Source organism: Quercus lobata, chromosome 6, assembly GCF_001633185.2.
Source record: "Quercus lobata isolate SW786 chromosome 6, ValleyOak3.0 Primary Assembly, whole genome shotgun sequence".
Taxonomy (NCBI): domain Eukaryota; kingdom Viridiplantae; phylum Streptophyta; class Magnoliopsida; order Fagales; family Fagaceae; genus Quercus; species Quercus lobata.
In genome coordinates this window covers 18276533-18348621 of record NC_044909.1, presented here as the reverse complement: position 1 = coordinate 18348621, position 72089 = coordinate 18276533, and the positions used below count along the sequence as shown (strand labels likewise).

The 72089-nt window shown below is 37.5% G+C and overlaps 3 protein-coding genes across 5 annotated transcripts; all 3 read right to left on the bottom strand.

The window, feature by feature from the left end:
- Nucleotides 1-11708: 11708 nt before the first annotated feature.
- On the bottom strand, nucleotides 11709-21982 carry LOC115950527 (uncharacterized protein At4g14342). The gene is made up of 5 exons (XM_031067719.1): nucleotides 21854-21982; nucleotides 21339-21389; nucleotides 20962-21047; nucleotides 20526-20649; nucleotides 11709-12073 (listed from the first exon to the last, which is right to left on the bottom strand). The coding sequence occupies exons 2-5, from the start codon at nucleotides 21342-21344 to the stop codon at nucleotides 12026-12028; spliced, it is 264 nt and encodes an 87-aa protein (XP_030923579.1). The 5' UTR covers nucleotides 21345-21389; nucleotides 21854-21982; the 3' UTR covers nucleotides 11709-12025.
- A 17994-nt stretch (nucleotides 21983-39976) lies between these two features.
- Nucleotides 39977-49059, bottom strand: LOC115994355 (serine/threonine-protein kinase tricorner). 3 transcript variants are annotated; one of them, XM_031118472.1, is made up of 14 exons: nucleotides 48739-49059; nucleotides 47921-48288; nucleotides 47227-47401; nucleotides 46157-46240; nucleotides 45829-46070; nucleotides 45507-45726; nucleotides 45144-45223; nucleotides 44977-45061; nucleotides 43920-44051; nucleotides 43710-43823; nucleotides 43543-43590; nucleotides 42669-42753; nucleotides 42506-42562; nucleotides 39977-40445 (listed from the first exon to the last, which is right to left on the bottom strand). In XM_031118472.1, exons 2-14 carry the CDS (start codon nucleotides 48139-48141, stop codon nucleotides 40345-40347), a joined length of 1644 nt encoding a protein of 547 aa, XP_030974332.1. In that variant the 5' UTR covers nucleotides 48142-48288; nucleotides 48739-49059; the 3' UTR covers nucleotides 39977-40344. The 3 variants fall into 3 exon arrangements, with proteins under 3 accessions (XP_030974332.1, XP_030974333.1, XP_030974334.1); XM_031118473.1 differs by having other exon boundaries at nucleotides 47921-48207; nucleotides 48739-49048; XM_031118474.1 differs by lacking the exon at nucleotides 48739-49059 and having other exon boundaries at nucleotides 47227-47419; nucleotides 47921-47984.
- A 15229-nt stretch (nucleotides 49060-64288) lies between these two features.
- On the bottom strand, nucleotides 64289-69314 carry LOC115994462 (probable methyltransferase PMT3). Its single transcript, XM_031118633.1, has 8 exons — nucleotides 69050-69314; nucleotides 67951-68343; nucleotides 67693-67857; nucleotides 67416-67598; nucleotides 66590-67184; nucleotides 65647-65759; nucleotides 65324-65544; nucleotides 64289-64922 (listed from the first exon to the last, which is right to left on the bottom strand). The coding sequence occupies exons 2-8, from the start codon at nucleotides 68227-68229 to the stop codon at nucleotides 64601-64603; spliced, it is 1878 nt and encodes a 625-aa protein (XP_030974493.1). The 5' UTR covers nucleotides 68230-68343; nucleotides 69050-69314; the 3' UTR covers nucleotides 64289-64600.
- Between the last annotated feature and the right edge of the window lie 2775 nt (nucleotides 69315-72089).

Below are 72089 nucleotides of genomic sequence, written 5' to 3'. Positions count from 1 at the left end.
CTACATTTCAGCAAATAAAGGTCAACTGAGAGCGTCTCTAACCCTCCGATATGCCGTTGGTAGGATTCGGTGGCACCAAAGTCTTTCCCGTCAGAACCATTACTTTGTTAGTAACCATCGAGACATACCCTTAGCAGCTTACGAAGGAGGTCAATTTCCTTGTCGTTGATTACTCCTCTGCATACAATGCCATCATTGGTCATCCCACGCTTAACGCATGGCGGGCGGCCACGTCAACATACCATTTACTGGTAAAGTTTCCAATGGAGTACGGGATAGGAGAAATGCGAGAAAACCAAATAGCCACCCGCGAATGCTACGTAGCCATGCTTGAGATGGACAATCATTTGCAAGCCCTGAACATCAAAGAAAGAAAGGTCACTATAGAACCAACGGAGGATCTGGAAGAGATCTCCTTGGATGATGATACCCTTTATCGAACTACTCGTATCGGTACACAAGCCGACCCTATAGTTCGCAAAGAGCTTGCCCTTTTTCTAAAGAGCAATCAAGACGTCTTCACCTTGAGCCATGAAGATATGCTAGGGATTAGCCCCGGTACCATGGTACACAAGCTCAACGTATGCCCATGCTTCCCCCCAATCTAGTAGAAGAAAAGGGTTTTCGCCTAAGAAAGGGACAAAGCCATAGCTGAAGAGGTACGCAAGCTGCTGGAGGTAGATTTCATCAAAGAAGTCTACTACCCCGAATGGTTGGCCAATGTGGTCATGGTCAAAAAAGCGAACAACAAGTAGAGGATGTGCATAGACTTCACCAACCTGAATAAGGCTTGCCCAAAGGACAGTTATCTGCTCCCGCGCATCGACGTCCTCATGGAATCTATGACTGGTCATCAGCTATTAAGTTTCATGGACACCTTCTCGGGGTATAACCAGATCAGGTTGGACAAAGCAGACCAGGAGAAGACTTCATTTTTCATAAGCTAAAGACTCTTCTGCTACAAAGTCATGCCATTCGGATTGAAGAACAAGGGCAACATACCAAAGGCTTGTAAACAAGATGTTTGCCTAGCAACTTAGGCAAATCGTGGAAGTATACATAGACGATATGCTTGTGAAAAGCGCACGGGAAGTTAGCCACTTGGACGATCTCTGGGAGACATTTGATATCCTTCGCCTTTAGGACATGAAGCTTAACCCCAGTAAGTGTGTCTTTGGTGTGGCATCTAGAAAATTCTTGGGTTTCATAGTATCGCAACACGGAGTGAAGCCAATCCCGACAAAGTTCGGGCTATAATGGAAATGACCCCTCCAAAGAACATCAAGGAAATGCAAAGCCTGAACGGCAGGGTTATGGCCCTTAACTGTTTTGTTTCTAGGGCAACGGATAAGTGTCTACCATTCTTCAAGGTGCTAAGGAAGGCTTTCGATTGAACCGACGAGGGCCAGGGGGCATTCGAGGAACTGAAGGCATACCTCACGTCCCCACCACTACTTAGTCCGTCCAAATCTGGTGAAGAGCTCTCTCTCTTTACTTAGCTGTATCCCTGACGACTGTCAGTTTTGCTCTCATACGGGAGGAAGACCAGGTGCAACTACCCGTGTACTACACCAGCCGGGCACTTCGGGGAGGTATCCCCCAATGGAGAAGCTGGCCTTCACACTGATCACTACTGCTCGAAAACTCAGGCTGTACTTCCAAGCACACACTATAGTGGTCTAAATAGACAAGTCGTTGCTAAAAACGATGATCAACTTAGAAGCAGCAGGACGATTGGTTTTATGGGTGATTGAGTTTGGCAAGTTCTATATCCGATACTGACCAAGGACTGCAATCAAAGTAAAGGCTTTAGCTAATTTCATTGCCAAGTTCACAACAGGTGAAGACGAAGAGGAGAAATCGATGGCGTGGACGACATGGATAGACGATTTGTCTAACCAACGGGTCGGAGGAGTTGGGGTCCTGCTACGGTCACCAGAGGAAGATACAATAAAATGTGCAGTCCGCCTCCAGTTCTCAATGAACAACAATGAGGTCGAATATGAAGTAGTCCTCTCGGGCCTCAACATAGCTAGAGCAACAGGAGCTATGTCAGCTGTCACACATTGCGATTCACAAGTTGTGGTCGGGCACATTAATGGTGACTACGAGGTAAAAGGGGAATGGATGAAAGAATACTTGAGCATGGTCAGAAGAAAAATGGGCGAGGAATTCTCGATTAAGTTCATACAAATCCCAAGAGAAGAGAATGAACAAGCAGAGCATTTGGCCAAAGTAGCATTCGTCGACTATACGGACGTCCTCGGTCAGGTACTATCCTTCATCCAATATTCCCCCATAATTGACAAAGTGGAAGTACAAGTCATCCCTCTATAAGTTGGCTGGATGACGCCAATCATATCCTACCTTTGGGATGGGACATTGCCAGAAGATCGTAACGCTTCCCGTAGGCTGGAGGTACAATCATCATGTTTCATCATGATGGGAGATGTCCTTTACAAAAGCGATTTCTCACGTCCATATCTGAGGCGTCTAACCCTCGGCGAACCAGATTATGTCATAAGAGAAGTACATGAAGGGGTATGCGAAAACCACTCAGGGACACGCTCACTCATGCACAAGCTGATATGGGCTAGATACTACTAGCCTACTATGCAGAAAGATGCCCAGTCCTATGTGAAGGCGTGCGACAGGTGCCAACACTTCAGCAACGTCATACGACAATCGACAGAAGGACTCATGCCAATGAGCGCCCCCTAGCCATTCGCCTAGTGGGGATTGGACATAGTAGGTCCTTTTCCCATGGCCGTGCGGCAACTCAAGTTCCTTATTGTGGGGATCGACTACTTCACCAAATGGGTCGAGGCCGAACTATTAGCCACTATCACAGAAAAGAATGTCCGAAGCTTTGTTTGGAAAAGCATCATTTGCAGCTTCGGAATCCCCAGGGTCCTCGTATTCGACAATAGAAAGCAATTCGACAATAATGCACTCAAAGATTTCTACCAACAGTTGGGGATCAAGAACCATTACTCCTCTCTCCCTCACCCCCAGGCCAACGGGCAAGTTGAAGTCACAAACAGATCCCTGCTTAAAATGATCAAGACTCTACTTGAGGGGGCAAAGGGCATATGGCCAGATGAGTTACTTGGAGTCCTATAGGTGTATAGGATAATGGCCCGCACACCTACAGGAGAGACACCTTTCTGCCTCGCATACGGACACGAAGCCGTCATCCCGACAAAAGTAGGACTAACCAGCTCTTAAGTGTCCCACCATGATGAACGAAGTAATGAAGAAGGAATGCGCCTACAGTTAGATCTTCTTAACGAAGTCAGAGCGACGGCAGAACAGAGGATGGCTCATTATTAGGACCTTATGACAAAGCACTACAACACAAAGGTTAGGCCTTGTCACTTTCAAATTGGGGACCTGGTCTTAAGGAAGGTGACAATGACCACTAGAGATCCCTCATAGGGTAAGCTGGGCCCTAATTGGGAGAGACCCTACAAGATCGTCGACTGCCATAGGAAGGGGACTTACTACTTGGAAACCCTCGATAGGCAGAGACTCCATCACCTATGGAACACCAAGCACTTGAGGAAGTATTACTAGTAATAGTCAAATGCAACTTATTTTATTGCTTTCTTTTCATTTTTCCATTTTTTATATCAAAGGTTGAATGTCAAAGACTTTAAGGATGTCAAGTTTCTTTTTTAGCTCTTTCTATCATTAATAAGACTAAGATGCATTATCGGAAACGTTGCTTTACTTTCTACCCTTCAGTGGACCACCTAAACCACACTAAGTCCTACCTACTAGGTGGATGGATGACCAAGGATACCAACGGGTATTGGTCTTGTGAATATTACCAAGTCCTACCTACAGGGTGGATGGATGACCAAGGATACCGACGAGTACCTGGTTTTGTGAATATTACCAAGTCCTACCTACGGGGTGGACAAATGACCAATGATACCGACGGGTACCTGGTCTTACAAATTTTATTAAGTCCTACCTAGGGGGTGGACGAATGACCAATGATACTGACAAGTACCTAGTCTTAGAATTTTATTAAGTTCTACTTATAGGATAGACGGATGACCAAGGATATCGACGAGTACCTAATCTTACGAATTTTATAAAGTCCTACCTACGGTGTGGACGGATGATAAAGGATACCAACGAGTACTTGGTCTTACGAATTTTATAAAGACCTACCTACAGGGTGGACGGATGACCAAGGATACCGACGGGTACCTAGTCTTACAAATTTTACCAAGTCTACCTATAGGGTGGAAGGACGACCACAGATACTAATAGATACCTGGTCCTCAAAAAATTATCCTAAATCCTACCTATAGGGTGGACAGACGACCATAGATACTGACAGGTACCTTGTCCTCAAATATTATCCTAAGTCCTACAGGATGGACAAATGAAGCGAAATATTGATAATACACATGTGACGAAGGCATATTCCCAATATTGGTAATACACATATGACAGAGGCATATTCCCAATCAACCAACAAATAAAACCAAGTGCAAGCAATGGATGTAAAAAAAAAAAAAAAAAAAAAAAAAAAAAAAAAAAAAAAAAAAAAAGATAAAAACCCATAGGGGGTAAAATGTTTTACATCAAAGCCCAAAAATCGAAGGGGCATTCATTATTGTCTGAACAGTAATATAAAGTATGGTGCTTAGATACAATTTAAAAAAGGAAGTTAAGATGAGGGAGCATCCGAGACAGTCGGGTTCACGATGTTTGGACCATCCTCCGTTGACGAGACCGCGAGAGTAACGGGGCCCTTGGGGATGGGCCGAGCAATAACCACGCCCTCGTCCCCCACCTCTTGTTCAACTGTGTGAGCGAAATCGTCGAACTCGTCACTAACAGAGTCACCTCCCCCAAGAGTCAACGGCACGGTGTCATCTATTACAATTTAGGTCAAGTCAAGATCAGGATAAGCAACTCCCACCTGCTTTAGGCAGTCGTCAAACCTGTCACTGTAATAGGCACCACGCGTGTCGTAGAAGGGTTGAGAAACCCGAAACTCCACCACGGAGTCAACCTTGGCCTTGTCCATCTGCTCACGGAGGGCAGCCAGCTCCGTTGTCAGATTAGTCTTTGTTTTTTCTGCCTCCTCCCTCAGACGAGACTCCTCCTTCATCTTGGCTTAAGTGTCCGTCAGCTTCTTGTTGAGTGTATGAACGGCCTCCTTATATTGGTCTCGTTCTTTATTTTCAATCTCCTTACGCTTGCGAAACCAACAGATCACTCCCTCATTGGCCATGCATCGGTCTTAGAGCGCCCTCATTTGCACCAACGCCTAAAGCAACACAACAATCAGGAAAAGAACGCATAATCTCATAAACAATATCCTAAATAACAAAAACTTACCTTGGATAGGTTGTAAAATCTGGACACCTCCAAGTTCTTTGAGGTTTGCTCAGCGTAGGGATCTAGGTCCGTCTCCTTGATGATCGAATCAACCATCTCGACAGTATAATCTTTATGGGTAATCAATCAGCGGACGGCACCAGGGGTGACAAGGCCTTTTCTTGTCATCAGACCCTTCCCAACTCTGTGGCCAGAAGGCTTGGGGGGCGACGGGGACTTTAACTGCTTACCACCAACGGAAGGGCCCGTCCTCTTCTTAGGTGGACGATCATCTTAACCTTCGTTCTCCCTTAAGCGTTCCTTTAGCAACGACCTTAGAGGCCGATGCTGAGGCACCACCCTGTTGCTTATGCGCCACGATGAACTTCCTCATTAACGCTTTCTGTCTACCTGCTTCCATTTCTGTAAAAGGGGGAGTAGACGTTAGAAAGAAAATAGACGATTTGAGATGGTAAGTTTAGAACTTACGTCGAAAAGAGAAGGCGTGTAGTCGTCGAGTTATTGGCATCAGTTCAGGGCCACCATAAAACGCGTGAAGGATATCAAGGGTAACGAGATCCTTCCACTTCCTTTGTTCAAGAGGAATCTCTAATACGCGACGGATGAAGGCCTTTTGTTCGTCAGTAATATGCGGATGTACCTGGGCTGGAAAAAAAAGAAAAAAAAAAGAAGAAGTTAGAGGCATGAAAAAGTAGACAGATTGGAAAGGTAAAAACTGACGGCCCACCTGACTCCTTTACAATCCCTAAAGTATTATCAAAACCATTTGGCATGGTATCCCACACCTCAGGCCTACAAACCCAATCCGTCCCTTGGATGAAGAAATAACGATTTTTCCAGTTTCTGTTGGAGTCGGGCATATCTAACACTAGCCTAAGTGACATCTTTCTCACCAAAAAATGGTAGATGCCCTGAGAGAAAGAGATATGCTAGGGCTTGTAGTAGTAAAAGAACTTGTTGAGGGTAAGCTGACTGTTCCCACCACTAAGTTGACCTTAAATCACTTCAGCTCCAATAAATATTCTCCATGCATTGGGAGTGATCTAGCTGACGGACAATCCCAAATAATTGGCAAGTTAACGGTATAAATCCGTTAACGGCAGCCTCAGCCTTGCGGCAAATGTAGCATCATACATGCCGACGTCCGCAGTCCTTCCGGAATAGCACTTCTTAAACTTTCTGAGTAGACGGAGGGGAATGCTCTCAGGGATTTGGTAACGATCCTGAAGGGTGTTGAAGACCTTACTCAACATCTTCGGGTAAAAATCATTAACAGTCCATATTAGAGGGAGAATAAAAGGTCGAGTGCCCTCGTCCACCTAATCTATCGCCTTTCCTCCTTCAGACTGGGCACCCTCATCTTCCTCCTCATGCTCATCTCCCTAGTCATTTTCCTCATCTCCCTCCTCATGCTCATCTCCCTCGTCATTTTCCTCATCATCCTCATCTTCATCATTAGGGGAATGGGTAGACGGTTCCCTTCTGGGGATTGAGGGAAATCTTCCTCGAGCTCACGCCTTGATGGATAGACCTCGTCGTAGCCCACACCCTCACGAACTGACGACAATAGTTTACTCGTCGCTTCTCTATCTGAAATCTATCCACCTACAAGTGACAAAGGTTTTCTAAGAGCCTATTTGACGGGTCTCTAAAGACAAAAGACGACTGACCAAAAGGTAGAAATTAAAAACAAAGAAAAGGGAACTTGCTGGAAGAAATGGACGATGGATCGGGGCGACTGTTTCCTGGAAAGGCAACGGGTCTCAAGCGACGGGCAATTTGAACGACAGTATGACGGCTCTAGGTCTCACAAAGCTCTTAAAAGGTAGTAAAGGAAAAAAAAAAAAAAAAAGGAGGAGGGGAGGAACTACTTATAAAGTGAGGGAGCACGGTATACGAAGTGACACCTACAATTAGAAATAAGGCCAACTAGCTAGTGCCACGTGTCACCGAGCATTTAAATCAAGACTGCATAAGGACATTTAATGACGCCCTTTTCAAAAAAGCTATAATTAATGCTTACAATACTCCACGGCCCGTCAACTAAGACTAACAGAGCCATGGAGTGGAGGGCAGTTGATGGGGGTGTTTTTTACTGATAAATTGACTTATAAGCAAAAGGCAAGGAGGCTGGACGACCTCTGCAAGGTCGTCTACTTCACTAAAAGATGACGGAGATTCCTTGATAAACCAACGACACCTTTAAGACATGAAGCCACCAAGGCTGACGGATACGTAACATACCAACGGGAAAAATGGAGGCGACGGTTGACCATAAGACCGACGGGATGGGGAAGCTGACGGATACCACGTGGCCATGTGTGGTCCCCACAAATACTTATATATGGAAATATCTTGCGCATCATGTACCAAGGCCTTATCGTGCTCACATATGGCAAGACACCCTAGAATCACGAAAACCCTAATACCAAATACTCTCCGCAAGGAAAGATCCCTACTTCTAAGGGATCTTGATTTACCACTCACCACTATATAAGCACCAAACATCCTCTTTCCCTAGGTACGCAGAAAATCCCTAACTCTTTCACTAAAGAGTTGATAGAAATTTCTCATTCGCTAACTTAACCTTCGGAAGGTTTTTGGCCGGTACCACATCGGTGCCTTCTGTTTGGTCCTTCGTTCTTATTTATAGGTACCCATTGAAGTGACTTAGAGCCTACAACTCACTGACGATTTTCGCACATTATCAACTCTATTTGTGATTGGATATGGCAACCACTTTTCCTACCAAATTTTGAGTGATTCGATTATTATTGATCCTCCATTGAAGATCTTGAAGAAAATGTCACGCTATGACGCTACACTCCAAGTGTAGGAAGATCAGTAGCCCATAGCAATATCTCATAGAGCTTTTGGTCAGCATAATAACTTTGGGTGAGTTGAGCCAATGAATGCTATTCTCATTTTGTTACTGAGACTTTATAATTTATGAAAAAATTGTAACATTTAAATCATTCTTCTTCTTTTTTCTTACAACGAGTGGAATGGGGGAATCTTTTTATAGAAAATTTGGACAATACTATTGATTTACGATGCTCTTATCATTTAAATTATTTTTTATTTAAAAAATCATAATGTTTTTTAATTCATATCATTAGTTCAAAACAAAGGCTCATGGCATTGTTCCTAGATTAGGGGTGAGTTTGGTTAAGCTTTTTGTAAAAGTGCATAATGAAAAAATTGAGTTTTCAAAAAGTACATAATGAAAAAGTGCATTTTCAAAAAACTGAGTGTTTGGTAAAAACTGTTAAAAAGTGCTTTTTGAAAAAGCTGAGTGTTTGGCTAGCACTTATAGTGCATTTTCAATAAGCTGAGTGTTTGGTAAAAACTGTTAAAAAATGTTTTTTGAAAAAACTGAGTGTTTGGCTAACACTTATAAAAGTGGCAGTTTGAAGGATAAATTACCAAAAATGACAATGTATATATAAGGGAGTTTATTTCATACTTTTTTTTTTTTTTTTTTTTTTTATGTGAGTTTGTTTCATACTTAAATCAACTACTTCATCATACTTAAATCAATTTTTCTCTTTCTAAAAAAATTATTTTTTTCTCACCAATATTAGCTAATAATAACCTACCACTTAATATTTATTGTGAAAGTATTGTGAAAATATTGTGATAAAAATTGATACTGATTTTAATTTTAACATACTATTAAAATTATTTTTTTTCTCTTTCTAAAAAAATTATTTTTTTCTCACCAATATTAGCTAATAATAACCTACTTTAAGATTTATTGTGAAAATATTGTGATAGCATTTTTTTTTCTCTTTTTTTTTTTGTCTCCACACATGTCACATGTGGGCTCTCCTTCTTTTTTTTTCTTTTTTTTTCCCCTCTTTTTTTCTCCTCCACACACGTACCCACACTTTTTTTTTTTTCCTCTTTTATTCCCTACCATACCACTTCCTCAGTCCAAAAAGTTCCACAGACAGAGCTCTCCTTCTTCTTCTTTTTTTTCCTCTTAGCACTTCGTCTGTAACAACCATGCAAGAACTCATCCAACTCCAGAACGTACCCTTAAGTGCTTGGATCGGGAAGATTGGATGATCGGAACCAACCATCATTGTATTGCGCTTGAACCAAACACCACCGTATTGCACTCGAACAGTTGAGCAGCCGCCGGCCAATTTTCGACCCCGATCTCCTTCTTCTTTTTCTATTTTTTTTCCTTATTCTTGATTAGTTGTTGTTTCTGATTTTAGATTTGTCAGATTGGCTTCAATTTTTTTTTCTTGATCTTTTATTGTTGTTCTAATTTTTTTTTTTTTTTTTTCTGTTCTTGATCTGCTGTTGTTGTTGTTTTGATTTTAGATTTGTTGTTTAATAGAGGGTAATTTGGTAGTTTCTTGTGAGCCCAACGGATATATCAAAACGCACAATTCACGTTTTGATTTATGGACCTCAAGAGGTCCATAAATTTTACGCGTTTTGGACGCTATTCTTGCCTGAGCCCAAAACGCAACTTTTATCAAAAAGTTGCATTTTGGGCTGAGCCAAACGCAATTTTTCTTTAGTTTTTTTCTAATATGCGCGTTTTCAGCTCCTAAAAGTGCAAATAAATGCACACTAGATGTGTGTCATAATATCATTACTTAAGGCTAGCTCATGTTATAATTGAGAAAATTATACATTCTATCGATCATCCTTATTTAAAAAGCTTAAGATCAAATAGAACATTAATTGGATTTTGAACTCAAAATTTTTCAATCGAAGCCATCATGTCATATTTGTCCCCACTCTGAAATGACTTAAATTCTCGGCCATAGGTGGCAAAGTAAAGTAGAATACTAGTGAACATAAAGGAAGGAAGAAAGGGAGGGAGTAAATTCGTGATGGAACTTTTTGAGGATTTGAATAAATGCTTGTGAGAATAATTTCTACCCTCTTTAATGTCTATAGTAGTAGGGATTGAGAGACAATTATTCTCCTCATTAGTTTAATGTGAATTTGAAAGTAAATGAGAAAATAAATTTTCAAAAAAGTAAATGAAATCACCCTCATATGTCATATATATATATATATATTTAAGTTATTGAAAAAGTAGTAACATGGGATATTGTATTAAAAAAATAGGGGAAAACGGTAATAAAGGTGCCACCTCTTGTCTCTCACTATCAATGTTGTAACAAACGTGCACCGTCTCTTTTTATCTCTCTCTTCTCTAAAAAGGGTTAAAATTAATGATGAGGTTCTCCAATAAAGTCATAAAATGCATAGTGAGTGAATATATATATATATATATATATATATATATATATATAATATAATATAATATAAGCTAGAAAAATCCAAGGAAACTTTGTCAAGTCGGTAATGTTCGCAGCTTTGCATCTCACGGTATGAAGCGTAGCTTTCAGTAGAGTATACCTTGAGATAAATGAAATGGTTGGTAATTGATTTGACCTAAACTTTGTAAAATTGGGGCATGTGGACCAATCATAGGACCCATTTGTCTTCTGATTAATTACCCCTTTGGTCATGGACAATAATTTAAATTGCACCTTAGTAGCTGCATATTGGACAGGACAAGCCCAAGGCTCTGCCTTTCCATGCTAATCTTTTGTTGGGCTTTAGCGATCACACAAGTTCTTTCCATGTAATAACATACTAATCTTTTTTAAAGATTTTTATTAGTTTGAAATGAAAGGAATCATTCGTAGTATTTTTGCTAGAAAATGACTCAAGGTGGCCATCTTTAATAATGTACCGGGTATTGACACCACTTTCAAATGATAACCTGACGCAAAGGGAAGTTTTATAAGAATTTCCAGTAAACTAGGCAATCATACAGCCAATGAAAAGGACAAAACCATCCTGTACCATAGAAACAGGTTTGACAATCTATGAATGCAGAGAAGAAACAGTAAGCAATACCAATCATGTTGGAATTTGGGCCATTTAGGCAGGCCCAAGTGAACAAGATAAAACCCTAGCCTTAGGGTTTCTGCGTGCACAATTTATAAGAACACTATTCATGCTGATATAATGTTGGCTTTTGGACCTATTTAGGCAAAAAAGTGTCGACTACCACTTCAACATGTCAAATATGGGGTGTCCCTAAATTTATTTTTCTAATTTCTATGTTATTTTCAGCTGTATGACCTCAACTATATCACAGGCTGATAAGTGCATACATTACAGTGCAAATTTTCTATGGAGGGTGTGATATGAACTCGAATCAGGTCTCTTCCACAATAAATTTTTTTTTTTTTTATAGGTAAATCTCTTCCACAATAATTTGACTCAGGGTATAGGTTTAACATCATTTTAAAGGGGGTGATCATAAAGCATTGAAAATTTAGATGTGTCCAGCACTGTGATTTAAGTACAAGCTTCTTTCCATTCAAGGAGAGAAGTGGTCCTTTCATTGCAATTCAAGTGAAGGTTATAAATTAGATAAATCCATAACAGACATTAAAAGTTATATATATAAGCTTCACAATTATAGCAAAGGGTTATATAACTTCCAAGCCCAGACACACAAGCTAGATGAGACTATAGTCTAAGTACTCTATCCATCGGTCTCAAATACAATTAATTGTTCCTGCAAACACGAAAACGCATGCATATCACAAATTCGGGAACTGAGCCCGAAAAGGCAGTGAAATGTTTCAGACTATGGTCCAAATGGCAATTCTCAATCGTCTTCTCTTTCAGGAGGGAGACCACAAGGCAAAAGCATTTTCTGCAACCAAAAAAATAAAGGCATTAGATGATCTATCAATAAGCTTTAAAAATCACTCCACCATTATCCAATATCATTTTATTAGACAAATACCACAAAATAACCATCATTGGTCCAAAAAATTGCAGATCATCTAAAGGAAAATTAGGGACATGTCTATAACATATCCATCTTTTCAAATAAGCATAATGTAAATACTTAAATCATCAGCTCCAGCCTCAAGCCAAGATGATAATGGATACCAACTTCAACACAAATACATTGGGAAATACAAAATTTGTTCAGACGATTGATGAAATCGCATATAGTAGGCAATAATGACTCAGATATAAGAGACTAGTACACAACCGAATAAAAGATATGGCTTCTCAACTAGGCCACAAATGACACTGCAAATCCAGATTTAATAGGTTATTCATATAGAAGGTATAATAATAACCAATTTCCAAAAGCAATGATGAAACTTAAGATTTTTTTTTTTTGATAAATATCATCTATGATTCTATTAAGAAATATGTAAAGAGAATATAAGTAACAACCACATGATCTGCATATGAAGTTCAGAAACAGCCAAAAAAAAGTTGCTGAAAGAGGAAAGGAACCAAACAAACAACAACAAAGACTTAATCCCAAAATTTTAGGTTGGCTATGGATCCTTCACAGATTAGTTAGGATGCCACATGTATTCTTTTCTTCCATTCTATTATATCTAAAGTCATACTCTTTATTACTTTCTTAATTGAAGCGTCTTTTTATTACTTTTGCTAATGTGATTTTTGGCTTTCCTCTACCTTTTTTCATTCCCTCAACTTCGATTAACTCACTCTTTCTTACCCGTGCATTAGTCACCCTCCTCTTAACATGACTAAACAATCTTAAGCGGCTCTCCCTCATCTTTTCATCAATGGAGACTATCCCTATTTTAAAGGGAATTTCCTCATTTTAAATCCTATATTTCCTTGTATTTTCACTTATCCATCTTAACATTCTCATTTCAGCTACAATCACTTTATGAATATAAAAGAGAAAAGGAACCACTTGTCAAAAAGAAAAAAGGAAAAGGAAGGTAATGAATCTCCGTTTTGAAGGGAAATGGCATATATGATGCATTGGTTAAAACATCACTATACTAGAGAGAATCATTTCCTGATCTGAAGAAGCTGATACCACCTTCACATTCTTGCCTTGCGCTTAGTTTGATGGGTCTTGTTAACCAATTGGAAAACAGATATACCACTAACAAAGGCCACGGCTGTTGGTCTTGCAATTAAGTTTATAGAGAGGAGGAAATTTACGTCATTTAGTATTTGGTAGATGTTGGTTGTAGGACTCATATTACTGTGGCAAGAGTCACGTTTGGCTTGATATTTGACCTTTTAACCAGGTATATTAGTTAAGATCTATTAGTTCCTAAATTCAAGTTAAGAGGTCTAGCCTCGTTAAAACCACAAATCCATAGAAATACAAAGATTTCCCCTACCTTTTTAACCCTTCAAAACCAACCCCCAAAACTCAAATTTAGCCATCATGAGAAATTCCTATAATGAAGTTGTACGATTCACTTTCAAGTTCAACTATGAGCCCTAGAATGCTGAAGATTTAAATCCATAGTAAATAAATATAAACTAGAGATGTTTTTTAAATGAAATAATTTAGTCCACCAAAAATACAGAGAGAGAAAACCAAACCCCTGTGATTTCCAGGGGAATGAACTGGTCCTTGTGTCTGGCGGATTTGTCACAGGCCTGGGATCCTCTAGTACTGGGGTCTGTTGATGTGGATTAGCCAATTACCTGTCACGGTGTAGATTAGCCACAACCCCCACAAGAGCTTTAGCCCCAGTAATAGCAGAGGAGTGATGGCAGTGCTGTGCAAGATAGAGAGTTCAAGCAACTAGCAAAGCGACAGCAGCAATGCAAAGCCATTGATGTTGTTATTGGCTAAGCGATTGGATCGTCGGTGTGGTAGCAATGGACTGCGAAACTAGAAGTCGCCAGTGAGATAGGAATCTGCCGTGTCTCCAGCAGTGGTGTCGAAGGGTAGTGATGATGGTTATCGGTGACATTGACCTCTTGCAGGTTCTATCTGGTGGTGTGGGTTGTCTGATGAGTTTACAGCAGTTAGCAACTGGATATTGACTGATTTTTTTTTTCTTCTTCTGTGTGGATCAAGTATGTTTGATAGGTTACAATTCGTTTGGGGGGGGGGGGGGGGGGGGTGTTTGTCGGGTGGCGGCAAGGTGGTTGAAGGTGGTGACAGCGGATGGGGTTCAGGCTGTGGTGATTCTTATTTGGCTTAGGAATACAGATTGAAAACGACGGCAGTGAGGAGTTTTGTTTTGTTTGTGACCTATGGGATTGCTTCAAATGAACCGAAAGTTGTCTTTGATACCAAATCTAACTCAGGGCAACCAAAACAATATTTCCGGGAAAATAAGCAAGAGGAAAAATAGGGAATAAAACCTAGGAATTAACACCTAGGGTTGCTAGGAATCAGCACCAAGCTTGGCTAGAGTCATCACCAGTCATGAAACTTAAAAGAAGTTTATTGTCATTCTCAAAGCTGTCTTACAAAACTGAAAACTGTGCACAAATAGAGAATAACAAAATACATAAAAGAAACCCTAATTATTATGAGTAGGCTTAATAGGTCTTCAAGCCCAATTATTACCAGGCTCCATCCATAGGGGCATTGGTTGAGCAGTCTTCTACATCTTGTGTCTGCACCAACTTTGCATATAATAGCTCTGTCAATAGATCTATAGGTGACAATCCATTTAGGGGGCGTTTGATTAACATTATGTTATATTACTTTTTTTTTTTTTTTTTGATAGGTTCACATTATGTTACATTACTGTAATGTAACATTATTGTGATGTTAGATTCATGTAAGCTCATCACAATAATATAATTTTACTGCGTTTATTAGGCTTCTAACATTCACTGGATCATTACAATTTTTACTTTTAAATTTCCAAAAATATCCTTTTGACAAAACTAAACAAAATTTTATTTTTTAATTAAATGTCACAAAATAACTAAACAAATTTCTATTTCATTTTCCTCTACCTTCTCACTACTTTCTTACTAACCAAACAACTCATCCATAGAAAAAAAAAATTATTTTCCTTTCTCACCAACCAAACAGCTTTAGATCCACAAAAAATAAATAAAATTAATCATTTTTCAGCCCCTTCTCAACAACCAAACAAATTACGAATAACCACAAAACATTAAAAAATGTATGTTACACTTTCCCAACTTTCTCACCAACCAAACAGATTATACATCTACAAAAATTTTGAAAATTCTCTTCAGCCACCCATTTCAGTATTTTGGACCCTGGCATCAAAAAGATTCCTTTCAGTGAAGAGGAGGAGGACGACGACGAGCTACTTTGGCAATGGTACGAACAAAATCACGACAAATCAACCATTGATTTAGAGAGAGATCTAAGAGCTCGAGCTCATGCTATGCCTATGAGAGCGTGTGTGTTTGTTTGAGAGAGAAAATCAGAACGGAGGAGATGGTGGTTGGTGGCGGCCACGGATTCCGACTACACAGAGAGAGAGAGAGAGAGAGAGGGGGGGGGGGCTAGGGTTTTGAATCTGATGAGAAAGAGAGGGGCTAGGTTATGAGATGAGAGAAGAATTAGGGTTTTAAAATATACATGGAAATTTTGTAAATACAATTTATTACTGGCTAATTTTGTCAATTCAATAAATTAATATATCCCACCCATAAGTAATGTGAGATCACACCTATTTAAGAAGGTGATGAGATTAAGGTAATATGATATATTTTTAATCTTACATTACCTTAATGTTAGAAAAAATCAAGTGAACCAAACACCTTGATGTCACATTACCATAATACGCATCACGGTGAACCAAACGCCCCCTTAAGGTTATGCATGGTTATAAACCTACGAAGCCTTTAGATCTCTTGCCCATGTCCCCACATTTTAGAATTTCTGAGTTTGTTAAGCATTTGCACAATATTCTTGATTTGCATCACAAGATTCTTAAAGGAACTCAAGCAAGTAATTTTCAATATAAAATTCATGCTGACACTCAACGATGTTAGGTACAGCTCCAAGTAGAAGAATATGTCATGATTCGGATTAGACCTAAACGGTTTCCCTCAAGGACAGTTAAGAAGTTGCAAGATTGTAGTGCTGGACCGTTCAAGGTATTGAAATAGGTTGGCTCAAATGCATATTTCATTGACCTTCCCCATGATTATGGCATTAGCTCTACTTGAATATAGAGGATCCAGTTGCCTATAAAGGCCTAACAGTTATCCTTGATACCCCTTTTAATTAGCCTTTGCCTAATCCTATTGATGTCCCTCTCCCTACCTGTGCACCCTTAAATCTACCCTATGCACATAAAGAACATATTGATGCTATTTTAGATGAACATATTGTTTCTAATAGGGATTAAGGAGATCACCGTTTTCTAGTTCATTGACAAGGGCAACCAGATTTTGATTGTAAATGGATTACTAGAGATGAGTCATGAGCTACACCAACAATCCCAAATTGCTTGAGTACTACTAGAGCTGTCCAGATTTACACTCGATGGGGTTGAGTTTTTCCCACCTCAGGGGAGTTGGTGCAGACACAAGATTTAGGCCTCCAATTATACATACTTATGGGCTTTGAAAAAAAAAAGACCCAACCTGTGGCCTTATAGATGGAGCCTGCTAATAATTGGGCCTGAAGACCTACCAAGCCCAATCATTTAAAAATTAGGGTTTCTTTTATGTATTTCGTTATTCTCTATTTTAGCACAGTTTTCAGTTTTGTAAGACGGCTTTGAGATTGATAATAAATTTTTCTTTAGTTTTACAATTGGTTCCAATTCTAGCCACGCTTGGTGCAAACTCCAAGAAACCCTAGGTGCTGACTCCTAGGTTTTATCCCCTATTTTTCCCATTGCTTGTTTTCCCAGCCATATTATTCTAGTTGTTTTGCGTCAAGAAATAATCTAGTAATCCAAAATAGCATCAATATTTTCTTTACAAGTTGGCAAAATGTTCGGTGGTGTTGGATGAGTCATAGGAGTTTTGACAAGATCATGGGGTAGGTGATAAACTGTTGAACCTTTATAAGTAACTAAATTGCCAACATTAAAGATGGAGCTATTTTTGCAATTAGTTGGATCATCATTAAGATACACATTTGGTCCAACTTGTTTCAACACTTTGAGAGGTTTAGTACTATAGGCTTGCAGTTGCCTAACGACTCAGTAGGGAAACCATTCATGCCTAATTGTAATCATGAAATAATCCCCTACTTGGAATTTTATATGATCTAAATTAGCCTCGGTTTATAAACATTACCACTTGCTTGAGATTGTTTACTGACCTCATGATGCTTATATGTTTCAATTGACCCAAGCGTTCTACCATGGGGTGAAAATGGGAGAGTACCTAAATGCCTCCTAGACTTTACTTCAAATGGACTCGTGCCTATAATGATGGAACTATCATGTGCAAGTTGAATGGCATGGGAAATGGAATTCTTACTCTTTGCCCACTCAAGACTACTCTAAGAGGGTTTGTTGTGAGGCGGTATCATTTGAATGCAACCAAGTTTAAAGTCTCCCTCACACTCCTCATTTGTCATTGATTTCATCAATGTAGGATTCATAGACTACTTCTATATCATCCTCATCACTCTCTTTTGTTCATGAATGGGGAGGGCCTTAGTGGGGCATTTGGCAGCAACATGACTAAATCCTTGACATTTAAAGTGTTTTTTGTTGATAAGTAACAAATATTCATTAATAAAAAAATGAGAATACCCAAGTACTCCGGAGGTGTACTTAGGTAGTAGTACTCAGACTCTCAAATTACAATGCTCAATTAGATCTAAAAGAGAAGAACAGGGGAGAGAGTTAAAAGCAGAACTCCAGTCCAGCAAAGAATGAAAAAGGAGGGATTTAATCTCAAGAATAGACCATTCACTTCCCTCAAAACATCTTGCATTCCGTTCTCGCCAAATGCACCACATAACACAATGTGGCACTACCCTCCAAAAGACAATATTTCTATGTTTATCAAAGTGGCCTTGACAAGCTAAGAGAAGTTCAGAGACACTCAGTGTCATAACCCATAGAAGTCCAAACAAGTTCCACACCATGGTCCATAATTCAAAAGCTATGGGACAATGAAGAAGAAGATGATCCACTGACTCCCCATTCCTTTTGCACATGCAGCACCAATCCACAATAGTAACACCTTTGTTCCATAAGTAAACAGTAGTTGGAATCTTTCCTAAGGCAGCAGGTCCATGAAAAGAAAGCTACCCTAGGGGGAATCTTTGAACACCACACAAAGTTCCAAGGAAAAAGAGTGCCAGAATCTGAGGAAAGGGACAAATAATATCTACACACCTTAACATTTAAAGGGTTTGACTCGAGAATTCAAAGTGAGGGGATCACTAGCTATCCCCACAATTTTTTTTTTGATAAGTCTATCCCCACAATTTTATGTTCAATATAAAACAAAGGCTAACCCGTTAAAGTAGGAAAATTTTCACTAATTCAACTGGATACAATGAAATCAAGTAGTACCTAGGTGACCTTGGGAAGTCAACTTCACTGATTAGGATAGAGTCCACAATTAATAATGGGTTTTAACTACTTTTTAAGGATAGACTCCACATCTTATGGGATTGGACATCTTATGTGATTGGATTATTTAAGACCCTTTTTTTTGGGTTCAAATAGGGATTAGATTTCATATCTTTGTAGATGGGACATGATCTTTTATTACTAGAAGCTCTATAAAAAGGCTCTAGGTGGTTTTATCTATACTTTGATGAATCAAATTTGGTTTTATTTTAATTACACTTTGATGCATGGAATTTTATATTGGAGATTTCCCAATTGCTGGGTGCTGATTCCTAAGTTTTTCTGCTTGGTGCTGATTTCAAGCAAACCCCTAAGCATTGATTCTAAGGTCTACCATTTACATTTTGTTTATTTTTCCCTTTTATCTTCCTTTTTGATATTGTTCAACATCAACTTGGTATCAGAGCAAACCTGATCCAGTTTCCATCATATAAATACATACATACATACATACATATATATATATATATATATATATATGAGAAAGCCTAAAACAATCCAATCACATAAGATGTCCAATCCCATAAGATGTGGTGTCCGCACCACATTATCTCTCATGCACTTGATTGAACTTCCTCAAACTTCTCACAAATGCATACAATCTAATTCATCTTCTCTTGTCTAGACATTCAAGATCATTTTCTTGTTAACTATACTCATTGTATGAGCATGTTTCTTGATTGCTTAGTTCTGTATACTATGCTGAACCCTTTACTTCCCAATCTGTAAAGCATAGAGCCACTAACTACTTCATATCGCTCAGCACACCTAATCAGCCACACAACCTTATTATCATAGAAAAAAACTTTAAAAGACTATAAATGGACAAAAGTTAAATTTCTTCTTGGAACCACTCAAGAGGAGATGAAAGCTATCAATTTAAACTTTATCAAGGTCCATAAAAGATCATTTACAAGAGGAATTGTAATAAACCCTTCATTGGAGTTTTATTATAGATAACTAGGGTATGCCCATCATAGATTCTCTCAAAACTAGTGATGAATGCTGCCAATGAGCTATAGCTAAACAGGGCACTTCTCCTCTCATGCTAATGAAATGGAGGGTGAGGTCATAGATTCAAGACCCACTGGGTGCGTATGTAATTTACGAATAATAAAATTTACTTACAAAAAAAAATAAAAAATAAAAAATAATAATAATAATAATGCAAGTCACACAAATAATATACTTGTGACATACAACCAATGACATTCACACGCATTAAAAAATTTATCAACCAAAAAATTGATAAATAAATAAAACTAATGATATTCAATCCAAGATTTTTTTTTTTAATAACTGAGTTAAACCACAGTTCCATCATCTTTAAGCTCCAGCACAGGTTACAAGCTCGCACTACTGAGCTCGGCACATTCAATCCAAGATCTAATAATGACATCAAAAGGAAAACCACTCATTATGTACCATTCTATACCCACCTCCAAACCTTTTTGGAAAAAAGATTATTCCATAACCCCTATCAAACATAAACATTGACATTGGAGCTTTCAACATATAACCTATCCTATGCATTAGGAGACTAAGTGTGGGTGTCATGAACCCATGTCCTCACCCTCCACCTAGAACTTATAAGTAGAGGAGGTGCCAATTAAGCTATAACTCGTTGGCAAAAGACTCAAGAAAACTTACAAATGCAAAATGGAAAAAAATGCCACACCCAAGAAAATGTACCAAAACTAAAGCTTAAAGCACCACTTAGAAATGGTAATAGAGATAATTACATAGATAATTCTAAAAAAACAGAAACTATCAACGAGAAAAAACAAAACATGATAACGAGTTAGACAGAACCTGCATGAAGTTGTAGCGCTCTCTCCCAATTGATTCATTCTCTGCAATAGCAAAGTATGCCAGTATGGGGTAATGCCCAACGTAGGATGCATAGCTATCGCGTTGGATGTTCACCGCCCATTCACTACACATCCAAAACATACACATACATAAAATTAAGAACAACAAATAAATGTACATTATAAATATATAAAAGGTCATATCTATTGCACAAAAATCTCAATTTTGTGGGATCAAAGCTAAAGAGAGGTGATTGGTAGGCAACCTCACCCCCAATTTTTATTTTTTTTTAGAGAGACTGATTCCCAAACTCGAACCCGCGTCTTTGGTGGAAGGCACTTGCCATCACCCCAATATATATATATATATATATATATATATATAGTTAGATAGATGGATAGATAGACAGAGAGAGGGAGAGAATTGGAAGGCTTACAATCTATTCAAATCAGCATGGCCTGTTCCAACATATTTAGCTTGGAGATGCTCAAGCTGGGAATTGATGTTAAACCTATCACTGGCCTGCACAGTTCAATTATCGAAGGAAAATTAAAACTTCTACCAATGATATTCAACACACAAATCAAGCTACAACAACAACAACAATAAAGCCTTAGTTCAGCTATGAATCCTCAACAGATATATTAAGCTAACTCCAAATATTATCAAATAATGACACAATAAATAAATAAATAATCAGCCCCAAAAACTCACTTATATTTGTTCTTCTTTCCCCAAATTTACAAGACTATTATTAAAACACACTCTCCAAAAGGGCATTGAGGAGCAATTGCAATTGGTGAAAGTTATTACCTGCATGTTGGTGTTTGGGATGCACGGTCCAAAACTGCAATGTCTTTATCTCTGCAACAAAAAAAAAAAAATAAATAAATAAATAATAATTCTTTTTAATTTGAGAAGAATTATAAAAACCTCGATGAGGTCTACCTAACAATAAAGAGAAAAAGAAAAAGAAAGAGAGATTGACCGAAATGAGAGTAAAATAAAAAATGATGAGAAACTAAGCACCAGTTTTCACAGGAAAGGACAGGACGTTGTTCATATATTTAACCTAATCTCACACTCGAGCAAAATCATAAATTCAGCTAGCAAACAAAACAAAAACTCAGAAGAAATTTGCAGCAAAACTAACAGTAAGCTCGCAAAAGAAATCAACATAATGTTATTTACAAGTAATCCGAACTCCTTGTCAGAGAGGAGAGCATTAATTAGGGCTCTAATCTATATGAGAGTGAGAGCGACAGAGAGGGGAGAAAGAGAGAGGCTTACAGAGGGAATAGAGCGAGAGAGAGAGAGAGAGATATTACCAGTACTAGAGCCGTAGAGCGTGAACGAGAGAGGAGAGGGAGCAAACTGTGACTGGCAGAAAACAATCTCTTGTATAGCCCAAACTTTTTTTTGGGGTTTCCGTGGAACTTTTTTTTTTTTTTTTTTTTTTTTTTAACTACCAATGTTTGTCTTCCTACGAGCATATAAAGGGAAGGCTGTCTTTGGTTGGACTGATTTTTTGAAAACATTTTTCACATTTAGGGTCCGTTTGAATACCGTTTATTATTAAAAATTAAAAATTTATTACTGAAAATACTATAGCAAAATAATTTTTACACTATGAATATTACCCATGGGACCCAGATTTATTACTTCTTACTGCGTTTTCCGTACTTACGGGTCTCGTGAACAATGTGCGGAACTCAAAGAAAAACGCAAAATGTCTGCTGCTTTTGCTACGCAAACACACACTTAGCGTGTGTTTGGATAGGCCTAAAAATTTTAAATTATTTTACTATTCAGCTTATTTTTATTACTATTCATGGCCTTGTGAGAGTGCTTTTCTTTCAAGATACTCAGGCCCAAGGATCCCGGGCCTAAATGAAAAAAAAGGAAGAGAGGATTTGGTGGACCGGGCCTTGGCTCACCGCAGCTAACGAGCTGTTTAAGAGTCAAGTAGGTGCAGAGAATACTCCTGACATCATACAAAAATGACAAACGAGGATATTGTAGAATGCCAAAATATTAACAACGTAAATTCAGAAGAAAGACAGGATTAGCAAAAAAAAAAAGAACGATAAAGAAAAAGGTGCAGTGGGATCCTGGGAATTAATAAGCAGTATTTTATTAACAAATTGTCTGTTTGATTACAGAAAGCTCACTAAGACGTGATACAAGGTCCAATCAAGCTCAAAAATTGCAGTCTTGAATGGCTATTTCAGCCTTCAAAACTTGCAAAGTTTGATTCCCGTTGAATCCGAGTATGTGCAATAGTGGCCTTTACAGGATATCGGAAGACAGTATTTTGTTCTTCCCTTAGTATTTTTCTTTCTGGATGGATCTTTCTGATGGTTCTTCCTAGAGAGTTTCTTCTCTTTTTTTTTTGTGCTTCTTTTCTTTTTTCTCGTCCCTTTCTTCACGACCCGTCCCCTCCTTTTATAATGGAATTTTTCTGGGTATCCCGGGTTCCTCTGTTTTGCTCTTTTGCAAACAGAGCATGTTCTGTCCCTGTTGCCTTGGTAAGTTCCTTTGCCGTTTTCCCTCATTCTTCCCTTCTCTTGGTTCTGATTCCTTCAAAAGCTTCTGGTCGGTCATCCTCTTTGGGACGTGCTGAGGTATGCCCTTCTCGGTATCCCCATTTCTGGCGTGTTTCTCTTTTCCCTTTCTTTCCTATTTGGGCGGAATCTTGTTCTGCCATCAACGAAAGTCGTTCGTTGCTATTCTTTCTTCCCTGTCCTGGTTCCCCGAGGCCTTTTGCTGTCTGTGCTATGAGAGGTCGTTTTGCGCTTCTTGTTTTTTTCTTCTTTTCCTGTCTTCTTTCTACCGATCTGTCTCAGTCTTCCTTTTTATTTGTGCTTGAAGGGTTCTGGGGATCCTTGCTTCTTTATATTTTTGCCATGGTCTCTTTTGGGATGCTGCTTCCTTTTCTGGGCTTCAAGATCCTCTGGCTTTTCTTTTATCCCCCATGGGTCATCCGTTCCTGTTACTTTTGGGTTTAGCCTGGATTTTTTCTTTTGGGCTTTGACTTGCTCTTCCATTTCTTTTGGGCTTGACTTGCTCTTCCATTTCTTTTGGGCTTGACTTGCTCTTCCATTTCTTTTGGGCTTATTTTATTGTAACCCCTTTTTTTTTTTTGGACCTCAACATTTAGCCCCCCGAGCTCGTGGGTTGCCTGAAACCCACGCGTGAGTGATTTAGGTTTCCTAGGATTCTCATGGTATCCCCCTTTCCTTTGACTTCTACTGGATTTCCTTCCCTTTTAATTGGGATCCCGGCTCTTTTCTGCTGCTTTTAGTTGCCTCCTTTTGGCGTGTTGCGTTCCCTTATCATTATTACCTCTCGCAGCTTCCTCTTTATACGGGACGTGGCAGTTGGGTATTTGAGGTAAAACTCCTCTACCCACTTTTCTCGTTTCCCGTTATCCCTCATTAATAACTGCTGATCACTTCAAATTAAATTTCTTGGCAACTGGCGCGTCTTTCCATAAACTGTTTTTCCCCAACTGCTATTTGCGCCTTTATTGTAGCCGTTTCACCTTATCACTTTGCTTCTCTGAGTTTTTCACTCTGTGTTTCTCTTTCTTTTTTTTTTCTTCTTCTCCGTTACTCTGGTCTTCTTCCTTTTCGCACTTTCAATCTTTCTTTCTTCTCAGAGCGGGTGCTGTTTCGATGGCTTCTTCTTCTTCTAGAAAGAGGAGAGAACGTACTCCCAGTCCTTCTGAGGGTGAGGGTTCTTCTGGTTCTGCTCCGAGTGATTCTCACGAGGTTACTGAACGTCCGGCCTTTCCTTTACGGGATCCTTGGTATTCTCTCAGCGCATTTTTTCCTCATATATCTCATGGTGAGGCTCCTCCATCCCCTCACGTTTGGATGTTTTCTGGTCAAGCGGGTTTCGCTGGTTCCGCCCAAGTTCCTGACCCTAGAGAGATTTTTGATCTCCAGATCAGACAGGGAATCCGAGAGGCGGTTCCTATTTTCTTTGATTTTGTTCCAGGAAAGATTCAGGGCTGGCCTATATGGGTAGACAAAGAACTGTCTGATGCTGAGTTTGTGGGTCGTTTGGAGCGCGCCGGTATCCTAAAGGCAGTGGCTATTTCCAGAAACCTTGAGGGCTTCAGAGACGCCAAAGGGCTCAGGCATCTGGTACGTCGTTGGTGCCCTTCCCTTCATACTTTTTTCTTTTCTACTGGTGAATTAACAGTCACCTTGGAGGATGTGGTTAATAACTTCCTCCTCCCGGTGTTTGGCGAAGAGAATCCCTTTGATATTGACCTTTCTGGTGAGGATCTCATGGTAGAAGAGAAATTATTTGGCCATTTTGGTGGTCGCGCCGCTTCTTCTGGTGGTAAGCCTGCTAGGATGGGGAGATGGGTGATGATCCTCTCTCGTGAAAAAGATAAGGAGGTGAGGTGGGCCGGTTTCCTGGCTTTTTGGCTTAGTAAATTTTTGTTCAGTGAGTTCCCTGGGTACGGAGTTAAGTCTTCGTTTTTTCCATTGGCAATCAAGTTGGCTCGAGGTACCCAGTATCCTTTGGCCCCTCTGTTTTTGGGTCATGTCTATTCTCAATTAGACCAGCTTCATGGAGATGAGGCTGAGGGTGACTCTTGTTATGCGATCACTTCGTCTCTTCACTGTGCTATCCTTCAGATTTTCATGTGGGACCGTTCTGCAGCTACTTTGGCTAAGTGCAGGAATTTGAAGTTTGTGAAAGACAAGTTCCAAGGATCCCCCGACATAGTGAAAGGTCTTTGTGGCAATTCTACCGATGCCTTTCCCATTATTTTTCGTTGGATCAGCTTAAAGGGTGGTGGTCTCAATCTTGTGGAGTTGTTTGACCAAGCTGGGAGCTTATGTTGGAGATCTCCTCGTGAGTTTGGTCCTGGCTTTGCGTGTGATTCTGTGTTGTCTTCTTTTTTATCTTCTACAGGTAATACCTTTGACTTGCGCCGTGGTGATGAGGGCAGTCTGGCCTACCTTGCTTGCGTTAGCCCTTCCTGGCTTCCTGTGCCTTCTTCAAGTGGCCCAAAATATACTCATTATTCAGCACACCGGGTGCTCCGACAATTTGGTTTTGATCAGGACATTCCTCCAGTTTTTAAGGATGTGGTGCCATCCCTTCCTTCATTGGATCCTTTCTTGAGGCTGCAGGCCTTTTCTTATTGGTCACGGAGGAGCCCCCAATTTGCAGTGCCTAACTCCCAAAGAGGAGTCTTTGCTTCTAGTGGCTATACAAGTTATTGGAGGAGAGTGCAAAAGTCCTTTGTTGATTATGTTAGCACTGGCACAGTTCGGGATGTCCCGGATCCTAGCATTGTTTTCGCTCCAACATCCAATAGGCGCTTATCCCTTCCTACTGCTGGGATTGTTTCTGCTGCTGCAAGCAGCAAGACTGGGTTTGCAGAGTGGCATGCCTCCAGGGGAGGTTGGGTGGTTTATGGACAGGATTTTCCTGAGACCTGGCTAGGTGATAGCTTCATCATTGGTGCTTCCTCTGGGGTGCCCATCAAAAGGGGTGCAACAGAGACAATAAGTGCTGCCACTGCTCCGAGTAAAGGTAAGGATGTCAAGTCGAAGAAAATGAAAGCTGCTGATGTTGGTGAAAGTACAGGAGGTGTGGAGATAGGCTCTGAGGCGAAAAGAAGGAAATCGGGGAAATCTCAAGCACACTTGGCACCTCAGGAAGGCAAGGATGTCAGGGAACTTTTGGTTTCAAGGACCCGGAAGAAGACTAAGGTAGAGCCTTCTTTTCCCCAGGTTCCTGTGACTGCCTCAGTCCATGGTTCTTTAGGATCCTCTGGTTTGGTATCCCAGCCTCCTTTAGGACCCTCTGGGCGTACTCGCAGTAAGCAAAAGACTTCCAGAGAATCTGTAGAGAGAGAGAGAAGGGCAAGACTTCTTTCCTTCTTCTCTTTTTTTTTTTTTTGTTGCACTTGTTTCTATTTTGCTGACGAGTGGTGATTTCCCTTGCAGTCCAAGCGCAAGTCTGATCCCAAGACGGGTAAGAGCCAATCTTCTGGAGACGACGTGGTATGTGTTCCCTTTTTTTTGTTCTTTCCCTTTTGTTCTGTCATTGTATTGTCTGCATTTCCTGCTGTCTTTCTTTTGACACTGCCTTCTCCTCTTCTTCTTCCTTTAGGTGGAGGTATCCCCTCCTATGACTGACAAGGCTCTGGGGGAGGAAGTTATTACAACTCTTTCCGTTGTTTTTCCTGTCATGGGGGAGGAGCCCCCTACTGATGACCCAGCTGAGGAAACCGGGCAACCAGTGCAAGGTTCCCAGGATTCTCAGGATCCCAAAGCTTCTGGGATTCTGTTATCTCAAAGTCCCCGTCCTGAGCGTACTCCTAGTCCTATTAGGACTGTGTTTCCTCAGTCCTTGTCAGATAAAGGTGCTTTGGGAGACACTCCTTTATCCAAACAAACAGGTAATCCTTGTTTCCTTGGAATGGCGTTATATTCTTCTTTCTTTTCCAATTTTTTTTTTTTCTTGAGTTCCTCCTTTTCCTTTTAGGTCAAACCAGTGAGAAATCTGGTCCCAGTGTTGCCTCTTCTTTAGAATCAGAAAGCTCAGAAGGTGAGTGCAAGCTACTCCCATCGTGTTTCCCTTTTCTTCCTTTCTTTTTTTTTATGGCGAAGCCCCCTGCATCTATCCCTTCTTTTAGCCACTTTGCCACTGGTCCTTCACCTTTTCTTCAACTTGCCTTATGTTCCTTCCCAGAATCTTCGGGGAAGTCAGGAGATCAGGAAGAAGAGGCTCTGCCCCAAGAAGCTGGAACCGGTTTGTTCTTCTTTTTCTCCCCCTTTTTTTTTTTAAGACTAAATCTGTTCTTCTTTTTCTTTTCTTTTCTTCTATTCTTTTTTGAATATTGATGCAGGCTTTGCAGGTTCTGAGCCTGTTATTCCGGAAGGAATTGTGAGACCTGTTCAAGTTGCTGACCTTCGTCCAGAGCAAAAGGCTGCAAGTCCCCCTGTTTCTGCAAGTGGTGACACAGTGATGGGGGATGCCTCGAAGATGACTGCCTCAGATCTTGATTCAAAGCTTTCTTCTTTTCTGGCTCGCTTTGATCTCTTGGAATTCAACAGTCTTCCTGCTAGCCACTTCCATGTCTTTGGGTCTTCTTATGGCAGCTTCCTGCGTTTCTCTGTTCCTGTGGAAGGCCTGCCGCTGCTAGAGAGTCTGCTTAAGAGTCACGGGGATTTCACCAGCGGCTTCAGGGGAGGCGTCTTTCTAGGCAATATTTTAATGGAGTTGCTGTGTGCTGTGTGCTGTGCTGATTTCCCTAAGGAATTCCTCTGTAGATTCCTTGTCTGAAGAAAGCTTCTGGAGTGGAGAGGGGTGGTGCAAGACCTTCTAGAGGCCAAGTTTAATTTGTCTTTTCTGCTGGATCACTTGCGTCTGTTGGCTCATATGCTATTTCAGAGGCAATCTTTCAAGAGTGTAGACACTGAGATAGCTGCTGCTGAGGAAGCTTTGGCTCGTGCTCACAAGGTTTTACAAGACCTGAAGGTCAAACGGCAGAGGATCCTTTCTACTTTGGCTGTGCCTGTCATTTCTCCGGATGCCTCCCTGTTGGCCGGCCTCATTCCTTAGCCCCTTTTTTTTTAGATTTACATAAACAATTTGGGATTGTATAAGTTCTTTATTTTGAACATTGTTCTGCTCTTTGCTTTCTCTTTTGTGTTTCAAGACTGCTTTTTTTTTTAGTATGTGAATCTGCCTTTTATACTGCCTTTTCTTTCCTATGGCTCTTTTTTTTTCCCTGAGTCCTGGACCATGGTCTTCACAGGTTTTACTGTAAATTCTGGTCCAGGTACCCGGTAATCTATTGTGCAAGCACTGAACTGGGTACACTGGTATCCTTCTTATATTTCTTTTGAGATACGGTCCCAGTTCATGAACTTTGACAGGTTCCCCTTTTGCCAAGTGCTAGGCTAGGTATCCTAGATATTTTGCTTTTTATTCTGTGATCCTAGACCTATGCACTTGGGACTGTTTGGGGGATATCTGAAATTATTTGTGGGGTGAATCCTGGGCCATATGTAAAAGGGTATTACACACTCTCCCCTTTTTTTGACTCAGGTATTCTTCCTTAAATTTATCCAAACTTTGTTTTTTTTTTTGTAGTATGAAAAACTTAAATGTTGAAGAAACAGGAATTTCATTAAAACATAGTCATTTTCAAGGAACAAAGAAAAGTCTTTTGGTGCAGTATTGACCACAAAGTGTCAATCTATCACATGTTCCTGAACAAAATTATCTTAGACTAGAATTCATGATAAAAGCTGAAAAAGACAAAAAATAAAAGGAACTTAGCAGATAGTGAAGCTGGTGAAAGGACCCTGAGGTACCGGGATCCCCTTGTCCTTATGCATAATATTGCTTCAGCCACTTCCCGTTTATGGGCTCTGTCAGGACTGTTCCATCTTCTTTGGCAAGGTAGTAATACCCACTTTCATGAGCTGTATTGATGATGTAAGGTCCTTCCCATTTCGGGGTGAACTTGGAAGGCCCTGGCAGGTTCCTCCTCACATGCTCCGCCATCCTTAGCACTAATTGCCCTTTACTAAACACTCTTGGGCGTACTGCTTGTGCATATGCTCTGGTCATTCTTTGCTGGTATCTCTGGCTTCTTTTCTTGGCCAGTTCTCTTTCTTCTTCTACTCCTTCCAGATCTGCTAGCCTCTTTTCATTGCTGGCGTCCTCACTTTCTCCCTGGTTTTCCTCCAGAACTACCCTTGGTGTAGGAATGACTAACTCCACAGGGCTGATGGCTTCTGTTCCATAAACCAGGGAGAATGGGGAGAATCCTGTGGCTGTCTTTACAGAGCTTCTACATGCCCAAAGCGCATCTGCCAGATGGTCACTCCATTTTCCCCCATACTCATGCTTCATTTTCTTAAGGATCTTTAATATTACCCTATTAGTGGCTTCAGCTTGGCCGTTTCCTTGTGGGTAGTAGGGGGTAGATCTTCCATGCTTGATGTGGTATGCCTCAGTTAATCCTTTCATATCTTTGTTTATGAATGGGGTTCCATTGTCGCTGATCAATCTTCTGGGGATCCCAAACCTTGTAATGATGTGGTCTCGAATGAAATTTGCCACAGCTGCTCCAGTAGCTTTTTTCAAAGGGATGGCCTCTACCCATTTTGTAAAGTACTCCGTGGCTGCCAGGATCCATATATAACCATTGGATGGAGGGTTTATAGGCCCTATGAGATCGAGCCCCCAAGTATGAAAAGGCCATGGCGTCGTCATATCCTGTAGGACATTTGGGTGAGTGTGAATTGCATCTCCCAGGACTTGGCAGGCATGACATGTTTTGACCAGCTCCTCAGAGTCTCTTTTCATCGTTGGCCAGTAATATCCCAACAATAGCAACTGCTTGTACAGCCTTCTCTTCCCTGGGTGACTCCCACAATCTCCCGAGTGCACCTCTCTGACTACTTCTCTGGCTTCCTTTGGTCCCAGGCACCTGAGGGGGTCTCCATGGTATCCTCTTTTGAATAAAATGTCATTCTGTAGGAAGTACCTGCACGCTAGCTTTTTGAGCTTGTGGGCCAGTTCCCTGTCGGTTGGCAGGATCCCCTGGGCCAGGTATCCTATGAAAGGAACCCGCCAGTCTTCTGCAATAAACACCGCGTAGCTTTCTTCTTTGTCTACTGCCAAACGACATTCCTGGCATCTCCCCTGTATGATTGCTGCTTCCTTGTCCATATCCGGCTAGTAATACCCCATGCGTTGCATTCTTCTGTATAGACTGACTTTTTTTGCAACTCCACATGCCTGGGCGTGTAATTCTTCTAGTTTCGCTTTTCCTTCCTTCTCGGTAATACATCTGGACAGTATTCCTCCTGGCAGTCTCTTATACAATTCTCCTTCTATTTGAGTGTAATCCATTAGTTCTTTGATGTTCCCTCTGGGGCTTGCCTCTTTCATCCTTTCTTTGATTTCGTCCCTCCAGTCCCACTGTTTGGATTCCCCGGGGTACATCCCTTGAAGGATCCTCACGATAGAATGTTCCTGCCTTCCTATTTTTATCAGTGTATCCCTCCCATTAAATGGTATTTGGGATCCCAGGGTGGCGAGAGCATCTGCAAACTTGTTCTCACTTCTTTGAGTGTATTCTACGCTGAAGGTTTGAAATTCCATCTCCAGCCTTTGTGCCCAAGTCCTGTAGGCTGCTAGGCTTTGTTCTCGTAGTGCAAAGTCACCTTTCACTTGGGAGACTACAAGATTAGAATCTCCCAGCACCCTCATATGTTTCACTCCTATGCTGAGTGCTACAGTTAACCCAGTTAAGTATGCCTCATATTCAGCTGCGTTATTAGAGCATGACAAACCAAGCTTAAAGGACAGGGGCATGATATCCCCATTTTCGCAGCTTAGTACAATTCCTACCCCATTTGAAGTTGCTGTAGCTGATCCGTCAAACCTCATGGTCCATTTCTTCCCTGGGATCTCCATTACTGCTACCTCACCAGGGATTTCTTCACTCAGCGGGCCTTCTTCCTTTCCTGGGAATTGAGCTAGCAAATCTGCTATGGCCTGGCTCTTAACAGCTTTGGGAGTTCTTATACCTATATCATATTGTGAGAGCAACACTAACCATTGTGCTATCCTTCCTGTGAGAAGGGGCTGGTGAAGGAGTGCCTTTATGGGGTGGGACTTGGTTACTAGGAGGATTTGGTGAGCTGAGAAGTACCTCTTCAACCTCTGGGATGCATAAATGATCACTAGGCAGGCTTTCTCTATTCTGGGGTACCTGGTCTCGGTATCCTTGAGTGTTCTGCTTACATAATATATGGGCTGCTCATTTCCTTGGTCATCTTCTTGTGCCAGCAAAGCTCCTATTGCCTGAGAGTTTGATGCTAAGTATAACAACAGAGGTCGCCCACGTACTGGTGCCTGGAGGGTGGGCAGATGATTCATAATGCCCTGAATCCTTTGAAAAGCTTCCTGCTGCTCTGTTCCCCAGGTAAATTCATTTCCCTTTTTCAATAGTTTGGATAGGCCTGCTGTGGCTGAGGCTAAACCAGGAACAAATCTCCTGATATAGGAAACTCTTCCCAGGAAACTTTTGAGTTCTCTAATAGTAGTTGGTCTTCTCATCGTGGCAATGGCTGTGGCCTTGGCTGGGTCCACGCTTATGCCTTTGTGATGCACCAGGAACCCAAGGAACTTTCCAGCAGACACTCCAAAGGCGCACTTCATGGGGTTCATACGTAACTTGTATTTCCTGCATCTTTCAAAGACTTGCTCAAGTACTTGGAAATGTCCTGTTCTGGTTTTTGACTTGACCACAATATCGTCTACATAATCTTCCATCTCCTCATGCATTATGTCATGGAAAATGGCTGTCATGGTCCGTTGATACGTAGCCCCCGCATTTTTTAGGCCAAAGGGCATTACAGTATAGTAAAAGTTCCCAATCGGAGTTCTGAATGCCGTCTTCTCTGCATCTTTGGCTGCCATGCGGATCTGGTTGTATCCACTGTACCCATCCATAAATGAGAACATCGAGTTTCCAGCGGCTGAATCTACAAGGAGGTCTATATTGGGCAAGGGGAACTCATCTTTAGGACATGCCTTGTTCAGGTTGCGAAAGTCTACACAGCAACGGATTTGACCATTTTTCTTCTTCACAGGTACAATGTTGGAAAGCCATTTTGGATGTTGGATGGGTTTGATAAAACCAGCTGTTAGTAATTTCCTGACCTCTTGGACTATTTGAGCTTCTATCTCAGTGTGGAAGACCCTAGCTGGTTGGACTACTGGCCTCATCCCCGGGTCCACATTAAGAGAATGGACTACCAACTCTGGGTCTAGACCAGACATCTCATCATAGGTCCATGCAAACACATCTCTGTATTTTTGAAGTAAGGTTACCAGTTGCTCTCTTTCTTGAGCCACCAGTTGACTGCTAATGAAGACAGGTTTTCGGGATCCTGGTTCTGTTCCCAAGTCTACTTCCTTTAATTCTTCCTCAGGCTGGATCTGAGCCTCCTTAACTGGTTCTTCTGGGATTTCTTCTTGGGCCATCATGCAGCTTGGTGGTCCGGGACCTTCCTGCACAATGCATTCAGGTCCCGCGCACCTTCACAAACGATAAATCAGCCTTCCCCCAGGTTCCCGAACCACCACACATTCTCGGGATCCTGAAGAGCTGGGCTCCCTCTTCTGTCTCTTTCTTTCTAGAAGGTTTCTCAGGTCACGGGTGCCCCTTCCTCCTTCTTCTTCTTCTAGGACTGGTGCCCCCGGGGTCCCTGGGGCGGGGTTCTCATCATCTGGCTCCAATTCATCATAAAACATTGTTTCTGCGAAGTTCACTTCTCCCTGGTTGAAAGGATTACGATTGGCAGGGATCCTTATGGGCCTCCCATTCAGTCTCCCTTTAATGCATTGATGGAACGTGGATGGAATAAGGCGATGTTTATGAAGCCACGGGCGTCCCAACAACACGTGATAAGAAACTTCTGCATTAATTACATGAAACCTTGTCAGAGCTACTATCGGCCCCACCCTTAAGGCTAGCTGCACGTATCCTTCTGTTGACTCTACTGATCCTCCAAATCCTGTTATCTCCATGGGAGTCCCCAGGATCCTTCTGTCAACTAACCCAACAGCTTCCAGGGTACTTAAGGCTATGAGGTTGAGTGATGCCCCTGTATCCACCAGTGCTCTCCTGACTTGAACGCCGTTTATGGTGGCCATTAGATAAAGGGGTCTACGGTGGTCTGGGTGCTCAATCTCCATATCTTCATCAGTGAAGGTTATTGCATTGGTCGTTTCCAGGAAAGCTCGACTAGCATGTGACTCAGCTGTAAAGCATTCCATCCCTGAATCTGCTGCTATGCTCATGAGAGACTCTGTGGCCACCCTCCTTGCTTCTGGTCCGAATCCTAATTGATTGAACAATGACCTGAACTTGGGATTCTTCTGGAGGGTCCTGACTGTGCTCGGGTGGAAGGATCCTTCAGATTCTCCTGCTTCTGCCGGGTTCCCGTGTATTACTACTGCTACCACCCCTTTTCCTTTGTGGTTAGGCAAGGGGTTTCTCTGCACTTCCGGCTCCTTCTGGGTGAGCTCCAGGGTTCCTTCTCTCAACTTTTTGTGGAAGAGTCTGCGAAGGGTCCAGCAATCCTTGGTGGAGTGCTTGACATAATTATGGATTCTGCAAAATAAAGGGTTCTTCCTTTCTTCTTCTGTTGGTGGCCTGGACACAGTGAATGGCCTGACCACTCCGTCTCCAATCCACTTGTCTAGGACATGGCTTAACTCCTCAGCCGTACATGGGATCACTGGTGGTTCCTCAAACACCTTCCCATCTGGTCTCTTCCTTTTCTCTCCTGCTGATGCTGTCATAGCTTGGGATGCGGGCAGCCTTTTTGTTCTCATGGTCTGCGCCGTCCTTCTAGTTCTCTGTAGCAGGTCAGCAAATTGTGTGATACATAAATTTTCAAGGTTGAGTCTGTAATCAAAAAGCATGTTGGCTATACAGGTCTCCACGAGCTCCTTTTCTTCATGGTCTCCATAGCAGTCTAGGGACACGTCTTCGAATCTTTTAATGAACTGAACAGGGTCTTCTCCGGGTCTCTGCCTCACCATTTGCAGGTTCTGGAAAGTGATTTTGTCTTCACCTGGGTAATATTTGGCGCAGAATTTTTCCATCATCTCATCCCAGGTCTTGATGGACCCGGGTCTCAGTGTGGTGTACCAAGTGTATGCCCTATCCACTAAGGATTTGGCGAATTCCCTTAGGCATAATTCTTTGTCTCCTGCATAGGGGCCCATAGTGTGGACAAACCTACTCACATGTTCTACTGCACTTCCATTCCTTCCATCGAAAGGATGGAACTTTGGGGGTTCGTACCCCTTAGGGTATGGTTTGCAAAGAAGTTCTGGAGGGAACGGGGGATCCCGAGAGAATTGCTTGGGGATCCCTGAGAGTTTTTCCCTTTCTTGCTCCAGGAGGGCATTGACGTCTGCCAGCGTCAGGTACTGAGGGTTGGCCCTTCCTCCCACTGCTGACCCTCCTTCTGGATGTGCCCCATCTTGGTGACCAGTAGGGGGAATATCGTCTCTGACCTCCTGTGTCCTGCCTTCTTTGAGAAGACGAACTTCTTGCTCCAGATCCTTTAACATTGCTGTCATTCTGGCCATTAGGTCTGGTTCCTGCCTCGCGTGTCTTTGTTCTGACACCACCTCCTGTTCTACCAAGGGTATCCCACCTCCTTGCCTGGAAACTTCCTCGTTTTCTCCTACAGGCTCAGAGGCCGTAGGTGGCACATTAGTTCCCTTGCTGTTTCTTTGTCTTGGAGGCATTCTCTGTGAAGGGTTGTTTCTTCCTTATTCTTTGCCCAATCCCCAGCGGAGTCGCCAAAATGTGAGAGTGCTTTTCTTTCAAGATACTCAGGCCCAAGGATCCCGGGCCTAAATGAAAAAAAAGGAAGAGAGGATTTGGTGGACCGGGCCTTGGCTCACCGCAGCTAACGAGCTGTTTAAGAGTCAAGTAGGTGCAGAGAATACTCCTGACATCATACAAAAATGACAAACGAGGATATTGTAGAATGCCAAAATATTAACAACGTAAATTCAGAAGAAAGACAGGATTAGCAAAAAAAAAAAAGAACGATAAAGAAAAAGGTGCAGTGGGATCCTGGGAATTAATAAGCAGTATTTTATTAACAAATTGTCTGTTTGATTACAGAAAGCTCACTAAGACGTGATACAAGGTCCAATCAAGCTCAAAAATTGCAGTCTTGAATGGCTATTTCAGCCTTCAAAACTTGCAAAGTTTGATTCCCGTTGAATCCGAGTATGTGCAATAGTGGCCTTTACAGGATATCGGAAGACAGTATTTTGTTCTTCCCTTAGTATTTTTCTTTCTGGATGGATCTTTCTGATGGTTCTTCCTAGAGAGTTTCTTCTCTTTTTTTTTTGTGCTTCTTTTCTTTTTTCTCGTCCCTTTCTTCACGACCCGTCCCCTCCTTTTATAATGGAATTTTTCTGGGTATCCCGGGTTCCTCTGTTTTGCTCTTTTGCAAACAGAGCATGTTCTGTCCCTGTTGCCTTGGTAAGTTCCTTTGCCGTTTTCCCTCATTCTTCCCTTCTCTTGGTTCTGATTCCTTCAAAAGCTTCTGGTCGGTCATCCTCTTTGGGACGTGCTGAGGTATGCCCTTCTCGGTATCCCTATTTCTGGCGTGTTTCTCTTTTCCCTTTCTTTCCTATTTGGGCGGAATCTTGTTCTGCCATCAACGAAAGTCGTTCGTTGCTATTCTTTCTTCCCTGTCCTGGTTCCCCGAGGCCTTTTGCTGTCTGTGCTATGAGAGGTCGTTTTGCGCTTCTTGTTTTTTTCTTCTTTTCCTGTCTTCTTTCTACCGATCTGTCTCAGTCTTCCTTTTTATTTGTGCTTGAAGGGTTCTGGGGATCCTTGCTTCTTTATATTTTTGCCATGGTCTCTTTTAGGATGCTGCTTCCTTTTCTGGGCTTCAGGATCCTCTGGCTTTTCTTTTATCCCCCATGGGTCATCCGTTCCTGTTACTTTTGGGTTTAGCCTGGATTTTTTCTTTTGGGCTTTGACTTGCTCTTCCATTTCTTTTGGGCTTGACTTGCTCTTCCATTTCTTTTGGGCTTGACTTGCTCTTCCATTTCTTTTGGGCTTATTTTATTGTAACCCTTTTTTTTTTTTGGACCTCAACAGGCCTCACTGCACTTTTTGCTACTATTTATAGGCCCCATTGCACTTTTTACTACTATTTATGGGTTCCACTGTACTATTTCAACTAACTTTTGCCTTTATTTACAATACTTTTAGTAATAAATTTTCAATTTCAGCAAAATAAGCAGTATCCAAACACACCCTTAGTATGCGTTTGCATAGCAGCCAATGTGCGTTTCCAGTATTTGCGTTTTTGGTTGGGTCCCACGACACTGTTCATAACCCAGCTAAAAACGCAAAAACATGCATACCAATGCATTTTTGGATCCCATGGCACTATTCACACATTTATAAATTATTTTGTTACAGTGTTTTCAGTAATAAGTTTTCAGTTTTCAGCAAATAAGTGGTATCCAAACACACCCTTAATATTGGGGTATACTAAAAATATTGGTCATCCATAAATTGTTTTTCAGTTGACCACAAAATAATGATACTTATAACATAAATTAGCTTACATTTTCATTTTCCTTAAACCATTTAGATATAGAATCCTCCAAAAAAAAAAAAATATATATTGTAGGTATAGATGTATAATAACTTTTTTTTAGAGAGTTTCAACCTATGACATCCGCTCCTGATAATAACTATTTATCATCAGACTGAAACACCAATTAATTTTTAGTGTAAGCGGAGATTGAACCCCAGATCTCTTATACAACCATTAGAGACTTTACTAGTTGAATTAACTGAAACCTACAGATATATAGTAACTTAGTGTAGTACATTAACTAAGAGGAGGAGATGATAGAGGAAATCCCAAGCCCACCTTATTTGATGTTGCTCTATTATATTTTAGTCGAGTTGGACCTTTCGGGTGACAAAACTCATAACCCACCACTTGACTCAAATTTTCAGGTTTTAAATTACATTGGCCCGAGGTCAACCAACACAATCATTCAAAGTTGCTCACATGCCTTCGGGTTGAATTAGTCCGATCGGGTGGATCAAGTTGTTCGAGTACATGGACAACCCTAGATAACACTATTTGAGTCCTATTGGTTAATACATTGTTGGGTAGTGAATATGCAAGCTAAGCTTGATAACAAAAGTAAAATGTTGCTAGACATCTAGGATTCAACTCGTTGGTAAATATTTAGGATTCAAATCTCCATTCCCTAATTGTCAAATTATAAAAAAATAAATAGTAAAATTTGACTCGAGCTCAAACCATACATTCAAACTTGAGCTCGTAAAAAAGTCCAAAAAATCGAGTTCAGCTTGATTCAATAGTCAAACTGAGATCAAACTCGAGATCCAACACAAGTACAATATCCAATGCTAAACTTTCAAAAAACAAATAAACAAAAACAACATACCAATCACATTAAGCTTACTACCATATCAAGCTCAAAAGTCCTTTAGTTTTAGTTTGAACAAGTGGTTTCAACTCTCAATTAATTAAGGCTTAGTAAGATATGAATTTATTTATGAAGCCCATAAACGAGATTAAACTCAACTTGTTTTGTAGAAAGCCTTATTGTTCATAAGCATTTTTAAAAAAAAATAATTAAGGAAAAAAAACTTAAACTTATCTAATTTATTAATTAGGCCTAGAACTAAAACTCAAACTTGGCTTATTTATAAATAAACAAACATGAGCAGCTTATTATCAAGCCAAGCTCAAGTTTGTATGAACAACTTGGTTTATTTATAGTCTTGTGGCAATATAAGAAAATTGAGAATAAAGTTTTTCTCCAAACTAATTTGAAGGAATATTCTCAAACCTACTCCTTGGTGATTTATAAGATTATCCCTATTATTGGGGAAAGTCACATCAATCTCTATTTTTATCTCCCACTCATACAAAACTTCCTACACACTTCTTCAAAGGGTTTGATAATTTTTATGGGGGGAACACACTTCACCTCTCTCTCTCTCTCTCTCTCTCTCTCTCTCTCTCTGTGTGTGTGTGTGTGTGTGTGTGTGTGTGTGTGTGTGTGTGTGTGTGTGTGTGTGTGTGTGTGTGTGTGTGTGTGTGTGTGTGTGTGTGTGTGTGTGTGTGTGTGTGTGAGAACAAGCCAACTCTCTCTCTCGGTATAGAACAAGCCAACCCACTTCTTTTTCCCTTCTTCATTTTTTCTTTGTTCCTTGTGTGTGTGTGTGTGTGTGTGTGTGTGTGTGTAGAACAAGCCAACTCTCTCTCTCGGTATAGAACAAGCCAACCCACTTCTTTTTCCCTTCTTCATTTTTTCTTTGTTCCTTTAATCCTTCTCTTAGACATGAAAAAACACCAAAAAAAATATATTCTTTTTCCCTTCTTCATTTTTTCTTTGTTCCTTGTGTGTGTGTGTGTGTGTGTGTGTGTGTGTGTGTGTGTGTGTGTAGAACAAGCCAACTCTCTCTCTCGGTATAGAACAAGCCAACCCACTTCTTTTTCCCTTCTTCATTTTTTCTTTGTTCCTTTAATCCTTCTCTTAGACATGAAAAAACACCAAAAAAAATATATATTCATTTAAGAAAAGATTCAAGACTATGGGGTTATAAGGTATTTTGATTTTGATTATTACTTTGTCTTTTGGATTTCTCTTCTTTTCTAACTGGTCACTACCTTGACTATCAGAGCCTCCTTGGCTAACCCCCTGATTAGTCATGAAGGAATTGAGTTTTCTCCTTAGTGTTTGTTAGGTTTGCAAGAATTTGTGAGTTCCAATTAAGTTAATTGATAAAGTCTCTGATGGTTGAATAAGAAATCTAAGATTCAATTCCTACCTACACCAAAAACCAATTAGTATCTCGGTTTGATGATAAAGAGTTATAATCAGTATTTAGTAATTATCAAAGTCCTTACATAGTTCCAACTCTTGAAATTTATCAAAATCACATCACTCATTTAAAAAGTCACGTGAGAAAGTACATATGGATAGTCCCTTCAAATACCACGCAGTGAGTTGAAAGAAAATTACTCCAAATCAATTTAGAGGTAAACTTTTTCCTCTTAAAAGAATGTGTTTCATCAAAACAAACATATTAATAGTAAATCTGATAAACCATGTACTTTTTATTTTATTGATAATACAAAGTTTTTGTTAAGTTGTCCATAATAATTATTAAGTTCTCCCTAATAAATTAGAGTGTCAACTAAAATCACACCATTTGAATGATAGATTCATAATTTTTTTTTTAATAGTAACTATATTCATAATTTGTTTTTATAAGTTTTGACTTATTGTGTCCGTTTTTGTGATTCTACTCTTTATTATCAAATCAAGACAATAATCGAGTTTTAGTGAAAGCATTTTGCACTTAACCAGTTGAATTAATTTGACCCCACGACTATATTCATAATTGATTCTTCACTTTTATGGAATCATTATAAAAGAGCCAAAAACATGAGGTCCGTTTGTGACTATTATTGCATGATGATGGCAAAAGCTTGGTTCATAAAAAGATTTCCAAGGAATTGAGAGAAAATAGGTCAAGATTGGCAGGGCAGAGGCACAAGATTGATTGTAAAAATGATTTAAGCTTCAATTATTTTGGAGTACGGTGTCCATATCGTTTTGGTGTAATTTTTCATTTTTATACGTTTTGAGATATGCACCAAAGAATGTAAAAGCTGAAAAACATTGAGAATATTCTACATTAGAACAAATGGAACATAAGTTTCATGATTTAAATTTAAAGGGTAGAATGAGGTCAAATGTACAATCACAAACCTGGTTATATGTTTCTCACACAAAACAAAAAAAAAATAAATAAATAAAAAAAAAAAAAAACCCGGTTATACCAATTAAAATCTTTTTTTTTCCCCTCATATGGAAACAGTACAACTATCACCAATACTAACAGTAAGTTAATTACATAAATAATGATGCTGGTATTATACACCGGATTTTTCTCCCAGCTCTACAGAGGAAGGTAAAAGGGAAAAGAATACACGAGTTCTCAAAGAATATATATATATATATTTCCAGAAGCCATTTTACAGAGACCAAACCACTCGTCTGGAGCCTTTGCCCCAAAAACTCACTCTAAAATAACCAAATGCAGGAATCAGTAAAACAAAAGCCATTCACCAAAGAACAAAGCGGATCTTTTATTGGATCCAATGGCCATCAGATGTTACGTGAAAAAAATTAGTGCAGCTTATTAGGATTGTCTCTGTTTCTCAGGAACTTCTACTTTGGGAGGCAAGAGGTTCATAAAGCTCCCCTGAACAGTTTGACTGGCAGCCTTGGCTGACTCGTCATCTGTAATAGATGAACAAAATTTATAAGAAAAAAGCAACTAGTTCTAAAAATTTTAAAAATCTGATGAATGTATTCACAATTCTCTCTCTGTCACCATCTGAGGCATACTGTGTATAACAAACAACTTATGATAAGGACAAACTATTGGCCCCCACAAAATTTTGAAAAACAATAACTGGATTAGCTTACATTTAAACAATTAATCTGAAAACTATGAATCAGCTTTATAATAAAATCAATTCAACTGATACCACTCATATCCAAAATCTAGTGCCACCTTTAGTAATTGTTTCAAAGAACAGTTTCGTGGTTTTAACTTTTAAACATAGAAAGATATTTTTCATACCAAAAAAATTGTTGGCAGATTTTCTAAAATCCTTTTTTTTCCTGGGGAACAACCCCAAAAATCAATGAAAATAGAGAACATAATTTTGACATTCTTGAGATTCTGTTTTCGCCTTTCTGAGAACAAAGAAAGAAACAAATAAGTGTGTGATGCAAAATGCAAACTTCAAGTTTTTTGTGAGAACTGTTTCGACAGACATTATGAAACAGGCCCTAGCTCTCTCTCAAATAAAAAATTACTTGAACTCTCTGTCAAAAAATGGTCACAAAGGAGGGTATAAGATACTTGTCTAATATTACCTTATCCATAAAATTACCAAATCCAGAAGATCACCCAAGGGAGTATTTATAAAATTTCTAACAGAAGTAGTTTAAATTTCACAAAAAATAGTACCAGCACAATCAAACTAGAGCAAGAAACAAAGGGTATCAGAACTTTGTATAAAACTGCCTAATCTGGAAGTTAACATGAGATGGAACCAGAAAATGGAGTTTACTACTCATAGTCCCATAAATTATACTTAAAAAGAAAAATCCATGAATCTTTATCAGTATAATAACAGAGACCAATGAACATTGGGATATCATATAATGTGGGTGATGCAGTCATGGAAGATTGATTTGCTATTACTTTGCAAAATATTTTATGGGGTCCATGTGTGAAGTCCAATTGAAGTAAAGGCTGTGTGGGTTTTAAAGGTCTAGGTATGAGTCTTTTTGGTTAAAACAGTTTTTTATTTGGGTTTTTATTTTTATCAGTTATGGTCAATTTTGTATCCGAGGGAATATATGTAATTTCTGCTATTCTTGCACATCAAGGGTGTTTTGGTACTTTAGTTGAGTCTAGAATTTTCAAGGAAATTCTAAGTGTTAAAGTTTATTTTCTTTAAGTCCAAGTTAGTATTTTATTAGGTTTTAATTTACAAGTCAAACTAGAAGTACAAAAAAAGACTATATATTAGCGTTCAATGCATTCAAAAGAGGGAGTTGATTAATAAAATTATTGAGCATTTTGAGCATTGAGGAGAGTTCTTTTCTCCCTCTCTCTTCTCTCATTTCTTCTTCTTTTCTTTTTTGTGGTACTGTTCAAGGGTACAGTTCTTACAATCCTTGAACACCATAAAAAACCTCTCTTTTCCTTCTTCCTTACAAGTTACAACCCTAAATCAAGCCCTTTCTTTTACCATTCAAAACCCTACATACTTTCTCCTACCACATAGCCATTGAGTAACTCATCAGACCACCATTCAATTCCCCTACACAACCACAAAACAACATTGTTCCACAATTCTAAACCTTAGACCTATAAGCTCTCATAACCCTATACCCACCACAAGCACACGTAGACAAATTCCCCAATTTGCCATACAACCTACATTAGTGGGAAAGGAAATGGAAATAAATAATTTGCTTAAAAATTAGGTACCTTCAGGTCCTACACTATGCATTACAAAAATCTTACTTGTCTAATCATTGTTGTTTCAAAGACAGAATAGTGGGGAAACAAATCTAAGAAATTACAGAAAGATGAGCCCCATACCCTTTCCAATGGAAGGAACATACATGGGTCTAGAACATTTAAAAGCTCTGTCATACGTGGGTATGTGAGACAGCATTTTGGTCCTCACACAAAAATTGAAAACTTAATATTGAGACAATACTAAATTGAAAAAATGTTTCCAAAAATAAAAGGGAAAGTGTTGAAATTTTTTTACCAAAAAGGGACTTGATGGACGGCCTCTTTGTTTTTGTGCTCTTCTTCTTTAATTCAGCTGTCGTAGGAACACATAAAAGTCATGTAAAAATCATTGCCAAATAACAAATAAGGAAGCTCAACCAAAAAGATGCATGCAAGCATCAAGAGAGGCAGGTCGATACCAATCCCAGGTAATTGATGGTCATTTACAATTTCAAAGTTCTTGTATGTGTAACCAACAAAGTTGATATCCTTAGATGACAGCATCTGCAGCAGTGGACAAAACAGCAACAAGAGAATTAGCATTCAACACCACCCTTTTCAGTATGTGATGCTAACAAATATTCTATGAATTAAAGGCACCTCAAGAAGTATCAACTGACCAAATAAAAATGAAAATGCTCATAAAATTTGATGATAAATTGAACGCTAAACAATTTCGGTTCAGAGACCACAGAAAATGAAAAGGAAAACACTAACGATTTGTGCTCTTCCTAAATAAAGGATAGAGGATACTGTATTTTTATGAACATGCAGAGCAGAACCATGTCAAAGACTCTAAATTAATAGATGGAAGATTTATCATTCCATCGGTACCCTATTACTCCAAATGACCTCACCATTGCGCAATCAAATGCATCCTAAAAGTACAGGGTGTTACACCCAGAAAGGGAATTCAACTATACAACTATAAATAACATAAATAAATGTCAAATGTGAATTTAAGGAAGCAAACAAAACACCGATACTATTACAAATAGAGTAACATCAGCTACCAGACAGCAATTATATTTAAAGAAAAATGCACACTACCAAAATTGGAGTGAACATAGATGAATATGCAATTAAACTACCAAATGAACCTTATTGCCAAAACAGTGATCTGTAAATTCAGATACTTGCCAAGTTGAGGATACACCAGACTGTGGCTTAGTGATGAAAGTGCTCAAGCAGTAAAAGCATATATGTGGGACACTAATAATAGTGAAAGCTACTACTAGTCTACTTCAGCACCTTTATGTTCATGATCCATCAACTCAAATTATATATACCAACCTTTCTCCATGGACCTGCTTTTGAAGAAGTTTGGATTTGGTTGTCAGCCTATACCATCATCAATGAATCAAGAGAAAGAACATAAAGGTTAGCAACAACATGCCTCAAAAACAGGCAAATCTGTGTTATTTCATACGTTTAAGAATTATATATATAAGAAAACTTACCTCTTCAAATTTCTCAAAGTTTTGAGTATCCAATTCATCATTGACCTCAGGAATAAATGCCGCTTTCATTTGATACAATTTGTCCCATTCAATGCCTTTGAACCATGGATGGGCCTGAAAATAACCAAGCCAACAAGTCAATTTGTTAATTAGTAATTCAAATTTTAAAAGCGAATGAAAGAATTTAGAACAGAACACAGCACACAACACCTTTATTTCATCTGCGCCTTTTGTTCCAAGCCTCTGGTCAACATTACATAACAGTCTACTTATCAGATCCTTTGCTTCTGGAGACAGTTTTGCTTCTTCTGGAAATTTCAAATGAGTTCTCCAATTAACTATCTGCAAAATCAATAAAGAGGGGCAATGTTCCATCATAATGACAAAGAGACGTAGGGCCAACAAAATATGTGCTAATTATATTCTGTAGTAGTTAGAGTTTATCAAAGCTATGAGGTACAAAAGGCAAAAAGGAAAATGCATCAGAGTTGCCATGAGTAAGCAATTTTAGCTTATACCAAGAAGAAAAAATTTTAGGTGTAAAAGAGAAAATTTAAACCACCTCACTATATTTTGTATGATGGCAGGAACGACAAATACCCAATGGATGGAGTTTATGGCATGGTGGCAACAGGTTGTATTAATTGACCTCTTAAAGGCACAATTTGGAAACAGAGAGCACATAGTAAAGGTGTTAAACTAGGGACAGGTTCATCTTGAGATCCACACCATCCACACATTTTCAAAACAAAATGCTAAGCACCAATATGTTGATTTGTAAGGATGCATGCAGCAAAAAATTTAATTTCCAGACCTTTCAAAACAGACTCGAAAAATAACCAAGGGGTAAAACAATCCCTCCCGACTAACTTTTCTTCATTATAGTGCCTCCATACAGATCGCCACATCATTTCCAAAACTGGATTAAGGCCTCATTGGATTACATGATTACCATGTTTACACCAGAGCTGCAGAATATATGACAAGGCCAGCAGATGGTAAAGAAGTTCCAATCATGCTAGACAACCCTCATTTGTTTAATGCAAAAAAGAGCATGCGCACAATTTTTTTTGGTGATAATTCAATCTAAATATATTTTACTACTACAAATGTGGAGAGTTGGATCGACATTTCATAACACTATTCCAAGCCTAACCCTATTTTTAATGGTAAGTTACTGATGACCATAATATAAACATGCTTTTCTTAACATATGTTTTAAGAAATCATATGAATAGAAGTAAAGAAATAGTATTCCTGAAGTTACCTTCCTACAAGTTAACATAGGTTCATCTGAATAAAAAGGTGGATATCCCACGAGCATTTCATACATGATAGCACCAAGAGACCACCTGAATAAGTATTAACAGGATGTCACCAGCATGTATTCTAAAACAGAAAGGTTAAAAGAGATAAACAATATTCAATACCAACCAATCACATTCCATCCCATATCCTTTCTTCAGCAAAACTTCTGGGGCAATATAATCAGGTGTTCCAACAGTAGAATAAGCCTGCAACATTAAATAATTGAAAACTACATTTTAACAACATAACTAGGTAGTCACCCTAAATATTCTAAAAAAACACATGCTAAAACAAAATTCATTGGGAAAAAGATGAATTTGGAGCCTTTCTAGAAAAAACTTAAAACTTTGCCATAGCACAAACATGAAAATGAAACCCTCAAAGTAATGAAGAAAAAGCATCGTGAAGACTATGCAATTTTGTCTCTGTCGATAGAGGCAATAATATAATGATAACAGTCATTCATTCATGTGAGGTTACGGAGCTTACGAGCATTCGCCTGTTCCTCTGCCAATGCTGAAGTTGCTCCTGTTGTGTGCGTTTTGGTGCCACAGGACGTCCATCACTCTGAAGAGCCCCACTAAGGTTGTTTCCAAGAGAAAAATCCTTTTCTTGGAGATTACTGCAGTCTAGTGGTTTACATAATCCAAAATCTGATAATTTCATGTGACCATGTCTATCGAGTAGCAAGTTATCTGGCTTGATATCTCTGTAATGTATAAATATGGAATGAGTTTACTAAAACTAGAAGAACATAGCAGAAATAACATATGTAAAGCCTCTGTCACAAAACTTAGACACATTAAAATACCTATGAATATAATTATGTTTATGGATGGACTCAATAGCTAGGACCGTTTCCCCAACATAAAACCTGGCTTCATCCTCTGTCAGTGTATCTTTGCGCATCAATAAAGTCATCATATCTCCACCAGGTAGATATTCCATAATGAGATATAAATACTCCTCATCTTGGAAGGAACAGTAGAGCTTGACGATGCAATTGCTATCAACCTCTGCAAGTAGATTCCTCTCAGCTTTCACATGTTCAACCTAAACAAATTTAAATGCAAATTAGCAACTTGCACTATGAATGATAGTCTCAATATAATTTCTGTTAGGCTTGGTAAAATGTATACCTGGCCCCTGCGAAGCATCTCTGATTTCTTAAGCTTCTTCATAGCGTATACATGACTAGTTGCCTTTTCCCTGCAGATTCTAACCTGCAACAGAAGAAAAATTATTCACATAAGATAAAAGGAATCAATACATCAATTGTGTTATTAGGACATCACAGAGAATCAAACACAAACCTCACAAAAAAGGTTAATTATATGGCCAGAAATAGTCAGAGCATCAGTAGGTAGCAATTCCAAGAAAATCAAGTACATTGTATCTAACAGCAGATCCTTTTTAAAAATTGCTTAAAAAGGAAGAAATTTTGCTTGCCTTGTTGTGACCAGAACAAATTTTACAAATATGAAATAAAACTGATACAGGCATACTGTATTAAGAATTTGCATATCCTATTTAAATTATGAAATTATTTTTAAGGTGAGCATTAGGATTGAAATCGATTTGATTTCTTATAGGAAAAATTCATGTAAGGATTTCCATACAAGTTCCAAGTCTTGTTTTAAAAGTTATTTTAGCTCATTAGGTCATTTGGCTATTGTATCCAGGGTGATTTTAAGCCTTAAGGGAAGGAGGGTCCATGTAAAGGCTATTTGATAGACATAAAGCAAGAGGCCATTCTTTGCATGGTAAAATCATAGAAGAATTAGTTGCTCTTGTTTCCAATCATCTATCTCCACCCCCTTTTCCAAATCTTGTGTTCATAATTTTCATCTTCCTCTCCCTCCAGCTTCTTTCTCCTCTATCTTCTAGAAAGTAACCAATACCTTTTAGGTTACATCAACCCCCTAAGTAAATGTCATAACTCATCTCCATGCCTCCTTCCAAAACACAACCCCACCATGAGAAAGAGAGAGAGAGAGAGAGAGATGTAAGCAACATGGGAAATCATAATAAGAAAGGAAAACTGACTTGTTGCTGCCACTTGTACTAGCTGCTTATTTTAAATTTCTTTCTATAGAGATATATACAATAGGCAACAGCACTGTAAGAACACTACAAAATGTGGACAGTCATGCACATACAAATGAAATAGAATCAAAATTGAAGTATGTCAAAGAGAAAAAGGTTATACCTCTCCAAATGCGCCCTTCCCTATCATCGTTAATGGCTCAAAATCATCAGCACCCATCTTGTGCCTTTGAAGTCGCATATATTCTGTTTCCTTTTTCTCCAAAAACTTTAGCAAGTTGTTCTGCTCTTCCTCAGAGACCTCAGCATCAGCCAACTTCTTTTCAAGTACATGGCGTCTGAGTTTTATTCAAGAACTAAAATACCATCACTCAAGGTTCTAAAAGCTTGATTACCTCAACAGCCACATTGATATAATAAAATCATTTATAAGGAAATTGGGTACTTTATAAGATAATAACTGGCCTAGAAGGAGGTGTGAAATCATTTATGGCCAATAACTTTATGCCAGCATTAGCTGTAAGCATTGACCATAGAGAATAAACAAGTGGCCATGTAAATTGCTCTTCTTGTTACAATATGCTTGTAGAAGAGAAGTTCAACAAATTGGGTCTTTTTGGTTTTCATGCAGACACATTACCAATCACTTATCACTTATTCATGGCCCATGGAAGGTAACTAGTATTCTCGTAAACTGAAGGAAAAGGTAGGGATGGACTATTCATAATAAACAAACATCTTCAATCCAACAGAATTGTTGAAAAACAAAATTGCAATTTTTTTTTTCTCTAATATGCCGACTCAAACATTCAAACATCATCAGCTCATTGTTATAAAAAGAAGCATTGAAATCCTACCGCTCCTTCCTCTCCTGCAGACTCTTCATCTGCTTCTTGTAGTGGTTTTCGATATACTGCTTCGCAGCAGCAACCTTTTGCTTTGTCACATTCGAAGGCACTTCCTCACTCGTCGGCACTTTCAACACCTCCTTCCCATTCCCTGTGGTTTCATTGCTCTTCGAAGGCTTTGACTTGTCTTTCGACTTGAACTTACTGAACCAACTCCTCATCTTCTCCATTTCTTTCAGTCAGCTAATACCTCACCTCAAAAATTCACACTTTCAAATGCACATTTTACTTCAACTCTACAAAAAAAATTACAGTTTAAACATTTCATCGTCGATGCTGATGCATCATCCATCACCTAAGTGTCCAATGCAATTTCTCTGTAATTTAAAAAAAAAAAAAAAAAAAAAAAAAGGCAACAAACTTCAATTAACCTCAAAAAAATCTGAATTCGATTTCTGAACAAAATAATTGTAAGCCACGCATAAAGATCTTACTTTCTAGAACTGATACACCGAAAATTACTTACCTAGAGAGGAAACTTAAAAAAAAAATTACTACAAGCTAATTGCTGAAACACTAAAATTTAGTCTAAATTTAGAATCCTAGAAGTTCAATATACTTTTTCATTTCCTACATTTTCTCAGCAACCAAACAAAGCTCAAAACTGAATAAATCAAAATCCAAGTTCCAACAAACAAAGAAACTGAATTCCAGGTCCAAAACTCCAAACTCGGAATTTTTTTACAAAAAAAAACACCCTAGAGAGAAGCAAAAGCAAATCGGACGGCCTAGATTTGGAAATCGGAGAGAGCGAGTAAAGTACGTACCGTAGAAGAGCAAAGCAAAGCAGAGAAGCAGCCAAAGTAAAACCCTAGAGAAGAACCGAACCGGAGAGAGAGAGAGAGAGAGAAGAGCGTGAATTACGGTTTGGAAAATGGAAGAAGTGAGGAATGGAGAAGTTTGATGTTGTATGGGTGAGGGTGATGGAGACTATGTTTCTGATGCCCCATTCGTTGCTCCGTAGCCTTTTTGTTTCGAAAGTTGGAAGGTTGAAAGTTGGGGACTAATGACTCTTGCTTTTATACTTGACGACTTTTTTATGCTTATTTGCTGTTTCTTCGCACTTTGTGTCTTTCTCTTCTTTTTTTGCCTTTTTTCCCCCTTTCTTAAAATATATAACCGAGCCTGAGGAGTACTCATTTTGGGACTATTCTCTATTTCTCATTTCTCTATGCACTGCAAAACCCCGGATAGGGTTCAATTTATCGTGAGTTTTCGCTCACAACATAATCATTTGTTTTTCCTAATTTTTCTTTTTCTCTTTTTTATAAATACAGCACCAAAACTATAATATTCACTCTCACTATGATTGATTTTATTATCCAACTAAGATAATGATGGTTTTTTTACTGGATAGATAGGATTCAAGAGCATTTTTATCGGCTCTTGCAATTTTTTTTTTTTTTTTTTAGGTTTATTTTAGCATAAGAATTTTTTTTTTTTAATTTACAGAATCATTTTTCAAAAAACACTCAAATCAGATTATCTATTTTATATTCTATTTTATTTAAATAATCATTTTCATTCTTTGTTTTTTATTATCTTCGTAGGTAGAGAGAGAGAGAGAGAGGCGAGAGGAAAAAAATAGATAATGATAATTTTTTTTTAGTAGATAGATAGGATTCAAGAGCATTTACACTAGTTTATGCAAACTCTTTCTTTTCTTTTCTATTTTAGCATAAGAACATATTTTTTCTAATTCACGCACCCATTTTCAAAAACACTCACATAAATTATCTATTCTACATTCTATTTTATTTAAATAATCATTTTTCATTCTTTGTTTATTATTATCTTCATAAAGTGAGAGAGAAAGAGAGTGAGGAATTTGATGAGATAAGAGGTGAGAGAAAATAAAATAAAATAAAATAATGATAGACGAAGCTAAGTCTTTTGGCTAAAAATTGTAAAAAAAATGGAGTTTATTGTTGTTATAGGTACTGTTTAAGGTTATTTGACAAAATGAGGAGAAAGACTGAATTTCGGCAATGGTGTTGCCGAAATTGCAAGAAAAAGTACAATGTGTCAAGGGAAAGAGAAAATTGAATTTCAGTAATGAGATTACCGAAATTCTTGTCCTGCACGCACTGTCCAAAATGGAAACCAATTGTGGCAATGGTATTATCGAAAATGGGAGAAAAAAAAAAAAAAAATTGTGGCAACTAAGTTGCCGAAAATAGAGGGGAAAAAAAAGATGCTATATCCACAACATTTTTCACAACAAATTACAAGTGGTTAGTTATTATTGGTTCAAATTTGGATCTAACACTAAAATTACTTTTTTGCCCCAATAATAATAATCAGTAACAACTTTCCATTTAGAATTTGTTGTGAAAATGTTGTGAACGTATCATTTCTAAAAAAAAATTGTGGTGCCTAAATAGAAGGAAAAAAAAAGTGGCAAATTGTTTTTTTTCCCCTTTATTTCGACAATGCCATTGCTACAAAACAATTTGCCACTTTTTTTTTTCCCCTTCTCTTTCGGCACCACAATTTTTTTTTAGAAATGATACGTCCACAACATTTTTATAACAAATCCTAAGTGGTAGGTTGTTACTGATTGTTATTATTGGAACAAAAAAGTAATCTTAGTGTTAGGTTAAAATTTGAACTAATAACAACTAACCACCTGTAATTTGTTGTGAAAAATGTTGTGCACATAGCATCTTTTTTTCTTTTTTTTCCCCCTCCATTTTTGGCAATGCCATTGCCATAATTGGTTTCCATTTCGATCAGTGCAGGCAGGACAAGAATTTCAGTAATCTCATTACTGAAATTCAATCTCTTTCCTCATTTTGCCAAATAACTTTGAACAGTACCTATAACAACAATAATCTCCATTTTTTGCAATTTTTAGTCAAAAGACTCTACAAAGCTACAGTAACTATGTCACAGCAGCTTGTGTAAAAAATTACGTCTATTTTAGTATAAAAACCTATTTTTTCTATTTTACATATTCACTTTTCTAAACACCCCACGTCAGATTATCTATTTTACACTACATTATATTAAAATATCAATTTTTTTTTAATTATTTCTCTTTTTTCACATACAATAATCACTGTGGTTGCACGATTTTCTTGGCCCAAATTCTAATGATCAGGCTTTGACTCAAGACGCAACCCACAATGAATGTTCGTAGAGAATGGGTGAAAGAACTTGGCTTCAGTGAGCCCGTTCGGTCGAATGCATGGATAAGGTGGTTGCAGAAGATAAAGACACGGGAAAGATTTCTCAAGTCTCCTTATATTCCTTTTCTCTTTAGGTCTTCTTACAGTTTTTTCCGTCCCTTTCTTTGGGGGATTGCATTACATTATATAGCTCTCCTTCTTTCATCTAAACCTTACACCTGTTGATCATCTAAGCATCCACTTGAGCGCCTGTCCCATCAGCCGCCCTCACCACTCTCTTTGTGAGTTGCAGAGGCCAAGGCGGTACTGTTCAGGGGTCTTTTCCTCATTAATGCGGCCAAGAGGTTGGTTGGGGCGCAATTAATGTGGTGGTAGCTTTTCGAGGGATATTTTGGATTTTATTCATTTTATATGTCTGGAGGGTGAACTGAATTGGCTGGGGATGGCTCTTGGTTTGGGCTTCGTGATGTCCGAGGAGGAGTTTCTCCTCGGACAGGCTTCCTGGGCGTTGCTGGGATTGAGTAACGCTTCATGTGTGGCCTCTCCTCGGAAAGGACGCTCCTCGGATGGGCCTGGATTTGGAGTGGCCCATTATTTTTGGGCCGGGCCCCACAATCACTATCCACTCTTTTCTTTTAGCCTCGAAATACTTGTAATGAAATAATAAAAAATTATATGCAAAGTGAATAGTGTCAGTATAGTTTTACACAATAACTATAACAATTTTGCAAATTTACACATTTTTAGCTTGACTGATGTGAGTGATTTTGGGGGTTGAATGTGTAAAATTGATATTTAAAAAAAAAAAAATTTGCATTGATTACGGTACCGTAACAACTTTGCAAATTTACATGCTTTTAACTTGATTGATATGGGTGATTTTGGAGTTTGAATGTGTAAATTTAACACATTTTTCTATTATACATGTAGGGATAGACTCAAAATCATGTAGTGGGCTTTGGGCCTCACCCGGGACAATTGGCGAATCTGAGGAGAGGCAAATGGTCGCAAAAAGGACTCAAGGTTAAAGTCTCATAAACAGGAAATGCATGAGAGATGATCCGAGGAGGAATAACACCTCGGATGCGATCGATGTAACTCAAATGCATAACTCTAGAAATTATAGTGCCCCTCCGAAAGGCCCTGGTGATGGGAGTGCGCCATATATATATACAGGGAAGAAGGAAACACAAAATATCTAAAGAAAAGCTGCTACCACCGCATTAAATGCAATGCAACTACTTTTCCAGCCGCATTTATGTGGAGAGGACCTCTGAACAGTGTTGCCTTGACTACCCCAACTCATAGAAGGCTGAAGGGAGGTGTCTGATGGGATGGACGCTCAAGTGAGAATTTGGATGATCAACAAGTGTAGGATCAAGATGGCTCTAAGAAGGCTATATAATGTGAGAAATCCCCATGAGATAAGGGGAGGAGAAAAATTGAGAGAGAACACTGTAACAATCTAAACTGTCTTAGTATCCAACGGTGATCAATATACTATCATTTAGCCTCCTCGGACTGAAAGTCCATTGACATCAATATCTTTTATTTGTGCTTGATTGTCGTTTAGCTCAATACTAACCATTGTCCTATTCACTAGGACCTAGTTCTTTGACTCACATCTCTACAAATTCAGTTTTGGGCTCATTGGACCAAGACCACATATCTTTTGGGCTTAGGCCCCAAATCGTGACACTACAATACATATACATATGCTAATGCTTAGATCCTTTATTTGACAACAAAATTAAAAAGAAATAGAATTTTTTTTTTTGAGACATTGAAAGGAATAGATTGTTTTACTAGTGTTTTCATACGTTGAAATATTCATTTTTTAAAAGTTTACTAAGTTTGCTACAATGGATACAAAATGGAAAGTTTTGTTCCTCTTAATTATTATTCAAAACAATATCATATAATTAGAAAATATAGTTTATGGTGATAAAGCGTAATTTCTCTATATAAATATAAGGAAAAAAAACTTAGATATAGTACTTAGGTACTGTTCATTAGGTTCCTCTCTTATAATTTAACCATGTTGTTGTACTTAAGTAAAAATACACTTCTATCACATGAGACATAAGCCACATGACTGAATTTTAAGAAGGGAACTTAAAGAATAACACCTAAATAATGTATCAAAGTTTTGTCATAAATATAATTATAAGAACCATTTTGTGTGCGTTTGGTAACTGATTAGAAGTTAGTTTTTTACTTAAATTATTTAGAGTATGTTTGGTAAACTGTAATGGCAATGTAATATAGTTATTTTTATGATTTAGCTATTTTTTAGTTTTTTTTTTTTTGAATAGTAATTCCTTATGAATAATTATTATTCCTCTTTAAAAATATTATAATAGCCATTATTGCTTATGGATCCCACACCACTTTTTGTCTCAACTTTATTTCAAATCATTTAATTTATAGCCTTTTGGAATAGGGGCAGCTTGATGCATTTGGGGGCCTAAGACAAAAACTGATTATCTTCTTTTAGATGCAAATTTACTACTAATTAACATGAACTACATAGATTTTTTTTTATTTAAAATTTTAAAGTCTATAAACACAAAAAAATTGACAAAAATTTTCACACTTGTTAATATAACAAATTGATAGTGGTAAATAAAAGAGTGATATTAGTGGTGGACCTAGATGAAAACTAGTATAAATCTGTGAACTCAACTATTGTGAAAAATGTTATGAATTCTTTTGTGTATTGCTATTTTTTTTTTTTTTAGAAATACTACATTCACAATATTTTTCACAACAAATGCCAGGTGTTAAGTTGTTACTGGTTCTAATTTGAATCCACCACTAATTTTTTTTTTTTTTTTTGTTATTAGTAACAACTTGCTACTTAGAATTTGTTGTAAAAGTATTATGAAAAATGTTAAGGATGTAGCATTTCTCTCTCTTTTTTATTTGTATTTCATTTGATAAAAAAATATAATTTTTTTTGTTGGCTAATATTTGAGCTTCGTTGGTATTATTACAATTATAGAAATAACCCTATTGGTTAAAATTTGGGGGCATTTTTTTTACTTGGTGCCTTAGGTGACTGCATCAATTACTTATACCATTGAGCCGACATTGATTTGGAAATGAGCTAGCTTTTGATTTTGTTTTTATCTTACATTATACCGGGCAATCTTGTAGCTTATGCTTTAGTCAAAAGAGAGCAAGATATTCTTTTCCTGCTTTAGCCTGGATGAAGTTTGTTCTTCCCGATATTTCTTTCCTTGTTATTTTTTATTCCTCTTCTAATTGAATAAAATGTTGCTGGTTTCTCAAAAAAAAAAAAAAAAACTTACATTATACAAATAAACTGCCTAAAATAAGCAAATATATAATTTCTAAATAGTTTTTTTGTCTTAGATTTTAAATGGTTACTTTTTTTTCTAAGTACCGATATACTTTTAGCTAAGTAAATAAATAAAAAATAAGTTTCCATTAAAAAAAATTATATATGCTTTTATAGAATTACAGTAACAATTAAAAAAAAGAAAAAAGAAAAAAGAAAAAAGAAAAAAAAGGAAGGAAGAGGAACAAGAAATTGGAGAGAGAAGCAATTAGGGAAACGCAAATCCCGTTATATATATATAAAAGAAAGAAAGAAAGGAAGAGGAACGAGAAATTGGAGAGAGAGGGAAAGGGAAAAGGCGTGAAGTGAATGATAAAAAGAAAACGTTGCATCAAAGGGAGGTGAGCTGGAGCACTAGGTGTAGGAGGATATGAAATGAACCTAATGAAAAAGGAAAAGGAAAAAGGAAAACTGTGAAGAATAATTGCCTAAAAACAATGACTTATCTTTTACCCACTCAACACATTCAAAGCCTTGATGTCCGCCTCAGATACAGCGCCGCATGCCTCACACGTGTCATCCCCTCCCCCTTCCTTCCATTCTCTTCTCTTCTTTCCTCCCTCCTTCCTTCCTTCCTTTTAGTTATATTGGAAAGGATAACATCACATGCCTGTTGAAACCCTACGTGACAATCCTGTCATATGATACCGTGTGTATTCATTAATTTCAACAACAAGAGACATTATCAATTAAGTTAATTAAAACCCACAATTTACAAAATATGTATAATTAATTTTTAGTGTAACAAGATTCAATGACAAGAAACTTTACTAATCAAGTCAACTAGAATTACAATTTGCAATGTATGTACAACAATATTTTTTACGCTTCATGTACCCCAAAAAATAAAATAAGGCTTTTTATCTTTATTTTTCCAAAATCCTACATGGTACACTTTTTCATACTTTACTGACAAATTGTTTTAACAACAGCAACAATAATAGTTATTATTATTTATGGACAAATGTGAAACTTGTATAAATTAGATGGTATTTATTAACAAGCACAAGTTACTATTAATGCTGCATTTAATATATTAAAAATGAGCACAATAGGTTACATTAAATACTTCTAAAGACATTATAATTTGAGAAATGATATATTTACAACATTTTTATAACAAATCTTAAGTAGCAAGCTGTTATTAGTTATTATTGTTGAGACAAAAAAGTAATCTTAGTGTGTGTAACAAATATTACCCTTAAAAAAAATATAGTACGACAATGGGATGGCATGGGTTGGTTGATTTCTTCTACGTTTCACTGGACAAACCCCGGATATGAGATCAAACCCAAGCTCTCCCTCCGCACGGATGTACGTACCACTTCAGTTTTTTATTTTTATTTTTTTTAAGAATCACGTACCACAGTCTAAAGTTTGAATGGTTATTTTTATCAACATGTTGACAATGCTAATAGAAGGGCCGATTAAAAAGCCTTTTCCCTCTGGCATGGATGATGATTGAGGCAACCATTTCCTTCCCTCCTATTCATAATGCCATTAAGTACCCCAACCATCATATATAGAACGATGGTGGAGCCAATCAGGTCAGCTTTTGTGATTTCAATCAGTCCCTACATAAGCCATATTCCATTACTTCAAACTAATTAAATAAACATTAGGGTTACTTTTTATTCAAAGGTGTGCTTAGTGCACCATTGTATAATCTTGATGAGTGGCGACTATCTATCTTCTTTAGTGAGTATACATGAGGAGGAGTAATGAGACCTTTTTTTGAAGAGGGAGTAATGAGACCTAAATCCTTTACAAAAAGGATTTAGGAATTTGGAAAAATTAGCCCCACAACCTTGGCAACTTGGGTAGAATTAGAGTATGATAATGGACCATGTTCAATAATCCGCTTGGTAAGGTATACATCAATTTTAAATATAATGAAAACCATTTGTTAAGATCAAGGACATGAATTCGTCACACTCTTCCAGTCGATTACTCTAGTTGTCAATATTCAATAACACATCGTTTTCAGACTCAAAAAATGCCATGTAGTGTCAAATTGTGTTGGATGGGAAATATCTTTTGTCTACAATCTCTAGATATCAAATCCACGAGGTATGTCCAACCTTATGCTAAGCATTATTTAGGACCCAATTTTGTGGCCTTGCTAAATTTGTCGTCTCGAAGTTGGTGATTTTGAAGTTTGACCTTGGGTCAGATAATTGGCCTCCTTTAAACTTTAAAAGGGCTGTAAATAAACTAAATTATTAATAAACAATTCGAGCTTGGCTCAATAAAAGGTTTGTTCATATTTTTTTTTATTAATAAACAAGCCAAAATTGAGTCTTATTCTTAGATTTATTTGATAAATGAGCTGAGCTCAAGCAATTTTTATTTTTATTTTTTCATGAATAGGCTAGTGAACAATAAGGCTCGATAAAAAACAAGTCAAGTTTAGACTGGTTTATGGATTTGATAATAAGATTAATATGAGTTTGGAAAATAAACTAATATTTTATTAAAATTTTAGTTAATTGAGAGTTTGAACCACATGTCTAAATCAAATGGATTTGATAATATACTTAATATAGGCTTGATAATATACTTATATTATATCTCGAGCTCAAAAGCTTGATATTGAGCTTGGACTTGGCTTAACTAATGAATCAAGTCAAGTCAAGCCAAGCTCGAGCTTTTGGATTATCTAACAAGTTCAAGCTCAAACATAGTTTGTAAGCTTGGTTCAAGCTCAAGTCAAGTTTGAATATTTTATATTTATTATTGAGTTGAGTTTAAACATTCAATACTTGATCAAACTTAGCTCGTATACAGCCCTACGACTTTATGATCCCCATGCTAACCCCACACACATTAATATAGATTAAGCACCATATTCAAGGGATTTTGATTTTATCAAATGAAAAAAAGAAAGAAAAAAAAAAGATGAAAGAAATACCACTTGATGTTTATATGAGAGAGAGAGAGATTGCATTTGTCATGGAGCATTATCAAAATATGGTATAAATTTTAATGCACTCTGTTTTTTGGTAGGATGGAGGATGCACATGCACTAAACTTCAAGTATTCACCACGTTCCAAATTCATAATCCAAATAGCTAGAGTTTGAGTTTTATAAAAGGGGAAAAAAAAAGTAGCTAGAGTTTAAGAGTGTCAATTGTCAAATATGGCTTTTAAATTAGTTAAGCCTAGGTTGGTTGGCAGTCTCTTATTACACGTAATTAATTGAATGTCAAAAAGACACATCCGGCATGTTGCACTTCTCTAACTTCGTGTTTGTATAAGAAAACAACAAAGAAGAACAAAGTGAAACTAGGATTTTTGTTGTCGAGTCAAGAGTCAAGGGCTCAATTGGGACCATTGGTCCAATATGTCTCAGTGAAAGGGAAAGCTCAAGCCAACAATATTAAAGATGTTAGCATGGATGGCTGGCTGTATCTGGATGTTGAGGAACCATGCCATATGGAACCGATCGAGAAAGCGGTCAGAGCTTGTGCTTTGAGCAATGGAAAGGAAGAAGAAATGCCCACTTGACTTGACACTGTTGGAAATTAGTTATAGGCTTACAGCCCAGTCTGGGTCCCGTTGGTATTATTGCTAAACAAAGAGAAAGTAAGCTTGTCAAATAGGAGTAGTAAAGATTTGAGGTGTTTTATTCTTAAGTAAAGCGGATGAATTGTCATGATCAACCATCCATAAAGTATCTAGAGGGAAATAAATCTAAATAAAGTGTAATCCTTAACCATATGAAGAATCCTTCTACAGCCCAAAAATGCCATCCCATGATGAGCCTACGGAACCATAATCTTACATTACGGTGCTTTGAAATGCTTTCATGAATCATGACTGCATGGGAGCAACTACTCAATCCAAAGACACTACAAGAAAATCGGGCTATTGCAGCGGTTTTCAAAACTGGCACTATATGTCACATATTATAGAGCTTTTTTGAACTGCCTCTGTACATGAGATATATTACGGCGTACCATTAGACCGCCGCAATAGATATAGTCTTTTGTGGCGCTCTATAGCGGTGGTATAAAACCTGCCGCAATATATGTGTTTTAGCAGCATTTCTTTTAGTTATAGCAGTGGAATACCGAACCACCACAATATATGCCTTTTTGTGGCCTGTTTTCTTAGTTATAGTGGCGGTTCTAGTGACCGCCGCAATAGACCTTTTAATTGCCTAAACACGTTTTTGGTCCAATTTTTTCCCTCTATTTTTTTTCCTTTCCTTTCCTTCACCTAAACCTATCACTTTAGCGTCCATCCTTTTCATTTCTTATCCGTTTGTCTCCCTCTCAAATAAAAAATAAAAAAAAATTTAAAAAAAAAACACATTCTCTCTCACTCTCAAAATCTCTTGTCACTCTCAAAACCCAACGATCGATCTTCCCACCACTGCCACACATCCCCATCACCATGCATCCTCACCACCATGCATCCTCACTCTAAAACCTAGCTTGGGGCTCTCTTTATTAGCACTCGTTGCGTCGCTTGCCGATTGAAGCCCCAAAAATAGCTGTCAAGGTTTGGACGAAGCCAAATGCTTGGCTTTTGCCATTAACAGCATTGACGAAGTGAGGTAAAAATTAGTTTTTTTCTTTCTTTTTTAATCTCAATGATATTAGAATTTCTTTTTTGGATAATTAGTCTTATTTTTTTGGAATTGTATTGCTAATACTCGAATTGGGTCTTAAGGAATTTTGCTAATAAATTGTAAATTTGTTTGTGTTATGCTAAATTCACAGAGCTATGTGGGTGTTCTTTGCTTTAATTTTTCAAAATATTAAAAAAATAAAAATAAAAATTAGTAGTAGCAGAAAATAATATAAAAGAGAATTTCTTTTAGGATATAAATTGGATTAGTCAATTTTTGTTTCTTTTCTTGCACTACCTTAGCAACCAAACACCAAAACCCATTGAGAACAAAACCCAACAAACACCAAAACATCTCAAAACTAAAACACCAAAACCCATTGAAACCAAAACCAAGCAATCAACAAACCCTCCCCACGACTCACCACCTAACTAACTGCCACTTCCATAACCATGACTCACCACTGGACCTAACTGACCACTACTTCCACAACCAGTAACCATCACCAACATAGAGGGATGAGGTAGAAAGAGAGAGAGACCTATCGAGAGAGAGACCCACTAAAAGAGAGACATTGATTTGAGCAAAAGAGAGAGTGAAGCACCGATCTTTGAGAGAGAGACATCAATCTGAGTGAGAAAGAGAGACCCATCGGTTTGAGAGAGAGAAACCGGTCTGAGAGAGGAGGAGTTTGAGACATTTGGGTTTGATTTTGAGCAAAATTGAGAGATAGAGAGAGCGGATCAATGAGTGATGAGCAATGAGTAAGGAAGGCAGTGCTCGGTCATGGAGTTAGAGAGAGATCTGGTGATGGCAGTGTGATGAACGAAGATGACAGTGCTTAGTCATGGAGTTAGAGAAAGATCTGATAGTTTTGGAAGAGAGAGAGAGAGAGAGAGAGAGAGAGGATTGAGAATGTCTTAGAAGAGTTGGAGAACCGGTTTGAGAAGGAGGTTTTGGGGTTGAAGTTTTTCTTTTGAGTGTGTAATTGTGTGAGAAAATGCTTGATAAAATGTTATTTTGATTAATTGTTATCGATCTAAGAATATGAGTTATATTTTGGGAAGAACACAAAGAACATAAACATGTTCTTCCAAAAAATTAATAATAATGAAAGGAATAAAAAAATAATTTAATTATCTTATTTTATTTTAAAAACAATTTAGAAATTCAAATTTTTTTAAATTTTTATGTGATTTATTATTTATTTAAATTCTGAAGTGAAATTTTTAATATGCTAAATACGTTTTTTTTTTTAATAGCCATGTCAGCATTTAGTGTGCAGACAGTGCACTCCGTTTGCCACGTAAACAATTTCCGTTAATGAGATGACGATAAGGACCAAAATGGAACGCATTTTTCATTTTAGGGACTATAAATGGTAAAATAGAAAAATAGGGATCAAAATAGAAATGACTCTAAAATATAGGGACAAAAAGTGCATTTATGCCTTCTATTTATTTATTTTTTATCCTTCCCAAACAAAATTTCCCACTCTTTCCCCTAAATGTTTTTTCCCTTCCCGCAAAAAATTTTCTCGAATTTTTTTTCCCACTTACATCTTTCAATTCCCACACATTTCTTACACAAAACCCTCTCCTTTTCTCTCTCTCTCTCACACACATGCTGCACTCTATCTCACACACACACTCAGCACCATCGATCACTCACAAACACACCCACTGAGCAGAGCCCAACCCAGCATTTGCTGCAATAGGTCTACTGTGGCACTTAAGTGGTGGTGCTTCGAAGCGCTACAATAATAGTTGCCGCTAAAGGTTAGAGGTGCCTTTAGCAGCGCATTTTTTGGTTTTAGCGGTGCTTTTGGAGCGCTGCAATAGACCGTATTTCTTGTAGTAGAGTTTATATTAAGAAATCACATATTAGAGCATTCCCATCTTGGAGTGCAAAAACTCTTAAAATACAACATAGATTACTAAATACACAAAATATCACAAAATTATCCTTACATCTGGTGCTTCATCAATGTTCAAATTTTTACAAAATGTGCTATAGTAACATCTAAAAATAGATTAGCACTATAACAAATGCAAATATTTTCTCCACTTATTTTATTCACCTCTCTCTCTCTCTCTCTCTCTCCTCCATTTACAAATGGATTGGGTGGTGTGATGTGGGTCTACAATTCAACGTGGGTTACAGTAGTGTGGGTAGCAGCAATGGCGTTGCGGTGGTTGGGTTTTGCGGGTTGCTGGGTTTTCGTGTGAGTTACTAATTTGCATGGGTTGCTTGGTTTTTGTGGGGCCGTTATTGGGTTTTGTGGTGGTGAATATGTGTGTTAGGGTGGTTGTTGCTGGGTTAAAAAATGAATATTTTAATAAGGTAATGCAAAATAAAGAATAAGACGAAGGATACATTTTAAAATTGGATATGTAAAACCGTAAAATAGATAAAATGACTTTTGATAATATAAAATATTTTTTTCCCTTTTGCATTCCTATTGCCCTGTACACCAAATGTGGCAAAAAATGATTTGCAATTTGTGAAAATTTTCTTATTTAATAATATCTTGTCTAATTCCATTCGTACGGAACAAAACAAAAAAAGTTTTTCATTGTGTTTGACTTGATTTTTTCCATATCAAACACCTTTTTTTTTTTTTTTTTGATAATTTAGTTTAGATTTTGTTAACTACAAAACATAATACAAAGGTCTCAAAACATAGACCAAGGAGGGTCCATATCAGAGGAAACTCCCACTCAAACTAAAAGCTTACAAAGAAGCTAACCACTACAACAAACAAAAAAAAAGCCATAGTAGCACAACATTGTAACAATACACTAACAACCTAGGAAGCACAAACACCTCATTTGGATTGTCGTGTCCGTGTCCGACACCGGAAACCTTTGAGACATAGCTACAAGCATGTCACACCCCTTTCTTTTATATATATATATATATATATATATAAAATATGACAGAGCACGACCGAGGTGTATTTTGGATTTTGTTATAGTATTATCTATTATTGCTCTTAAATTGATATCTTAAAATTATTATTAAAAAAAATGCTTAACAATATATACAAAATATAAATATAAATATATTAATAATGAATTAATTTATGTATCTCTACCGTACCTTGTCCTAATTTTTCAAAAATTGTCCTATTACTGACTTTACTGTGTCGTACCTGTGCCATGCCTCCTAGCTAATAGCACACAGCCTCCCATCCATACTCAAACTAAGAATTTATATTGAGCATTTAGCATTGGGCGAGTAAAACCCTCTAGTTGCTATTTTAGAAACTCACTCACTAAAAGCAACCCAGTTGCTAAAATTGAGCTTTACCAAGTGTGGGTTTAGCAACCATGAACAGTAAATTTGTGTTCATATAACCTACTGTTCATGGGTTGTAAAGATAAAAAAAAAATATTTTAATCACTTTCTCTATCTTCTCGTAAATATCTATCAATTTTTTATATTATTTTATGGTATAGTTTATATTATTTTAATAAATTATATGTAAAAATAAAAATTAAAAGAAATAGGGTAGTAAAATGTTTTAAGAACTTTGAATAGATAATTTTTTTAGATCTAATGTGAATGCTTACTAGGAGACTAAGGTTTTGTTTGGTTTGTTTTTTTCCATCACTCAATTTCCGTCACTCATCACTCATCACTCTAAATACTACACTCGTTTGGCACCATCACTCAATTTTCATCACTCAATATTTTTCACACTATTTGTGAGTCTCATACTTGTCACTCATTGCAGTTTTTTTTTTTTTTACCCAAACTCACCGAACCTAGTGAAAAAAAAAAAAAAAAAAAAAAAAAAAAAAAACCAGAACAGACGAAGTGAAAGAAAGAAGAAGAAAAAAAAAAAAAAAGAAAAAAAAGAGAGAAGAAACCCAGAACAGACCGAAAAAAAAAAAAAAAAAAAAAAAAAAAAAAAAAAAAAAAAAAAAAAAAGAGAAGAAACCCAGTACAGACGAAGTGAAAGAAGAAGAAGAAGAAAAAAAAAAAAAAAGAGAAGAAACCCAGAACAGACCGAAGTGAAAGAAAAAGAAGAAGAAGAAGAAAAAAAAAAAAAAAAGAGAAAAAAACCCAGTACAGACCGAAGTGAAGAGAAAGAAGAAGAAGAAAAGAAAAAAAAAAAAAAAAAAAAAAAAAAAACAAAAGAACCGAACAGCCAAGAAAAAAGGAAAAAAAAAAAAAAGTCAAAAGTTGCGGCGGGTACTGTTTGTGGGTTCCCTTTTGTGTGTTTAATTACAAATTACCATTGAGTTATGGGTTATGAAAACTGAAAACAACTAAAATGTGTTTTCAATTTTCATAACTCAAAAATCAGAGAATTGAGTAATGGAAACAAAGTTATGGAAACAGAGTTATCGTTTGCCAAACAATCTTTTTGTTATGATCCCACCATTTTTGAGTTATGAGTTATGAAAACTAAAAATTGAGTTATGGAAACAGGTAAACCAAACACCCCCTAAACAACATAGCGGTCAAACAAATTCAGCAAAAAAAAAAAAAAAACATAGCGGTCAAACAAAACCATAGAAACCCTTGCACCAAGCACACTGACTGAACAGTTGAACAGGACTGTCCATTATCAAATCAGGATGCCTTTTGGATCAATCCCCTAGTTACAGCTAATGGTAGCATTTAATGGTAATTTCCAAAATTTTGTTTGAAACCCCAAGTCATCCTTAATGATGCTTCTTTTATCTTCAGCCCAATTCTATCGTAACGATTAACAAACACTAGAAAATGAGGAAGACTTTTTTTTTTTTTTTTTAGTTATACGCTTTCTTTTCTTTTTTTTTTTTGGGGGGGTGGGGGGAAGTATTATAGGATTTCTATGAAATAAACAAAGCATGGTGTTGTGAATTTTTGAGTGCTAGCCGGTTCTTTTGGGTGCTCCGTGGTCTATAGCTTGCTTGGTGTATCTTCTCGTTGTTTTGGTGCAATAAAGTAAAATGTCATTTGGTAAAAAAAAGGATACACTCCAAAATTAACTTGATAAATATGAAAAGGAGTGAATGTAAATACATTTCACAAGACCGGTCAGTCTCCAAATGTCATCTAGTGAGCACAAGATATTGATGCCAGTCCTGTGAGAAAATTGGATGTATATTTTACTTGAAACGGTCCCAGAATTTAATTTGCATTAGGGAAAAGTATTTTTTCCCAAATTGGACCCATAAAGGGAATTGTTTCAATAAAGTAATTTCTATATTTGCACATAAAACTAAAAGCACAAAGACAAGACATGGATAAATTTTAGGCAAGCAAAATATGCTACTACAAATAACTTGAACCAATTCTATTTACTTCAGCAGCACATTGGCCTTAACTTCAGTTATTGATCAATAGATTAATAGGTAGCTTACACAATGCCCAGAAAAAGAAAAAAGAATTGCGTATAGATGCTGACAGTCTATGGCTTTAACAAATAAATCATCGTAGAAAAAAGGAAATGAAAATTAATAATTTAAACATAACTTACTGCTACAAAAATAAAATTATTTTCTGCATAACTGCTTGGGACATGCTTGGAATCCCTTGAAGCAGCAGACTAAAATGTTGTCCTATTCGGAATCCCTGAGGCTTTCACTTGTCAGCCAGACTTTCTTCTGAATGATAAACACAATGTCATCCCCATCCGGGTCGGAATCTGAACTGGAATCAGCTGTTGCCACTACTTCCCAGTGCAATGCTGCCAAGTACTTCTTTATGTAATCAATCACTGGTTGTTTGTCACGAAAAATTATGAAACCAGTAGGCCTTAGTATGCGATCCATCTCAATCAGCAAATCTTCAGGACTGCAATCTTTCCTCACTATGTCAGAAACGATAGTCCATGCATGGAGCAGATCATAAGTTCGGGGGTATGTTGAAAAGGCTTGGCACCTGTTGAGACAGATTTTCCAGTATAAGTCAAAATCAACCTCCTCCAAACTTCAGTGGACCAAGAATCTATGGATAAAGTTCTAGGGTGTAAAAGTTGATGGAAAATGAGTAAATATCATCTCCACCAAGCATGTTAGAAATATATGTCAGCAGAGCTGGTAAATTTGAAGAAATCAGCCATAGGCAATAGCTATCTGCTGTTAAATGTTAATTAGCTGGGTGTCATTATTTCTCTCACTTGTGTATCAAAAAGTGCATAAGTTGAACTCCAATCCTTGCCTAGGAAAACTAAGTTCACTAATATAATCACTATAAAGATAATATATATTATAAAACAAAACATGGTATTACTTACAGTACAATTTTTTATCATGTTATATTTCAAAAATCAATATGCATACCAGTTGTGAACAGAGCCTATAAGACCTCTGTCATATATCAGCTTAAGAGTGTTCGGACCATCTTCGGGAACAACATTCATCGCCCAAACATCCTTGTCCTTCAGAGCAGCACCAAATGAACCCATATTTGCCTTCATGTCCATCAAGTTCCTCACAGTGTTTGATGAAATCTTTGGACTCAAGAGATTCCAATAATTCTCAACCCTCCGTTGCCAAACTTCCTACACCAGACACCAGCAATACATAAGCCCAAGTATTGGAAGTTTCTAAGCAGCAAGGAATAACTAACCATAAAAAAATAGTAGATTAAGACCATTAATTACCGTATCCTTTTCAAACATTTCATTTGAATAGCCAAAATCAGCAAGACGAGGAGGAGCAGCAGTCAATCTAGATGGCCAAGGAGCCAATCCACTTCCCTTTACTCTGTGGTCATCTGATAAAACCAGGAAAAATTTTAATTAGCACCTATCAAACCTGCCAACATGTATCAATACAAAATTCTAGGTTCCTTTGATCAGTGGGTATTCCATAGCTTGAAGTACAGGCTATACACACCTAGCTTAGCAAATGCACCCAAGCATATTGACTACCAAGCATCATGATGATTGTGATAACACCACAGCTGGTCATTCAAGCCCAGCTTTATATTGGCATGTGTCTCTAAACTTAGTACCTATCTATGCTCAACCATAACAAAATCCTCATTGAGTTAATCTAGAAGTATACACATTATTCAACTGAGATATAAGCGATCATAATTATCACTTGAAAAAAATAGCATTTGGGAAACGACTGTTTGAGAGTTAAGTGTGAACATATCACAAGATAACCAACAAAGAAGCAAAGCAAACTTAACTAAAATCTATACTTGTCCCAGTGATTTAAACAAAGTATATCAACAATTCAAAATTTAACACCAAAATCATAATAGTGTATCCTTATGCCAGGTGGCCTACATACTTATGATTTCATCTCTATCTGTTCTTTTAGTTGGATAACTAACTGTGGTGATTTGAAGCTGTTTAAATAAGCTAAATTTACTTACAAAACTCTGTTTTCTATGGGAATCTAAACCTGCATTCCTAATTGTCTATAAGCAATTTGAGTGTTTCTTTTGTATTAACTCTTATTAACTAAGTGGCATGAAAGCAAGAACAAGTTTTGTTTTAGCATTTAGACAACGAGAAAATATTATTGTGACAATAGTTTCCAACAGTCAAGAAAACACAGAAATTATGATAAAACATATAAGAAGACACTCACGATCAGAGTATGGTGAGATGCATGCTTCCATTTGCACACCCCAAACTTTATCTGGATCATCATCAGACCGGCAGAGAGGAGGTTGAGTACCAGGTTCTCTTTCCATATAACAGTCATTTGTCAGAGGCTTTTGCCAAATAACTGTTTGGTTCCTCTTTTCAGCTATTCTCCAACACATACGCTCCACAAGGGTACTCATCTCTTTCCATATTCTAAGATCCTCTTCATCCTGAGCATATGCTTCTGGAGATGAATAGGCAAAATAGCCTCCTGGTCTGAGCAATCTATCAAGCTCAAGAAGAAGAATTCCATCCCTTTGAAGCCAATCAATCCTACATCGAGAACAGTGAGCAAGTTCAAAAGATCTGCTAGGGTAAGGGAGCCTCTGGGTCCCTAAAACACCAAGATATGCTGGAATTCCTCTTTCTAGGGCGAACTGAATTTGGTTTTGATGCACGTCATTTGGTGCTAATGACATTGTTATGACATCAGATGAAAGAAGATAACCTCCAAAACTTGCAACACCACAGCCAACATCAAGAACTGTTCTTAATCTTCCTTCATTATTTATCTTATTGTTGGAAAAGTTAAGCATCTGCAAAATTAGATCACATATAATATTACTACATCATCCTCGAGGCACAAAAATATCAATTAATTGAAAAAAAAAAAAAAAAAAAAAAAAAAAAAAAAACAGCAAGATCAAAACAAAAAATCAGACAAACCATTTGCAATGCAGAGCAAGGGAAATATGCACAATTATATACGGACTAGCAATTCAAGAAATACTTTGCAAAAAGCATTCAATAAAGGCCACAAATCTTACATTTGCAATTGAAGCAATATACTTATCAGCTCCATAGTGAAAATGAGTTCCTCCACCAGGAAATACAATCTTTTCACCTTTAACAACCATCCAGTTCTGGTCAGACTTCTCATGTGCAAGGTGAGTATGAGGTATGTTTGCTTTCCAGACTTCATCTCTGCTTTTTGGCCACTTAATTGGTACCTGTAACATCAAATGAGCAAACAGAACATCATTTACTAGAGCAGAGAATGACAATACAATCTTGATTACAACATCATTCTCTAAATAGACTCACCTTGTATCCTGGTGGAGGAGGAATCAAGCAATTGAACCGCCTTTCCGGAAGAGGGCAATGTCTTTCGTAGTGCTCCATTAAAGACAAGTCCAGCTTCAATCTCATTTGGTATATAAGGTTTCTATCTAGGCAAGGAATCAATTCGGAATGCCGATCATCACAAACCTTCAAAAAATCAAAAGTACACATATGAACACCATTGACATAGCAAATCAAGCCGAGGGGGCTCAAGACTAAGTATAGCTGTAAAGCACTTACAGGGAAACTCTTTGGTGTGATTTCATCCTCTCCATCTTCCAGCGCAAATCTCATCGAAGACTCATCTTGCTTGCCATCATTATCTTCATCCCCACCCAAGTAAGATGAACCAAGTTTTCTCAAAGATCTGCTGCCATATTCTAGAGCTGATGCACCATGGCTATTAGAGCCAAAAATGGATCCATAGTATACATACAGAAAACCAAGGAAGATTGTCACAGCACACACAGAAGTGATTAAACGCTTCTTTTGCACCCCATCAGATCTTCCCCTCATCATTTATTTTAGTTCTCAAGTTCTCCAATCGCAACTCTTTTTTCACTTCCACTAATGTATTCAAAGATCACAACATAGATCTCATCTCATGAATTACTCAAAAGACTTATCAGAGACCTGTAAAAAAATTAAATTACAAAACCAAACAACAATTAGCCAATAAAAATACCATCTTTTAGGATAACAAATTACACTACTTAATATCTACGCGTATGAGCTCTCATAATAAACTAGCACCGACACGTTACCACGAAACACTGTGTCTTAGAAATATAATATTGTTATATTATACTAGTAAAGTTCAACAGCAAGTTGCAAACTTGTTTCTCAAGAATTCGATCCCTGGATTGAGTCAAAATCTAAGGACTATGGAAGTGATTTATAAACAAAAAAAAAAAGGCACTGAAGCTAGTTGAGGTTAGCCCCACACACATATTGACAACCAAGCAATGAAAATGATTGATCCAAGAAGGAAAGAGATAGTCTAATACTAAACGCAAATTAAAACGAAGATTTTAGCAAACGTAATTGATTTATCCCAATGTTCCAGTCCCTCAGTGAATTGAAACGCAAGCAATAAAGAAAATGACACTTTCCCTGAGCACAGATCTGGGACAAAGACCAATACAAAAAACTACATTTTTTTGCATTGCAAAAGCTACGTTAGCCAATCCTATAAAAACCCATGAAATCCAAATCATTGCAAGCACACCCAGAAACGTTAATTGAATCAGATCCAGCAATAAAACAAGAATTTAACAAAAACCCAGAAACACAAAAGCGAAAAAGCAGAAATAGAAAAAAGAAGAAGAAGCAAGCTTACTGGGTTTGAATCAAAAAACGAAGTGGGTCTGATTTTGATACCTAAAAAATTGTCCTAGATTTGTACGGGGGGAGATCTGAGTGAAGGGAGGGTGAGATTAACTTCTATAAGAGGAAATAAATGGTGGAGAGAGAGAGAGAGAGAGAGAGAAAGAGAAAGGAAAGAGAGATAGATCAGATCTTGAAGTTTTGCCTTATATATCCCCTTTTTAGCGCAGAGGAACTCGGTGCTCTGAGTCCGGGTTTATTTGGATGTGCGTGTGCGTCCGTGTGTTTTTGTGTCAATGTTAATGTCTTCTTTTTTTTCTTTTCTTTTTCTCTTTTTTTCTTTTTAAACACAGGGTTTCTCCAAAAAAAAAAAGAGTTTTTTTTTTTTTTTTTTAATGAGTATGTTAGTGTTAAATTGCTCTAATGTCTATCAACACATTCTAGATCAAAAAAAAAAAAAAAAATCAACACCTTCTAATAGTAATTTTTTTAAAAGTCAATAAGTATAATTTGACTTAGGTCAAATCATGTTGTGGGTTTTTTTTTTTTAATTAATAAAGGCGTGAGAGAGTTTTGGGGTTAATACTTGATACTTAATAGATCTAATATGAAAATTACTGGAGATCCAAAATATCTAGTTGATCTAGTGGTAATTACTAATTAGTTAATAATGGAAGACTAATTTATTTTTATTAATTATTAATTAGTTAAGTGATTTTCTTATATAAATGGTTTGTGGTCTTTCAGATAAGCATGAAGTTAAAAAATATTACAATAAGTTCAAGAAGTTGAAACTACTACTTAACTAGTAGGAGTATAGTTAGTTTAGACTATTTTCATTAATAAAAGGAAATAGGTGTGTGAACGGAATGAAAACAAGTAGTGGGATATTAGTAGACTGTTTGGTCGGATTAAAGAAAAGACTTCTTGTAAATTATTATTAACTAATTAGGCTTATTAAATTCGTATAGTTGTAAGTTGTATCATGGGTAGAAGAATGTTCGGACTTTAATTTTTGCTAAATTTCTCAATTTCTCATTAAAAAACAAAAAAAGTAATTATGATACAACATAATGTGATTGAGAATAGTGATTATGATACAACATTCAATAAATAAATAAATAAAAAATTATACAACATTAATGGAAGGAGCCTGCTATTAAACCATTTTACTGTTTGAAAAAAATTTAGGACCACTAGAGGAAAAGATAATTCATGGCCTTCTTCCTCTTAAAGTTTCCATGCCAATACGAGTAATGACTTACTTTTTGGGCACTAGATTAATTAACCCATGTTAAGCTATTATTATTATTATTTTTTTGGTAAACCATGTTAAGCTATTATGCTACTTTAATTTTGTGGCTTCATTACGAAGAAATAGAAAGAGTTAATGCAGAAATTTTTAAATATGTGCGTTAGGGGATCTTGCACCAATAATTGTGAAAGAAATATAAAAAAGTTGGGTTCCTCCTCACTAACACTAACAGAGCACACGGGTTGAAGATTACCGCTTAAAATATGTGGTCATTGCAGAGTTGCTGGCAAAGTGGTGGAGGACAGGGAGGGCAATCCCTATCATTACTTTTGAAAGTTATTTTGACACTCACTCACGTCGGTAAGGTGAAATACCACTATTTCATATAGAGGAGTTCTGCCAGTTTTTGTCTTGGTAAACAAAACAAAAGTCAATATGTGCGAGCACATTGATTTAAACCAACATACATGTCCCATCTTCCTTTTAAGCTGTCTGTACAGTTTGCCGAAAAAAGGAAAAAGAAAAAGGTAGATTCATTGTATAAAGCTATCTAGTTTATACGAGTCTCTAATTCTTTGATAGTAATCATCACTTCTTCTTTAAGAATAATTTCTTTAATTTTTTATTAAAATTTTTTATCGGAAATATGTTAAAGTATATTTATATCTTAAATTTTTTTTTTTAAAAATTATACAAAAAAATTAAAAGTTAAAGATAAAAAATGTTGATGGGTGGCTAGCACTAGTATATCCTAATACACTAATGTTAGCCCCCCATTTTTCTCATTCCCCTATAAATACTCCAATTTTTGAGAAAAATCATGGAAAAAAATAGGAAGAAATAGGTAGAGAAAATAGTGAAATAGAGAGAAAAAGTGAGGAAAATCAGAAAATAGTAAGAAAATACTGGAAAAATACCTTTAGAAATTAAAAAAAAAAAAAAATCTCTCCTCTCTCTCTAGGAAATCCACACAAAAAAAGCTCCATCCATTTTTGTTGTAATTTTTGTGGGTAAGGCTATAGGGATGGGTTAGTTTCTTAATAACTACACCAATCCCACCCTTTTTATTACCTTGTAATCATCATTCTCCATGTATATAAAATCTTTCTTTTATTGTGCTTGTTATTCATATTTGCTTTATTTTCTAAGCTCTTTTATATATTGTGTATATATCTATCTCTTTATTTCAATGTTCATATTATTATTGTTGGTTTATATTATTGTGTTTGTTTCCCTAGATGAGTATTGGATCATCTCCTAGACTGTGTATGAGAGGAAGTACTCTTAGGGGGAAGAAATCTCATCCCTCCTAGGCATCTAGGGATTTTATTATTAATGCTTTTATTTTATGTCATCCCATTTACTTTCAAACAATACCCATCCCCTTTAATTTTATTTTATGTCATCCCATTTACTTTCAAGCAATCCCCATCCCCTTTTATTTTATGTCATCCCATTTAATTTCTTGCACATCCCCTCTCCCCCTTTATTTTATTGCAGAAATATATATATATATATATATATATATATATACACACACACAAACACACTATATCTAGACACCTAAATAATAAAAAAGATTTTCTACTATCTCTCTTAAATGGTTTTTAAACCTCTATTAGAGCACAATATAGGTATGTCTCATAAGAATGGTGATGGCTTAGAACTTTCATTTCTTTATGATGAAGAATCCACAAGGCTTAAAAGAGATTAAAATCTATTTAAGAAAAAAAAAAAAAAAAACCTTCTTTTAATCAACATTTACAATATTTCAGCACTTTACTTTCTTGTCGTTTAA

Coding starts and splice junctions, on each gene's coding strand:
- LOC115994355 (XM_031118472.1), bottom strand. CDS start 48,141: ATGGAGAAGATGAGGAGTTGGTTCAGTAAGTTCAAGTCGAAAGACAAG. Junction 42,754..43,542: donor AAGCAGGTCCATGGAGAAAG/GTTGGTATATAT, acceptor CCACTGCTGCAG/ATGCTGTCATCTAAGGATAT. Junction 40,446..42,505: donor GTCCATCAAGTCCCTTTTTG/GTAAAAAAATTT, acceptor CATCTATTACAG/ATGACGAGTCAGCCAAGGCT.
- LOC115994462 (XM_031118633.1), bottom strand. CDS start 68,229: ATGATGAGGGGAAGATCTGATGGGGTGCAAAAGAAGCGTTTAATCACT. Junction 67,858..67,950: donor TCACACCAAAGAGTTTCCCT/GTAAGTGCTTTA, acceptor GATTTTTTGAAG/GTTTGTGATGATCGGCATTC. Junction 64,923..65,323: donor ATAGGCTCTGTTCACAACTG/GTATGCATATTG, acceptor CTGTCTCAACAG/GTGCCAAGCCTTTTCAACAT.
- LOC115950527 (XM_031067719.1), bottom strand. Junction 20,650..20,961: donor CATGCTGATTTGAATAGATT/GTAAGCCTTCCA, acceptor TTGGATGTGTAG/TGAATGGGCGGTGAACATCC. Junction 12,074..20,525: donor AGCGCTACAACTTCATGCAG/GTTCTGTCTAAC, acceptor TTTTGGTTGCAG/AAAATGCTTTTGCCTTGTGG.